The sequence below is a fragment of the Pinus tabuliformis genome, chromosome 3_1 (assembly GCF_031772625.1).
Source record: "Pinus tabuliformis cultivar Carrire ecotype Pingquan chromosome 3_1, CPIR1, whole genome shotgun sequence".
Classification (NCBI taxonomy): domain Eukaryota; kingdom Viridiplantae; phylum Streptophyta; class Pinopsida; order Pinales; family Pinaceae; genus Pinus; species Pinus tabuliformis.
This window is the reverse complement of record NC_142301.1, coordinates 787,342,251-787,414,339: the sequence shown is the minus strand read 5'-3', so window position 1 is coordinate 787,414,339 and position 72,089 is coordinate 787,342,251. Positions and strand designations below refer to the sequence as shown.

General features: G+C 36.2%; 1 protein-coding gene and 2 pseudogenes across 1 annotated transcript; all 3 read left to right on the top strand.

The window, feature by feature from the left end:
- Positions 1-13,205: 13,205 nt before the first annotated feature.
- Positions 13,206-13,725, top strand: LOC149189784 (flavonol 3-O-glucosyltransferase UGT89B1-like). Its single transcript, XM_089413287.1, has 2 exons — positions 13,206-13,411; positions 13,471-13,725. Exons 1-2 carry the CDS (start codon positions 13,214-13,216, stop codon positions 13,723-13,725), a joined length of 453 nt encoding a protein of 150 aa, XP_089269413.1. The 5' UTR covers positions 13,206-13,213.
- Positions 13,726-24,208: 10,483 nt separating this feature from the next.
- LOC149189783 (UDP-glycosyltransferase 89B2 pseudogene) lies at positions 24,209-25,720 on the top strand (annotated as a pseudogene).
- An 8,481-nt stretch (positions 25,721-34,201) lies between these two features.
- On the top strand, positions 34,202-35,713 carry LOC149189782 (UDP-glycosyltransferase 89B2 pseudogene; annotated as a pseudogene).
- The last annotated feature ends 36,376 nt before the right edge of the window (positions 35,714-72,089 follow it).

Here is a 72,089-nt window from a genome sequence, read left to right as displayed (position 1 = left end):
CCCCTCTTTGGATTTGAACCCGTGACCTCTTATGAGGGAGCACATATTCTTAATGTTAAACTTTTAATGTAATATATGGTTTATTATTCCTAGTAAATTTATAACCTAGAAATTAAATCTGCACATATTGCCTAAAAACACTGGAATTTGAACTCAGAAATTTGCAACAGAAGCAAACACTTGAAATAATTCTCACATAGAAATTATATCTTCAATTAAACTTCACTTTTATTACTCAAAACAATGATAGGTCCCCAAGTGGAAAAATAACCCACTGAAAAATACAATCTACAATAATTATAGAGATTTTCTCGGCACTTGTACTAGTTGTACGACCCTCCAAATCTCCTTTGGAACACCCCAACAACTTGTTGTTTGCTTCACCCTACAACCTTCCCTTAACCATGTGGCCAATTTGGACTCTTGCACACCTAAGCACTTGTATAATTGTACAAACCCTCCGCGCATGACACGTGTGAGATCTCTAGCTAAATATAGCTTCACATGTGTGGATGATCCTTGTTGATTTGTTAAGCTTTCCATATGGTCTTGTTGGGAATTGTATATTGCTACTGAAATATATATTTATATTTCCTCCCTTGGTGTTGACTTCTAGATGAAATTCCTCTTTCACCTACTGTTGAGATCTTCACTGAGAAAATGTTCTTCACAAATATATGCGATATTCTCTCCTTAGGTTGTCTTTTATAATTTTTTGTTGAGCTAAATCCATAACCCTAATCTCCAATGTGGTTGAAAATTGAAATTATATCTCACCTCACTTGAGATCAATGGTTGAGATTCACTCTAAGTCGCAACGTACTTAAATTACATTTCCTTAGATTTTCCTAGCTCAATAGCCAACACTAATTAATTAACTTAATTAACATATTTTTTCTAGGGAAAATCATTACAAAAAAAGTTACTTAATAATTTAAGTAATTTTCCTTAGTTAGACTTTTGATGACTCCCACATGCTTGACACCTAGCTTATGCAAAAGCACCTATTTGCTGCTAAACTTCAACACTCTCTCTTTATGAGGAAGAAATTCTACACCATTCCTAGCTTATGTATGTAGAAGACAAACTTTCCTTTTACCAAGGACTTAGTTAGAATATCAACAATATACTCATTTGTGGAGATATATTAAAACTTCACTACTCCTCTCTAGACTTTGTCTCCAATAAAGTTATATTTGATCTCAATATGCTTGGACTTGTAATGGGACACTGGATTCTCCAAGAGTTTGATGCAAATATGATTACCACAGTGTATCATCATAGGCTCCAACTCCTAACCAAATAATCTTATGAGCAACTTGTGGAGTCAAATAATCTCACAACTCGTCAAACACATTGCCATATACTCCACCTCTACTGAACTAAGTGCCACAAAATCCTGCTTCTTGTTGAACCATGAAATAACTATTGATCCAAATGCAAAGGCACAATGAAGTGATTTTCCTATCCACTTCACTCCCAACCTAATCTGGGTCTATAGACCCCTACAATTCACTCCATCACTCTTGAAATATCTCAGTCCATACTCCATTGTACCATGCAAGTAATTAAGCACAAGCATCAATGCAATCTAATGCATCTGCCTGGGTTCCAACATGAACTAGCTCAGAGTGTTTACAACAAAGCAAACATTTCACCTAGTGTTGACCATATACATCAAGGAACCAATTAGCTACCTATACAACATCTAATCCACCAAATCCTAATTTGAGGCACTTGACTTCCTCATTTTGGTGATACTAGGTGTAGTCATAGGCCTACAATCAACTATCCATAATATCTTCCAAATATTAACTACATGCTTCCCATTTTCCAAGGAACATCTCACCTAGTCACTACCACACCTCCAACCCCAAAAAGTAATGCATTAAGTGAATGTCGTTCATCTTGAAATATGAAGCCAAATACTGTTTTCACAATGCACTGAGCTTTTATCCACCCATGAGAAATGGGTCATCAATATACAACACCAAGGTAAGTGGATAATCTCCAACAAGTATAAAGTATAAGTTGGGATCTGCCTCACTCTCGGTGAAGCCCATGCTAAGTGAGTACCCATCAATCCTAGACTACCATTCCCTCGGTGTCTACTTGATTCCATACAATATACATGAGAATTTCACTCATGAATCTCAAAGTCGTAAGGTTGCTCAATGTAGACCCCTTGCTCAATAACTCCATTAAGTAATGATGTTTTCACACCCATCTTATGTATATTCAACCCCATTGTGGAGGAAATATATATGACATCATGAATGAAAGTATACCTAGTGACTAGAGAAAAAGTCTCATCATATTTCACTACCTCCTTCAGGAATAACCCTCTCGCCAAAAGCCTCACTATATATTTTTTTGTGCTACCATTGGTAACATGTTTGATACTGGATATCCACATGAAGCTTACTGTCAATTTTCCCTCTAGTCTCATAACTATGTCCCACACATCATACTTCATTGTGGAGTGATACTCCTCCATCCTTATACCCCTCCAAACCTATTGGTATACTACCTCCTCAACATCGGTAGGCTTAAAATCAATGATGCTATTCATGAGATCCATATAGTTGGGAAACTTGCTCGATGGCCTACTCTCCCTGAATGTACTCTTTGGAGAGTCCACATGCTCCTATTCTTCCATCAATGATTTTTCTATCCATTGAGTCCTCCTCCTAATATAACAAGAAGGAGCCTCCAACTCCTACTTACCTAAAGATTGAGTCCTTGTTGTGAGTGGTGATGAACTCTCCTCAATCTTCAGAGCATACTTCTCCTTTTCTTCTATCACTGGAATGGGATCATGGGACTTCTTGAATGCCAAGCCCTCCTCAAACTTAACATCTCATCTCACCACAGTCTTCCTGGATGCTAGAATGAAGACCCTATATTCCCTTGAGGTCTCATTGTAGCCCACAAATATGCCCTTCCATCTTGAGGGATCTAACTTCATCCTCTTCTATGTTGGTACATGGATACATATAGGACAACCAAAAATGCAGAAATGGCTAATCTCTATCTTTAGTCCAAACAAAGTATCCTCTAGAGTATAATCCCCCAGGACTTTATGAGGACTCTTGTTTTTCACATGCGTTGTTGTATTACATGCCTCCACCCAAAGGAACATGGGTAGATCTTGGTCATGAATCATTGCCTTGGTAGCTCCCACTATATTCTAATTCTTCCTTTAAGCAACCCCATTTTACTATGAGTTGTAAGGGACCATCAATTCCGTCTTGATCCTTGACTCCTTGCAGAAATATTTGAAGTAATTTTAGGTGTACTCACCCCCATTATTAGACCTCAATAATTTGATCTTTTTTCTTGAATGATTATCCATGAGCTTTAAACTCTTGTAAGTCATTGAGGACCTCAACCTTAGTCCTCATGAAGAATATCCATGTCTTCTTAGAGAAATCATGAATGAAGGGTCAGATAATAGTTGGAGCCTTTCACTGATGCTATTGACATCAAACCACACACATCTATATGCACTAGATCCAATATACCCTTGAATCTACTCTAGCTGCTCGGAAAAGCATCATTGGCATACTTACCAAGAGCACACCCCCCACACACTCCCTATTTATCCATGTTGAACTTTGCAACACCAGTGACAATATCCCTTAGTATGGGAATAATTCTCTATGATGAAAGTGACCCATCCTCTTGTGTTAAAGCTCACAAAGGTTTTCACTGTCATGAACCAGGTCTTGTTCTAGTTGAGCCTTAAATATGTCTATAATACCCTCTTTGCCTCTAATAACACATCTTGAGTTAAGGTGATAATCACTTAGCCGAATGAGAACATGTCCATCCTATAATGTAATGGAATATATCCTATCCTCCATGGCTGAGACAGAGAGTAAATTCTTCTTAATCCCCAGAAAAAATAACACATTTTTTACTTCTAGAGAACCTCCTTACTCCAGCTAGAACAATATAGTCCTAACTCCATCTACACCATACTTGGCATTGTTTTCAAGCTCCACATATAGATCTAAGTCTCTCTCTACTTGTATAGAAATCATGTGTTCCCTTCATGTGACGAGAGGCTCCATTATCCATGAACCAAGTGCCATTATAAATTGTGCTAGAGAGACAAAATAGTAATGAGAACTCTTTGTCGAACTTTGTAACAAACTCCTTAACCTGTGTTTCTACAAATGTTGTTATTTGTTTCAAATTTTCATTCCTGTACTTTTGTATAGGACATTGTGAAGGATATTGTCCACTCTAATGGCACACAATTTTTTTTATCTTATTAAGATTCTTCTTCTTCCCAACCTATGCAGTTGTTTCTCCACATGTATTTTTCTTAACAAAACCCTTTCCTTTGCCCTTCATTCCATAACTTGCAAGAGCGAAATTCTCATCATCACCCTTTTGTTGGCCCGCTAGAGATTCTTCCCAAATCCCATTCTAGATGAAATCATCCCATAGCTTGTCAAACTTGGGAAGTGTCTCTTATGAAATGATGCCTTTGATGAATGGGCCCCATGGTCTCACAAAACTATTTAGGGAAGTCATCACCATCTCTTCATTTGTCACAACCTCCCCAATCGTTACTAATTGATCACAGATCTAAGTGATGTTGATGAGATAGTTGGTCACTATAGTTGATCTAGTCATCTTGATGTTTATAAATTTTCCCCTCAACCTTATTTTCCTATTTTTACTACATCTCTTGAAAAGATTCATTAGAGCCTCAAACATTTCCCTTGTTGACTTCTTCTCATGTAGCTGAGGAGTCAAGTGATCCTTCAGCGTATCTAAGATGATCCTCCTAGCCTTCATATTTTTTTGGTTATGGATGACCAGCTATGTTTCATCAATTAGTGAGGTTCATGTGGTATTTGCAAAAACCCATAACCCATTTTCTATAAGGACTAGTGTAACCCTCACCTTGCAAGGGATCAAGTTAGATGCACTCTCCAACTTGTCCTCAAACCTCAAATTAGTTGCTACCATTTCCAAACCAAATTTTTTACTGAAGAAAAACTTACTGTTGGAATTTTAGATATGATGGAAAACTATCAAAATTTTGATTTCCTCTTCAAAATATATTTCTTCGAAAACATGTTAAGCTTTTAATTCCAAATTTGGTTCAATATTTCAAGTAAATTTATAACTCGAAATTTAAATATGCACTTATTGAATAAAAACACATTGGAATTTTAACTTAGAAATTTACAACAGAGGCAAATATAGAAAATAATTCTCACACAGAAATTAACCCTCCACCTAAAAATCACTTTTATTACTTATAATAGTGAGAGATCCCAACTGGGAAAATGACCCTATTGAAAAATACAAGTTACATCAATTATAAAAAAAATTCTTAGCACTCGTACCAACTATACGACCCTCCAAATCTCCTCTAAAACACCCAAATTACCTATTGTCTGCTTCAACCCGCAACCCTCTTTTAATAGTGTGGCTAATATAGACTCCTACACACCTGAGAACTTGTACAAGTTGTACAAACCCTCCCTACATAGTACATGTGAGATCTCTAGTTGAATACCACCTCACACATGTGGTTTCTTCTTGGTTATTTATTAAACTTGTTGTACAACCCTGTTGGGAATGATCTTTTGCTACTTAAATCTTTCATGATATTTTTCTCCCTTGGCATTGACCTCTAGATGAAAATCATTCTTCACCTTTTGTTGATATCACTCACTAATAAAATGTTCTTTCTAAGTCTGTGTAATCATTTCTCCTTATACTATCTTTTATAATTCTTCATTGAGCTAAATCACTAACCCTAATATTCAAAGTGCTTGATGGTTGAGAATATATCTCACATCACTTGAGATCAATGGTTGAAATTAAATTTGAGTCACTAATGTAATAAATTACATTTCCTTAGATTTTCCTAGCTCAATAGCCAGCCTTAATTAATTAATCTATTTTTCCTATGTTAGAGTTAGGAAAATAATAAAAACAACTTAATAAATTAAGTCAATTTATTAAGTGATAATTTGGATGACTCTTGCATGTTTAGAACCTAGCCTATGTAGAAGCACCTTTCCATTGCTAAATTTCATCACTGAACCATTAAACCCACTTAATAGTGAAACACTCAATACCACCATTAAAAATTAAAAATTAATATACAAAATTCTTCTCCAACCTCAAATCTCCTTATATTCAATATTCAAACCATAACAATGTTGTTCCCACTGTTCCACCAAGTTTCCAAGGCGAGGAGAGGTAGGAACAAGGAGACCCATAGTAGTGATGTGTGGGAGCACTCCCAAATTTTAGGGAAATTTACAGGGGACATTGAAGTGTGTGTGCATCTTGATGTGCAAAATATCTTTATATTCCATATGAGGAATAATTATGTTTTGTCGAGGGACTATTCATGCTCAATAATAAAGCTTGAAGCCATTACATCAAAACTCATCATGTCACTTGTGGGAATTGAACAGAGGTCGGTAGGATCCTAATCATCCCTCCCAAGCACCTAAGATAAACTCAAAACACACACACACACACACACATTATAAAAATTATTCAAATTCAATCATATGAAATACATTGATTCATACATCCTAAATGATCCTTTGAAATAGAGATAATTGAATAGTGTATACATTGATTTAAATTCATAATTCATTATTTTAGAATTCGATTAGTACTAAGCAAAATAATAGATATGAAAGTTTGAAGTTTAGAATAGTGAACTGAAATTACTCAAATTCAAAAATAGAAAAGAGTGATAATTTAAAGAATTGATTTGAGGTCATTACCTTCTAGAGTCAAGACTCAAAAGCTAAAGTTGAAAATGTAAAATGGACATTTAGCCAACAACCAAACCAGTCATTGAACCGATTGACCCAAGAACTGAGAATAGGAAAAAAATCCAAACAAAAAAACTCGTCGACTAAAAAATATATAAATATTCAAAGTTTGAAAAAAATACATAAACATCCATATGAGTCCAAAACACTATGAAAGTCTGAAGTTTAGAATAATGAATTGAAATTAATCAAATTCAAAAATAGTAAAGAGTGATAATTTATAGACTCGATTTGAGGTCATTAGATTCTAGAGTCAAGACTCAAAAGCTAAAACTAAAAATGTGAAATGGGCATTTAATCAACAACCAAACCAGTCATTAAACCCATCAACCCCAACACTGAGAATAGGAAAAAAATTCAAACCAAAATACTCGTCGACCAAAAGATATATATATATATATATATATATATATATATATATATATATTCAAAGTTTGAAAAAAATACATAAATATTTGTGTGCATCCATATGAATCCAAAACACTATGCAAAAATATGCAAAGATTCTTGGATATATAACAAGGGTGCATATAACCAAAATAGCACTGAGGGCAACCCAGTTTTGAACCTAAAATACATCAACAAAGAGGATCTAGATGATCTCTATAATCTGAAAAATATAATGTTATAATAAATACCTACATATAGTCAAAATCATCTCCTATATTGGAATCATCATCATCAATATCAATCTCTAATCATTAAAAGAAGATAGAAAAAAATTAACATGTAAAATTGAGATTTTGAGTGCTATCCATTTTTGAACCAAAAATACATCAACAAAGACACTCTAGATGATCTCTATAGTCCAAAAAAAATCATGCTATAACAAAAATCTACATATCATCAACATCATTTTCCATATTGGAATCTTCATCATCAATATCAACCTCTAAGCATTAAAAGAAGATAGAAAAAACTTAACATGTTAAATCGAGAATTTGAGTGCAACCCATTTTTGAAACAAAAATACATCAACAAAGAGACTCTAGATGATCTCTATGGTCGAAAAAACATCATGCTATAACAAATACCTACATATCATCAAAATCATTTCCTATATTGGAATCCTCATCATCCATATCAACCTCTAAGAATTAAAAGAATATAGAAAAAACTTAACATGTAAAACCAAAATCTTGAGTGCAATCCATTTTTGAACCAAAAATACATCAACATAGAGGCTCTAGATGCTCTGTATAGTCCAAAAAAAGTCATGCAATAACGAATACCTACATATCATCAAAATCATTTCCTATATTAGAATCCTCATCATCAATATCAACATCTAAGCATTAAAATATGATAGAAAAAGTTTAAAATGTGAAATCGAGATTTTGTTCAAGTGATGGGTATATTTTTACTAGGGTCATGACAAATAAGTTCAATAATCAACGCCATGAACATTGATGTACATAGAGGGTTTGGTGCTCTTGATTAAATGTTAGTTCCATATCCTCATACATAATAAAATCCAATGAAAATGTTGCAATCCCCCCAATCCTAAAATCCTAAAATTGGATAAATCTACTGAATTTTGAATGGAATTCAAAATTATATTTTCTCCATATAAAATTCAACAAGATTAGAACCACTCTCAAGCATTCTAAAATTATTACTAATAATGTTAAAAATGTAAATAAAAAGGATCTTTTACTTTAAAAATTAGACATTATCATTAATTACCAGCATTAATAAAATCTCAAAATTAAATATCAAATTTCTTCACTCATAAATTATTATTTCTAAATAGATTTAAAAATATCTACCAACACAATTTTGAAGAAACTTATCTTCTACATTAACCAAAAAAAATTCCCATACATGGAAAAACCGTTTCCCATACATACCTTCTTGTTGTGGAAGCATGGAAAACTTGGAGACCACACCACCCACCGTCAAGAACGCATCCCTGATTGTTCTTATACCATCAACGTTTTGATCTCTGAAAATAATAGATTTATTTAAATTTATTTCATAGATATTGCATTTTCACATTAATCTTTTGGACCAACTGAAAGAATTCGTGGCAAAAGTAATAATCAACTTTTTTATTTCATTAGATATTTGTCCCTAAAGATAAGAAAGAGCATACATAATATTCATTAGTCATGAAAGACCATCCTTTTAAGTCGGCGTTAAAAACTTAAGATATCCCTCTTCTCGAACTTTCACTTAACGTGTCATACAAGGCATACTTGATTTCTACCGCGCCATTGCATCCCTGCGCGTTTTCGGATTATTTGTTTCGGTAGGGGAGAGGAAATTTTGGTATTATTCGAGATTAAGAGATTGTACTCGTCCGACCACGGAATTGGAATTTGACGGGTGATTTTTTAGTCAAATACATTAAAAAAATTCGGCAATATGTTTTGTCGATTAGTTTTGAATCATTAAATGTTGTTTATCTTATCTGAAATACAAATAAGTTAACAAAATATCTCTTATATGATTGTTGTTGAATTTTTTTTTAATTATTCAAATATGGATCACAAAAATTTGAATTTGAAAATATTGTTAATATTCTATATTCTGTGTATTCTTAGAGTTAGAGTATTCTTACAAGTTAACAAATAATCAAATTTAACTTTTTTTCTTTCTTTTTCTTTCTACTTTTTTCTTTTTTTCTTTTTTTTCTTCAGTGGGGGAGAGAATCCCCGCTGAAGAATCATAATACATCATATATCGCTGAAGCGAGCAGATTCATCATACAAAGCAGATTCATCATACAATATTTATCGCCAAAGCGAGCAGAATACGTCATCATCAAATGCATTACGTCATCATCAAACACATACGTGAACATCGTAATGCTGCAGCAACAACACGCATCCCGCAGGAATCGGTCGTGGTTGGGGAGTGCGAAAGCCAACCGCCCCAGCCAACACATCATGCACTTCACGTGCATTTGAAATTCCTACTTTACTTGCCACTAGTTTAATTAAATATATTTATTTGATTTTTAAAATTATTTTTATTTAAAATTTATTATAATATGAAGAATTACAAATTTTATTTTTTAATATTATATAAGTTAAATATAATAACAATTCTAAAGTTGTGAATTTATTTTTAATTTTTTTTTTTTTAAATTACAATTTAATAAAAAATATATAACTAAATTAAATTTTGGTAATACAATATGTCTATTAAGTTATTGGCTCAAATCTGATGGAGAGAGGTTGAGAGTGCCTGCGACTTGTACGGATAAAATAATGATTTATGAGACATTCATATTTGAATAAGCCTCACACAATTTGTAGATGGGTAGATCATTCTCTCATCTAACGTTGGGGTTGGTCATTTCATCTTACATTGGGGTTAGCCCTTACATAGTTATGGGTAGATCATTCTTTCATCTAATCTTGGGGTTGGTCCTTTCATCTAACATTGGGGTTAGCCCTTACATAGTTTCAACATACCTCAAAAAAAGGTTCATAACTCCAAAAAGAAGAAGAAGAAGAATTTGAGTGATAACTATTGAAAAAGCCCAAATATTATAATATTTAGATTTTTATTTAAATTAAAAATCATCCTAACTATCTAGGAGTTCGACTTAAAATCGTGTGTACTTGGTTAAGAGCTTGTTTTCATTGAGCATCATGTTAATGGTTGAAGACCTAGAGGCATCTAACAGGAGTGAGAGTTTTCCTCCTTATGGACCAATGGCAGGTTGTTTTTGGGTTGCTTTTCCTTGAATAATGATCAAGAGTCAGCCTCCATTTTCGGATAGCTTCTTGTGATGGTTGTCCCTGCTACTAGTTTGGCCATTATGTTATGATAGTATTTCCCACTGTTCAAAAGAAAACTTATCCCAAATTTTGAAGTACAAGTTTTTTTTATAAAAAGTGATAGTATTTTTTTGATAAGCTTGCAACATCACACATTTGTGAGCCTTTGGACATAACCTATTTATTAATTCTAAATGAATGTTCAAAGACTTCTTTATGGCACTATTAGTGCACATGCACATTTACCTAGTTCATATTTTTCTAAGTCCTATAGTTCATGGTGCCCTTGGTCCAAGATATTTTCCTTGGGTGATAAGATTCTCCTCTTCGACAGGTGCAAACTTTTCTTGAGTTAACATTAGTTACACTTTAGTTACTCAAGTGGTGTCAAGTTTTGCATGCATCACTCCACCCATGTGCATGGGTAGGCATGGGGGTGCAATGTCTATGTATGCATGAGTTCTTTGCTTGCATATGACTAGTTAAGTGCATGATTTCTTTGCTTGTGCATGACTAGTTAAGTGCAGTGTTTATGTATGCATGAGTTCTTTGCTTGTGCATGACTAGTTAACTAAGGCTTGTTATGCATGCATAAATTCGTCACTTTTGCATTACTAGTTAACTCTGGCTTGTTATGCATGCGTGAGTTACTCACTTGTGCATGACTAGTTAATTGAGGACTAATTGCATTGCAAGACCACTTAACTGAGACTAAGGGATTGTTTATTACTGATTACCTATGTACATGTACTAGAAGTCTAACTTAGTGTGCATAAGCTCTCTAACAAAGAATATTATTTATATGTGTTTCGTTCATTTTTTCAAACAATTTGAATTCGTTCATTCCATTTGGCCTCAACCTTGAGATTGTTATTTTTTCTTTGCAACTAGATTTTGTGTGCAAGTTACCCAATGATTTTACAAGGTATTAGAGTACAAGAGGAGCTTGTAAGAAGAAGCCCATATTTTTCTTTGCATGTTACAAAGGTTTGTAGCACTCGTAGAGCATGGATATGCTCTTTTTAGTGATCCTCACACCATTAAATTATTTTGAATGGAAACCAAAAATTCTCCTTCTACTTAGAAGAAAAGGACTCTATAGATTACTATGGGAACCAAACTAGATCCAAATTACACAATTAAGAAAGCATACTATTTTAATAGGATGAACAAAGCATTCAGGTTGCTATGCTTGTCAATGTCTCTGGATTTATTCTTCCATGTAGAATATGCCTCACGCCCAAATGAAGTCTGGACCACATTGAAGGGCATGTTTAGGAAACATGATGAACCATAAGGACATTAGTTGGAGGATGAACTCAAGTCATTGAGCCCAAGTAGTTTTGATACCCTACAAGACATTTTCACAAAGTTCAAATCTTTTCTTCTACAAATCATGGCATGTGGACTAGACAAGACAGAGAAGTATGCAATCCTCTATATTCTCTTGAAGTCGATGCTAGGTACTTGGTGTTTGTTTATTCCTTTAAATCTTCAAATCTAACAATAAGAGCATCTTGGAAAATACCTCCTATGGATGCATTCACTGAATCACTCCTACAAAAGCAAGACAAGTTCATAAAAGTGGGTGCTCTCAAGAATTGTGAGGCTCATGTGCTTGCATTACGTGGAAGCAACAAGAAAATTGATAATATCACTAGAAGGAATCTCATATAGGAACAAACATAATCTTTTATTTATTTTTATGGTTGTTCTGTACATGGGTGCCTAATATGGTTACATATTATTGGGACCCATTTATTCTACACACCTTAGTTGCGTTTCAAGTAGAGTATTAGTGTACATGCATTTTTACTTAGTTCATAGTGCACTTGGTCCTAGATATTCTTCTTTGGATGAGAATACTCTCCTTGGACACAAGTGTGCAGTTCGCCTTAGCTATGTACATTAGTTGCACTTTAATTACTCAAGTGGAATCAAGTTCTACATGCACCATTAAATCATCACTCCACTCATATGCATAACTATGCATGCACAAGTTATTATGCAAGCAATTTTTTTTAATTGTATATACCTAGTTAATTGAGAACTAACTCCACTGCCTAACCAATTAATTTAAACTAAAATACTATTAATTAATAATTACCTATTTATATTTACTAGAATCTCAATTTAATATACATTAACTCTCTTATACAAAAAAATTATTGTTATGCAACGCCTGTGAAGCAAGCTAGGTAACAACCTATTTTCGATAAGCTTCCTTGACTTGAAGGGTGAAGAAGTAGCGTTCACACATCAACCATGGTCATTCGATGCCATGGTAATGCGATGCGATGGAGTATTATTATCTTTTTAATAATTTGATACTGATAAAATAATATCTACTTTTCAAAAACCTAAACATTAGTATATTTATATGTATATTCTTATAGTAATTTAATAAAATACTTTAACAAGATTTTGACACGAACAAAAAATTAACAAGATTTTGACACGAACAAAAAATTATCTGTTCTCCCATTTTCTTACACTTCCAAGTTTACACCTAAAGGATCTTTACAGATACCCAGCATGATCATGATATCGTTTTTCTTTTCTGACTCTCTTTTTGGTCGTGATCGAGACATGTTTTTAAAGAATCTTTCTCGGAGAATGGAAACTTTCTCTTTTCCACAAGGTTTTGAAGAGAGAATGAGGGGAAGAGGTCTGATAATTAAAGGTTTGGCACCACAGCTCTTGATCCTTTCACACCCTTCTGTTGGGGTTTTTCTTACCCACTGCGGGTGGAATTTTACGTTGGAGAGCATCATACTGGGAATCCCAGTGATAACATGGCCTATGACTGCAGATCAATACATAGATGCTCTGTTATTGGTTGATTATCTTAAGGTTGGCCTATGACTGCAGATCAATACATAGATGCTCTGCTATTGGTTGATTATCTTAAGGTTGGAGTCAGGTCATGTGAGGGCGCCACCACAATACCCAACAGAGATGACTTGAGAATTGCAGTTAAACGACTCGTGGGAAGAGAAGGAGAAGAAATGAAAAGAGCAGAGGAGCTAAGCAAGGAGGCTAGAACAATAGTGCAAGAAGGGGGATCCTCCTACAAAAACATAGAAGACTATGTAAGTGAGCTTAAAAAGCTGATCGTTCCGCTCGTGTTAGGCTCGAAAGCCACCAGGCACTGTATCCAGTGCTAAAGGAGATTGCAGGTGTGTAGAATAACATAACAATTTACTGCTTCACATTTCGGAACTCTGACTCCGTGCCCATGTATCGTAATATCATTGGCAATTACCATCAGCAGAATCTGTGGATAGAATCTGATCTCTAGAACTCACGCATTGGATTTGCCAGGGCGGTCTGCAACATCAATTGATCTTCGTGGGCTTCACCCATTGGAATCAGGAAAGAAGCTAAGGGTTGAGATCTACAGAAGGTTCTGGAAAGACCAAGTACAGAAGGAATATAATACATTTGTTGTCGATCAGCCAGATATTGTATGGGTTAGCGAGTTGGTTGAGGAGCCATCAAAAACTGAATCTGGGCATATTTTTAAGGAATTCAAAAAGGTATATTACTTTCTGAATTTCCATTGGTTTGTTGAGAAATAATAAGTTAAATTTGCACTCAGAATCCTCAGATAGTCGTTCCAAGTCATTTCCTACCACTTTCAATTCACTAAAAGAGGGACCTGAAGACTTGACTTGCAGGAGGCAATATATTGCGACGGAAAGTGCCCCACAGCATTTTTGGTATTTGTTTAACCGTCTGTGTGGTTTTGAGGTCTTTGAAAATATATGAGTTAAGTTGGGGGAGTGTTTTGTTGCATTACACAGGGGATTGCATATAATTTGTGGAGGGAATTTGCCAAAAAATAATCATGGTTGATCCTGGTTTTGTCCCTGGCCTTATTGGTGTGGGCTTACAGATGACAATCCACCAAATACTTGGGCACATTAACATTGCCCTCCGCTGCAGGAAAGTGTTGGCCGCTTTGAAAGATAAATTAATAAGAATTGAGCCTATTATCCAGCACATCCAGCATTGCCGGCTGACAATGAACCAGCACAAAGATGAGGCTTCAGCTGTTAACAAATGGCTTCAAGAGTTGCAGGTGCTTCTCAAAGAAGCATCAGAAATTGTGCATCAGTGTACAATCCCTAGCTGGAATCTTGTTTCTCGATATAAAACCACCAAGAAGATCAACAATCTGATTGCAAATATAGACAAATATGTAAGATTATCTCCTTTGGTTCACATGGTCCAAGTTCAAGAGCAAACTGCGAAGATCCTGGAGAGACAAAAGCAGATTATTGAAAATACCAAAGCTTTGGCTTCTTCAAGCACTTCTGCAATCACATCTCAAGCCGCGAATGCTCCAAAAAGCACAGCAAGGACTAAGTTGATCGACGAACCCCTTGTAGTGGGACACGACAAAGCCTTTGCAAGGATGGAAAAATGGGTAATAGATGATGTTGAGGCTAACAGTATTGGCGTGCTCGGCAAGGGTGGATCTGGAAAATCTCTGCTTCTCAAGCAACTCTTCAACAGCGAAAAGGTTAGCAATCACTTCAGCGACGGTTTTTTACTTTGGCTAACTGCTTCGCAAAGTCGAACTATTACGAGTCTCAGGAATGAGCTTTATACACAAATAAATTTGCATAAAAATATAACATTGGGGCAAAAAATGGACGAAGATGGTGTAAAAATATGTTTGAATGAGACATTGCAGCAGAGTAGCAGGTTTGCCTTGTTCATAGATGATGTTTGGGAAAAGGACGCCACGGAATTGTTGGAGGGATTGGGCATACTGCGGGCTGTAACTGATCACTCCAACTCAAAAATTATTGTGAGTTCTAGGTATCGCAGTGTACTTTTAAAAATGGGAGTTGCAGATAAGTACACAGTAACAATGGAGAAGTTGTCCAAAGATGAGAGTTGGAAGTTGTTTGCATATCATGCATTTCCCTATAATAATAGAAGCATACCGGCAAACATCAATGAGGAAAACGCCAAATTGGTGTGTAGTAAGTGTGGAGGGCTTCCCCTGGCACTAAAAGTTGTAGGGAGGGCAATGGCCGGGTGTAGTGATCCACAACAGTGGAAATGGGCTGCTCAGAGGCTGGCAAATGACCATAGCCCCGATGCTTGCCTAAGGTTGAGTTACGATGCACTAGGCAGGGGGAATATTGGTTTGTAGTTCTGTTTTCTACACATTCCTGCAGCCAAAATTATTCGTGCCAACAATAAGATTCCATTGTGGGTAGGAGAAGGGTTGCTGGCAAGGAGAGATCGCCATCAGCTGATTTCTTAACAGGTATTATACACTTGCATAATTTATTCTGTATCATCACGGCATATGTCATGAATCTTTGTCCACTCTTGCTCATTTTCTGTTGGAAACTCAACAGGTTCATCTCCTCTAGCACTCCAGGCTCTGCACTGGCACTGAATTGTTTTCTTGATTTGTGAAGTTTCTCTGTTGGCATGAAATGGAACTTCCTTTCTTTGATTGGTTGATAATAAACTGCGATTTTGGTTGATAATAAAATGGAAGTTTCTCTGTTGTGTAAAACTGGAGATTGGTTGATAATAAACTGGAGATTGTGTAAAATTTGAATAGCATTTTATAACAGGTTTATTCATTCGATGTATTGTTACACTACTATTTCATATTTTTTTAAGATAGAGAATCTTATTTTTATAAGATGGAGTATTATTATCCTTTTAATAATTTGATACTGATAAAATAATATCTACTTTTAAAAAACTTAAACAGTAGTATATTTATATGTATATTCTTATATTAATTTAATAAAATACTTTAACAAGATTTTGACATGAATACAAAATCTCTGTTCTCCCATTTTCTTACACTTCCAAGTTTACAACTAAAGGATCTTTATAGGTACCCAGCATGATCAAGATATCGTTTTTTTTTTCAAGACTTTCTCTTTTTGGTCGTGATCGAGACCTCTCGGAGAATGGAAACTCTCTTTTCGGTCGTTTTTGAAATGAAAGGTTCCACTTCTGTAGATTCCATGGAACATCATAACAGCGAAGTTAACTTTTTGCCACTAATCTTGAAACTTGATTCTGTTGTAGCATCTTGAAAATTCAATTAATTAAAAAACATAGGTAGGATAATGTAGTCCATTAATTACCTGTGAGTAAAGGGCAGAAAATGTCAGCGCAGTCAGTTTGGCTTGGACTTCATTGCAGAAGTTCCCTTCTGCCACTGCAACCCTCACCTTGTCGCTCTTCATTCCAGGGCCCCACAATAGATTCATACTCGTTGCCTCTCTTCTCCTCTGCATAAAGCCCCACATCACCCGCGTATTATAATTTATGACCTTTAAAGTTCCCAACTTCCCACACTCCGGTTCGCTTTAATGTAAAGCGTGGAGCCTGTGATGACACCAAGATTTTGTTATTTTTATGTGTTTTTAGTGGAGGATTGTTGTATTCCAGATTTATACGGTTTAATATATAAATTGACTCAATGCCCTAAGATCTTTTTGAATCTTTTTAAATTAATGTTTATACGGTTTAATATATAAATTTTATACTGTTTAATATATAAATTTTATGCTGTTTAATATATAAATTGATAGTGCTGGAGTTTCTGTTTGGTGTGTTGCATATTTGGGATGCAACTTTTAGCATCCTGAAGTTCATTTTCAGATATATTTATGTTTTGCTTATTTATTCTACAATGTTGTTCATTGTTATATTCACTTTTGATTTAATGAATTTTAGTTTTCATATATATATTTTATACAGGTGGTCACAAACCTACAAATGTCTCAAAAGAGAAAGATACAAGTTACAATTGGGGAAATGTATGGATGGACAAAAGGGAAAACTTCTAAGACTCAACAGAATTCAGAAACACTTGAAGAAACCCATAATGCTCATGTGGAACAACAATTACATGAAATTTTTGGAAGTTCTTCTGAACATGATGTAGATGAAGAAACAAATGAAGTTGAAGAAGAGGTTGGTAATAATTCAGAAATGAAAGTGCAAACAAAAAGACAATTTCGCATGGAATGGTTAGATAAGTTTGTTTGGTTGAATTATGTGAGGTTTGATGATAAAATAACTATGAAGTGTAACTATTGTGAGAAGTATAGGATGAATGGACCATGGGGTTTAGGGAATGGTTGCACCACATTACAACATGATGCTCTTATTACTCATGAAAAATCACGGTGCATAAAGATGCTAAGGAAAGATGGATTAATGCATTAGAGGGAAAGATGAAACCAATTCCAGATCATATTAGATAGGTGAGAGATGCCAATAAGGAAAGAGTGATTTCTACAATGAAAATATCATATTTCACTTGTCAAGAAGATTTATCTCTATCAAAGTATGAGAAGCTTTGTAAATTTCTAATGGATGCAAAAACTCCAAATATGCCAAAGTCTCAAGAGTACTCTTCATACACTAATCGTAAGTCTACAAATGATTTTATATATTGCATATCAAAACATCTTGAACAGATTCAGATAAAAAATATGTTGGAAAGTCCTTTCTTCTCATTGATGGTTGATGAAAGCACTGATCGAACCTTAGAGCAACACCTTGTTATTTATGCAACATATTTAGACTCAAAGGGTCTCGGGCCACCTATGTCGCAGTTTATGAAGCTCAAAGATGTAGTAGATGGAAAAAGAAAAACAATATATGATAGTGTCAATCAATTAATAGATGTTAGAGGCCTTCAATATAAAGATTTGATAATTGTTTCTACAGATGGAGCTTCAGCGATGATTGGACATGAAAATGGCTTTGTTTCATTTTTGAAAAAGAACAATCCAGACCTTATTACAGTTCATTGTGTGGCTCATCGTGAGTCTTTCGCAGCAGCAGATGCTTCTAAGAAATTCCCAGAGTTATTATTTGTTGAAAAAATTGCAAACAAAGTGTATTCATGGGTTCAAAACTCTCCAAAGAGAAATAACGAACTTAATGATTTGCTTAGAGTCATGCAAATTGATGTTCTTGATGTTCTACAGATACATTCAGTGAGATGGCTATCCAGGGGGAAGTTATTATAGGGCTTGTGAAGCTTATGCCAGCAATTTTAACTTTGTGGAAAAATGAAAAAAAAAACTTCATCTTGGTATGATAAGACGAGAATATATTATGTCCATTTTTGTTTACATATGCTTGCTGATGTGCTAGGGGAATTGAACAAGTTGAATGTGACTTTTCAAGAAGAAAATGTAGACATTACAACTATTGGGTTGGCTCTTGAAGTAACTATAAGCACATTATCTAGATGGTTTTTGAGAAAAGAGACATTTGCAGAAGGCACAACTTATCTTTCAAAGTTTTTAAATGATTCTCAAAATGGATACATTGATATTAAAGATGAAGGGAAAGTTGTAGATAGACATGAGTTACAATACATCTCTATCTCAGCCATGGATATTGAATCCAATGAAGCAAGGAAACCTTCATCTTTTTAATGCAGCGAAATTGTTCAGCTCTTGTTATTATTCAGAAGAGTGTCGTAGTCGTGAGAAAAATTCAGAGCGTTGGTTTTTAAAGCTTTTTCAACATTTGCAACATACCGTATCAAGTGATGTTGGATTTGTAGCTTTATTTGATGTTAAAGCTTGTAAAAGGGAGTTGCACCCTTTTGTTGATTCATTAAATCTGGCTTGTGAGGGGTTTTCTATGAAATAAGCATGGAAAATCTTTCGTAACACAAAACAATGGCACAAAACCTATCCTAATATGATGAAATTATGGCAAGCTGTCCTCACTATTCCTGCAAGTACAAGGGATTGTGAAAGGGGATTTTCTAAGCAAAACATCATCAAGGACATTAGAAAATCGAGCCTTGGGTTGGATACACTAGATGCTCTAATGAGAGTATCTTTGAATGGCCCTGAATCATCTAATGTTGATTGGCATGCAGTATATGAGATATGGATAGATACAAAGTCAAGAAGGATTCTTGAGCTTTGAAAATTCTTCTAGTTTATGTTTAATAGAGGATCTATGTATTGAGATATTCCTATTGATAAAAAAATTTGTAGTTTCTTCAAAAATTTTGCCTTTTAATGAAGTATAATCACTGTTTATTATTGCATAACTTTTCTGTATTTTCTCTAGATGATTTATTTATAGTCCACGATTTATTTATAATCTCACTAGATAATTTATTTATAGTCCATGGATTGTAAGTTTTTTGCAAAGATTTTATTGTTTAAATGGTCCCACCATAAATCTGAGCTATAAATTTGATAGACTACAAATCTGCAATTTCAATCTAAACAGTGATTATCAGCCTCCAATTTGATGACTTATTGTGTGTTGTGGAATAAATTTACAAAAATTGTTAAAATAGAGTTTTCCGTGACACTCACATATTTAGTTAAAACGTAAAACGAAGGGTAAAAAAAATACAAAAACGTCGTCAAATTTTAATTTGATAGGCAAAAGGAATTTGAAATTCCAGGCCTGCCCATAACAGAATTTTGTCTCTGGTCTATATCAAAACAAAATGAATATTACCAATTAGAATATATTGGTATCTATATATACCAGTGCATATAATAACTTCACGACTACCCAATTTCTATTGTTTAGTATATATTCCAATATATTCATACCGACATAATTTCACGGTTATTAAATTCAGTGTTCTTGTCTGACTCCATTAAATACTCATCCCTAATTAATTTCACGGCGATTAAATTCAATTTTCTTCTCTTACTTCATTGGTCGAGGAGGATAAGAACCCGCCGTAAAATTTATTAACAAACCAAAAAATTTATATTCATCTTCGGAAAGGTAATTCTTAATTTCAATGTTGAGATGGAATCTGCACTTCAACTTCACCTTAATGTAACTTAGTTTTAGTCGTTGGGAACTTTAAAGGTCATAATATGCGGGTACCCATAACAGAATTTTTTTCTCTGGTATATATCAAAACAAAATGAATGTTAAAGGGCCAGTTAGGCTTCACCCGACTTTCATATCGGAGCTGGGTTTAAAGGTCATAATACGTGGGTACCCATAACATTTATCTATAGTTGTGGGCGTTGGAAGCCAACTCCATGTCTCCTCGCTTAGACTGTTAATGGCTATAGCCTATATCCATACATCTTCCAGATGTGAAGCACATGCAATCCCCCACACCTACACACTCAAACGAATCAAAATACGAATTCCTTTGAAAAACTTGGCACAACGATGAAGGCATCCTCGCAAATTGAAACCCTTTTCTTTGAAAAAATTCTATTTTGCACTTGTTTTCATGGCATTAATATTTAAGGAGTTTTTCAAGGTAATATGACAAAAAAAATCACCATATTTGGTAAATTGGTAGTCAACGCGTATCTATAATGGTTTGGTGCTTTATCCAAAAAGGTTTTTACCGTTAAAATGTCGCTGACACATGATTGCTCTGATTCATTCAGATCCGAGCAGAGTTTGAAGAATTGTAGTCAGTTAAATGCGCAATGGCAGCCTACTTGGAGATTGGAAATGGTTGGCACTGGGCAGAGCCCACGCATTTCATTTACATCAACAACAACAACATGTGACGCACAATAACCAAGACTAAGAAACAACACACTACTAAATTACTAATATTTGGGATAAGATTGATGAAGTTCAAGAAACAGAGCACTAGTATTTGGGTATTCAAATACAATTTATATTTTACTAATATTTGGGATAAGATTGATGAAGTTCAGGAAATAGAGCACTCATATTTGGGTACTCAAATACAATTTATATTTTACAACGTAAGGGAATTTAAAAAGAAGATTACCAGAAAATGGTTTTATAATATTTGTTTCTGGACAGATGATATGCCTGCCTTATGTTTAGATGGAACAATTCTACCTGTTAAATTTATCACATTAACTGTCGAGGCATGCATTCTTTTTACAAAATAGAATGTACTTACCCTGTTTGCTGGTTTTTTGTTTATAGCTTGACATCCCCGTCTGAACTCCTCACTGTAATTGGTATCCAAGATCGCTGGCAATCCTTAACAGGGAACCCTCCGATACCTAAAATTCCTTCCTTCACATCTACTTCTTCATAATGAGGAGGAAATATCTCCCGCAATTGTTGTACTGTGTCGCGCATATATATATAAACTAGCAAAAGAATTTCTGAATCTCTGGAACCTGAGCTTCACCAGACTTGCCTAGGCACATACCAAGCATGAAATAAATGAATAGAAAATGAATTTAAATGTTTCTTTAAGCTATATCCCTAATGACGTAAACCAATTTATGATCCATTGGAGGAATAAGCACTAGCAGATTGCAGTAGATTGAAATTTGCAAATTGCAAGTCTCGTCGGATTAAATTTGAGCGGCTATGAGCGGCGGATTGTAGCTGGATAATCAATGGTAAGTACTAGGTAGTACGCAGTGGGATGGTGATGCATTTAAAGGCTTTTATTTTAAACTGTGTAACGCGTTGTGTACCAGTACTACTGCTGGTCCGGTGGTCCCAGACTCCCATACTCCCACTGTCCAGACTCCTAAGAAATAAGGTATTCTAAATTTTTATGTTTAAACAATTGAAACAGACGTCGTTTTGACGGTTTGCAGGGGTGTATCACACGTCGGATTTGACGTGGAATTTTTTTCTGCTCCTGTCAAATACGTTCTTCAAAGAAAAATACGTCCTGTGGGACGTCAAATTCCAGGGCTGCAGGCCCATATGACAATGAGGTCCGGACACATATATAATTAAATGGACACCTGGCACATATATGCAAATCATCCCTTGTCACTTTATATTGCTAAAGTTAGGTCCGCACTCATCTCTTGCAGGTGGGTCCTGGGCTTCCCAACAAAAGTTAAATCCTCACTCAATCTTTTCAGGTCGGAGCTGTGTTTCAGGGCTTTAGGCAGAAGGTACATGTTGATGGGTATCTTTGAAGCATGGAAATAAAGGCTTCATACCGAAATAGATGAAATTGAAAATGATATAATTAAAACTATAAGTTAATGTTCGAATTAAAATGATGTTTGTTATAGGGTTTTTTAAGTTGGATTTTGGATGGTATAAGATTTAAGTGTTTGGATGATTTATGGGACAATGTTTTTCGTTTCCAACTTCAATTTTTTTTCATATAAAATTTTAATTTTAATTTTAAATCTAAATATTAATTTATTTCTATTAAGTGTAATCTTATTTTTATAATTTAAATTTATATACCAGTTTATATTTATTGGATCTATTAAAGTTTAAATGGATCAAATCTCTCAATCTTTCAAAGTATAAACTTTTTTTTAATATAAAATTTGCATCTTAAGAAATTTAATCTAAATTATTTAATTTTTAATTTGGTTTTATTTTTTAATTGTGATCAAAATAATATCCACCATTAAACAACATTGTATAATATACATTATTATATTAATTTAATAAAATACTTTAACACAATCTTAACTTGAATAATAATCTCTTGTGTCACATTTTCTTACACTTCATTTACACCTGTAACTAAGGGATCTCTATAATTAGCAATCATGACCAAGAAATCTTTTTTCTTTCTTTAGACTTTCTCTTTTCTTAGATTTTGTGCAAGATCATAATCATGAGGTTAGCTTTTGCCACTGCCCTTGCAACTTGATTTTCCTTTGTCACCTCGAGTTTTTGTTGAAGAAATCCTAAATTACTTTGCATGTATATAAAACTAATTTTCCTTCAACCTTATATCATTACGCCCTAAGGCGTTCTTCTCTGAAATCAACTCCCCTAACTGCCTTTCTATCATAATCCTGACGTCAGATCCATTGTTAGACGATTAAATGTTTTTCCACCATTAGATACTACTAACTATCAAATCAACTAAATCTTGATTTGCGCTATAACCATAGTCCCATTTACAATTCTTTCAACTCTACGCTGGGTGCATCTAACTCTAACCCTGTTCATTCTTTTTTTGTCTTCTTTCATCTTGCTAATTCTCTTTCTCTTGTCCTGCCTGCAGGTCCTCGGGTTGTTCTGCAATTCAAGGGCTTCCAGCACCGAGGAAGGCACTTGACTCCTTTAGTATAGGTAATGTGTTCTGAACCCTTTACGATTCACCAAACATAAGTGTTCTATTGTTAAGAACTTCCCTGCATCCACTTGCAGGGTTATTTCCATGTTCAACAGGCATTGTCGAGGGCAACCCACCTCAGAAACAAGAAATGGTGGTCGATACAGGCAGCGAGTTTTCATGGTTGGAATGCAATCCCTTATCAGCTCCTGGTTCCACTTTCAACCCCATTCTCTCCCCCACTTACCGACCTATCCCCTGTAGCTCACCCACCTGCACAAAAGAGACCAACAATTTTCTAGTTCCCACAGCCTGTAACAACAACCGCCTCTGCTAATGCTGCTACTTTTATGCCAATGGGACCTTCGCAGATGGGGTCCTCAGTTCCGATACTGTGAACCTCAATCCAATCCATGGCTTCCCTGTTCTGAAAATCCCCAATTATTCTTGCCTATCCTGCTCTTAATATGATATTCTTAATCACAAAACATGTTAATACTCTTTTCATTACTGATTGAGCAAGCTCAATTGATTTTTTTTCACTCATTGAGAGGCCCACCTTCTCCTCTAGTTTTCCATTGACTATAACTACTATGAAACCCAAAATGGAGCCCAAATCTTAAAATGAACTTGCCAAGACTGCAATGGCAGAGAACATGGAGAAAAGGCCTCACATTCTTGTATTCCCATTCCCAACACAGGGCCATATGATTTCCTTGCTTAACCTCACCCACACCCTTGCATCCCATGGCCTCTCTATAACGGTCCTCACAACTCCTCAAAATCAATCCCTCTTGATTCCTTTTTTGCAGAGAGCTTCATCCCAGGGCCTCCAGATTCAATCTCTTATCTTTCCCCTCCCTCCCACTGAAGGGCTACCTTCGGGATGTGAAAACGCGGTGCAACTTCCTTATCATCTCATACCACTCTTTATGGATTCCTTAAAGGATCTTGCTCATCCAATAGAAGATTGGTTCCAAGAGCAAAAGAAGAGCTCAAATTATGAGTTCGGCCCTCCTGTTTGCATTATCAGCGATTTCTTCCTCGGATGGACTCAGAACACAGCTGCCAAGCTCAGTATACCCAGGATAATGTATCACCCATCCAGTGCTTTTGTTGTTTCTGTCATCTATTCTTTGTGGAAATACATGCCACATGAACAAGTATCATCAAATGATGATACAATTCATATTCCTAAAGTTCCTCATCCTGTTAGTTTTCAAAGGTATCAAATCTCGTGTCTTGCTCACCCCTATAAGAGGTTTGATGCTGTCTCTGAATTCATGAGATGCTCCATGAATTCGAATGTAAAAAGTTGGGGTACTATTATCAAGACCTTCTATGATTTCGAAGTTATTTACATAGACCATGTGTAAAGAGTTTCAGGTAGGCCTGTTTGGTCTGTGGGTCCTCTGCTTCCTCCTACTATGTTCGAGGCCAAGCGGGCAAGAAGCATGATTGAAAGAAGGAAACCCACTTCAATTGATGACTCGGTATGTCTTCAATGGTTTGACTCTCGGAAAGAGAAGTCTGTAATTTATATTTTCTTTGGCAACCAGGCCTGCCTTTCAAATAAACAAATCCAGGAAATGGTAGCAGGGCTCGAGGCAAGTGAAGAGTCCTTCATATTGGTCATCAGGGATCCTCCAAATGGTATGTCTGCTGATGAATATGGTGCTATTCCACAAGGTTTTGAAGAGAGAATGAGGGGAAGAGGTCTGATAATTAAAGGTTGGGCACCACAGCTCTTGATCCTCTCACACCCTTCTGTTGGGGTTTTTCTTACCCACTGCGGGTGGAATTCTACCTTGGAGAGCATCATACTGGGAATCCCAGTGATAACATGGCCTATGACTGCAGATCAATACATAGATGCTCTGTTATTGGTTGATTATCTTAAGGTTGGAGTCAGGTTATGTGAGGGCGCCACCACAGTACCCAACAGAGATGACTTGAGAATTGCAGTTAAATGACTGTTGGGAAGAGAAGGAGAAGAAATGAAAAGAGCAGAGGAGCTAAGCAAGGAGGCTAGAACAACAGTGCAAGAAGGGGGATCCTCCTACAAAAACATGGAAGACTGTGTAAGTGAGCTTAAAAAGCTGACCGTTTCACTCGTGTTAGGCTCGAAAGCCACCAAGCACTGTATCGAGTGCTAAAGGAGATTGCAGGTGTGCAGAATAACATAACAATTTATTGCTTCACATTTGGGAACTTTGACTTTGTGCCCATGTATCTTAATATCATTGGCAATTACCACCAGCAGAATTTGTGGATAGAATCTGATCTCTAGAACTCACGCATTGGATTTGCCCGGGTGGTCTGCAACATCAATTAATCTTCGTGGGATTCACCCATTGGAATCAGGGAAGAAGCTAAGAGTTGAGATCTACAGAAAGTTCTAGAAAGATCAAGTACATAAGGAATATAATACATCTGTTGTTGATCAGCCAGATATTGCATGGGTTAGCGAGTTGGTTGAGGAGCCATCAAAAACTGAATCTGGGCATATTTTTAAGGAATTAAAAAAGGTATATTACTTTTTGAATTTCCATTGGTTTGTTGAGAATAATAAGTTAATTTTGCATAGATTCTTCTAAATATTGATATCTATCATAACTAATTTAAATGGATCTATGCTCATATTTGATAAATATATTATGCCTTTGCTGGCCTCAGTTCATGTTCAAAGATTTACAGTCTTTAACACAACAGTTCCATAACTTCTTTTATGTGGACTATGATGTGATTTACAGGGATTGTAGAGTTTCAGCTGAAAATTTCCAGTTGTTTCTAGAATGTTTAAATTGCAGCCATGGTAGTTAATGATAAAATTTCAGAGCATAGCTTTGTAGAATAAAACCTTAACCAATTTTACAGGTTGGTATGATATGCTTTCATTAAAGTTGGCCTGTGTTGGTCAAAATATTTAACTAGAAGACTTGCTTGACCTTACATGGTTGAGGCTATGGAAACAAAAGAGACCATAGTTCTTACATACCATGTCATGGCGTATATATATGAGGTTGCCTTGATTTATGTAAATTACAGTCTAGATGGACAATCATGTCCATCATATAATAATGTTCATAAATCTGAGTTTAATTTGTTATGTTCTCTTTATGGTATTAGCTGATTTTGATATGAAATTGTCCCTTAAAAAAAATAAAGATGGTGTGTATCAGTGAAGTTAATCTTAAGCTTACTGTACATATGGCCTAAAAAATATTTCAGATTCCTAGTGTTCATTACTTCTCTGCTGGTTGAGGAGCCATCAAAAACTGAATCTCGGCATATTTTTAAGGAATTAAAAAAGGTATATTACTTTCTGAATTTCCATTGGTTTGTTGAGAAATAATAAGTTAAATTTGCATAGATTCATCTAAATACTGATATCTATCAGAACTAAGTTAAATGGATCTATGCTCATATTTGATAAATATATTATGCCTTTGTTGGCCTCAGTTCATGTTCAAAGATTTACAGTCTTTAACACAACAGTGCCATAACTTCTTTTATGTGGACTATGATGTGATTTACAGGGATTGTAGAGTTTCAGCTGAAGATTTCCAGTCGTTGCCAGAATGTTTAAATTGCAGCCATGGTAGTTAATGATAACATTTCAAAGCATAACTTTGTAGAATAAAACCTTAACCAATTTTACAGGTTGGTATGATATGCTTTCATCAAAGTTGGCATGTGTTGGTCAAAATATTTAACTAGAAGACTTGCTTGACCTTACATGGTTGAGGCTATGGAAACAAAAGAGACCATAGTTCTTGCACCATGTCATGGCGTATATATATGAGTGATTTGAAAATGGGGCTCTTAGGTTTCTTTTCTAGCTTACAAGAACCTCTCCCACTTCCAAAGCTTGAATTTTCCGAAGTCTTAATGATTAACCATTGCGGAATTAAGAATGTGATTGAAAGTGTGGGTGTATGCTTGCATTTGTTTTTAACTGATTATGCCTTAAATTTTGTTGTTGTGCTGTGAGTCGATGTGCTCAAAATGATATACAATTATACATAGCAGTAAATAAAGCAGTAGAGACAATGCAGCAATAAAGCAGACACATGAACAACAATATTAATTTGGAGTTCACCCACAACTCTTGGGCTACGTCTCCGTGAGCTCTAGTTAATTCAACTAGGCTCTCTGGGATTATGGTATAAATATTTTCTTACAAGCTCTTGGCTCAACTCCTGTTGTTTTTACACAGAAACAGTGGGCTCAGACACCATGTTATCCCCTGGCTCTTAAAGCTTTGGCTCTTGGCTCTTGGTTCTAGCTATTGTCTCTGACTCTGGCTTTTTGGCTCTTAGTTCTGGCTCTTGGCTCTGACTCTGCCTCTTTGGCTCTAGCTCTGGCTCCCTGGCTCTTCACTCTGGCTTCTTTCTGCGTTTTATCAGGTTACAGCTCTCTCTGGGCTTTTCACTTGAACTCCAAGTGACTCCCTTGGTTGTCTTTTGCTTTTACATTGCCTCTTTGGCTTCTACGCTGCCTCTTTTGCCTTAGCTTCCTGCTTTGGCTTGGATTTCAGCAACAGAAACCCCAACAACACCTTCAACAACCAATAGTCCCTCGTTCTGTTGTTCTGTGGCTTTTTAAGCCAAATCGCGCTGCCTATTCATTTTCCCTCTTGGGCTCCCTGTCTTCATGTTGTTCCTTTGTCCCCAATCATAAGGAATCATTCCCTTTTCACCTCTATGGCTCTTTGAGCTTCATAACGCATAGGTGTAATGGCGGTTTCTAATGGAAAGGGACCGGTGCACGGGAAACTGGTCGTTTTGCCTTCCTGTGCAGAAATGAAAACATAATGCAATACACAGAGAAACATGCGAAAAACACATATTTGGTCGTTTGGCCAGATTTCAAATATTCATAAATGTGTCCTATATCCCTATCGAGTCTGCCTAAAATCGCTATCGCAAGTCGCTTCGGCCCTGTTCCAAGGTTTCCCTTCGTATTTAAAAAATACGTTAAAACTATGAAAATCCCGTGAAAATGGCTTTGGGTAGATTTCAAATCTCATGCAATAACGTTTATTATCCCATCGGGTCCGGCCGTCGCAGATACCGATTCGTCAATCCGATCATCGGTGATCGGCATATTGCATCGCGCATATATACATAAGCCCCGCTCCATTGTGTTCGCCGATTGTGATCCACCGATATCGGCGATCGTGGTATCACATCGGCCCAGTCCCATCATGTTATGCCTCTGACTGTCCCCCGGCTACCTTCGTTGATTGTGATCTCCGATCAGATCTGGACCATTGATCGGCCATATCCAAAGGCCCCTGTGCAACCACTATTCAAGCCTCCAACAAGCTCGATTTCATGGTTTTCTCATGTTTTTAGCCTCCCGATAGTGTTATCCGATAAGTCTAAAGGTCCTCCTTTTGTGATGGTTTTTCCCTTTTGGGAGATTTGGAAGACTTAGAGGCTTTTTAGGACCCATTATCAAGGGATTTTGCCTCTTTTTCCTTTGAAAAAGGGCAGCTTCATTTTATGATAACTTCTCCATCTGAAATCCGCTTTCGCCCATTTAAGTTGTGTTGGATTCAGAATGAAGGAATCTCTGAAATGAGACTATTTCTTAGAGTAGCCTGCGACTTTTATTTTCATCTGATTTATAAAGGATTTGTGCCATTTGACACCTTTTACCTCTTATATGAAGTCTTTTAGACTTAGAGGTTTATCCAGGATCCATTTTTGGATTACGCCTTCCCACTAAAGAATTTTTGGTCTCCAAAAGAATGTTATACTGATCTGAATAGTAAATGAGAGTGACTCACCCTCTTCTTTCAGCCTCCCTACACTTGCCTTTTCATAGTGCCTCTGAACCAAAGTTTCTGGCCACTTCCCTTCTTGGATGGGCTAGTCTTCTTGGGAAGAACTGCCTTCCCCCTTGCCTTCCTGCAGAACTTTTGTTGAAATAGTCATAGAAGGTGGTTTGAACTTCTTTGCCTTGATCATTAATCCAAGGTGGCTCAAAAAAATGTGAAGTACATCTGCTCCACAAAACTTTCATTTGTACATGTTTGACAAGCTACCAACAACAACTCCTAACAACAATAGGCATACAGACAACAACTGGATGGACTAAACTCTTGCTTCAACAAAAGAAACAGATTTTCACATCTTGTGAACACCTCCATGTCTTACATCTGCATACAAATGATGGACTAGATAACAAGCCCACAAAACATGCCTTTAAACAAATGACCCTTCAAGTCAAGCATGTAGAAAAAGACCATTAGGACTCTTTTTCAAAAGATGAAACTCTTCATCATTATCTCCATTTGGAGACCAAGTTAACTTCTTCCAAGTCAACATGGCATCACATGCATGTCAAAGCAATCAACCCTGCAAGTTAATTACACATACATGTTCAAAAACAAGGAAATCATCAACATCCCTGTGTTCATGCATCTCAAGCTCATGCATGCATTTCACCTTTCAACTTTCGCTTAAGCACACTGTACTTTCGAAGTTGTAATGAAATATAATGTAGATGCATCAATAGACATGCAATCTCAATCGGATAAGAACTCTAACCGTTCCTTACCAATCCCTTTCAAAGGTACTACCTTTGTCTGCACATCAGCATCATCATGTGAATCATTCTGAGACACATCATTCATGGAATCTTCACTTCCATTTCTGCCATCTTCTCTTTCCACTTTCTTCAGCTTTTGTGGAAGCATTGCTGGATTCAAAGTCCAACATTTTGCAGCAATATGTCTTCGCTTATGGCAGTAAGTGCACTGCATGTGCATTCTCTTGACAACATGATTTGCCTTGTCCAATGGACCTTTGGTTGCTTTCTTCTTTTCCTTCTTCTACTTCCTGCATGTGGCCATTCTCTTCCAACATCTAGAAACATCATGGTTATCCAAACCACAAAAGGAACATGCAATTTTTTTCCCATACTTATGTGGAAATTTATCATGCTTTACAAAATCAAAAGAAATATGTTTAGAACCATATTTATACCTTTTTCTTTCACCTTTATTGCCTTCATGAGGAGGTGAATTGAGTGAAGAAGTAACTCCCTTTGGAACATCATCAATCTCTTCAAGGTTGTTGGAGTCTCCCCAACTCTCTGGTTCAAGTGTGTGCTTCTGAACACCTGCATCCTGCAATTGATGTTTCAAGCTATTGTATTCCTCTTGAATACAACCTTCACACTTCTGAGGTAGAGGACATGAAATGAAACTCCTTCTTGGGACTGTTTCAATGGCCTTCATGGCAGCTTTGGAACTATCTCCATAAGACTGTCCATAACCAAGACCCAAATACTTAAGCCTTTCCTCAACCATTATTGGTTCAACAATACCTTGTGCATGCTTCCCCAATCCCTTTCCTTCATAGCCCATCTTGGACATTAGCTTGGAACCTATGCCTCTAGTATGTTTTTCAAAAGAACCAATATAAGCATTCTCAGAAGAATTTGAAGACAAACTGGAATGGTTTACCTCTTCTTCAAGCTGGTACTTGGCTAAGGCTTCCTGGGCAACAATGAGTTGTGTTTCCAACTCATCCATCCTCTTCAGGTTCATATTTGCAATATGAAGTTGCCTCTCCATTTCCTGCAATTTGTCAGAAAGCATCTGCTTCTCTTCCTCCATGGAATTCAACTGCTTTCTAAGTATGTTTCTCTTCCTTTCATCCTCATACATTTCTCTCACCATATCCATCATGGTGGAAAATTCTTGCTTCATGTCTTCATCAAAGAATCTTGTGAAGAACGCAGAATTTGAGGACCCACTTGTAGAAGTTGTCATTATGTCAATGAACGAAAAAACTTCAACAAGATAAATAAAGAGCTTATTCAAGCAACCTCTTGCAACAAACCTCTTGTGCTTTGGATTGCCTTGAGGTCCTTTGGGATAGAAGAATGCCTTCAGCCCTTCTCCTTATTGTCCTTCATGGACTGAGCTATCAATAGCTTTCCCTTTACCTCTGCAAACTCGCAAAATGGTCAGTCTGCAAAACAAGCATACAATCAGCCTCTTGTTGTTCAAACACCTTTTATACAAGCAATCATTACTCTGTCAATCAAGAATTCTAATATAACCTTCTTAAAGGTGTGGTTAATCAATCTTAAGCTCTGATACCACCTGATCTGAAAATGGGGCTCTTAGGTCTCTTGTCTAGCTTACAAGAACCTCTTCCACTTCCAAATCTTGAATTTTCCCAAGTCTTAATGATTAACCATTGCAGAACTAAGAATGTGCTTGAAAGTGTGGGTGTATGCTTGCATTTGTTTTTAACTGATTATGCCTTAAATTATGTTGTTGTGCTGTGAGTCGATGTGCTCAAACTAATATACAATTATACATAACAGTAAATAAAGTAGCAGAGACAATGCAGCAATAAAGCAGACACATGAACAATAATATTAATTTGGAGTTCACCCACAACTCTTGGGCTACCTCTCCATGAGCTCTAGTTAATTCAACTAGGCTCTCTGGGATTATGGTATAAGTCTTTTTTTACAAGCTCTTGGCTCAACTCCTGCTATTTTTACACAGAAACAGCGGGGTCAGACACCATGTTATCCCCTGGCTCTTGAAGCTCTGGCTCTTGGCTCTAACTCTGGCTCTTTGGATCTTGGTTCTGGCTCTTGGCTCTAACTCTGGCTCTTTGGCTCTGGTTTTGGTTCCGTGGCTCTTCGCTCTGGCTTCTTTCTGCCTTCTATCAGGTTACAGCTCTCTCTAGGATTTTCACTTGAACTCCAAGTGACTCCCTTGGCTGTCTTTTGCTTCTGCACTGCCTCTTTGGCTTCTACGCTACCTCTTTTGCCTTAGCTTCCTGCTTTGGCTTGGCTTTCAGCAACAGAAACCCCACCACACCTTCAGCAACCAACAGTCCCTTGTTCTGTTGTTTTGTGGCTTTTTAAGCCAAATCGCGCTGCCTGTTCATTTTCCCTCTTGGGCTCCCTGTCTTCCAGTCGTTCCTTTGTCCCTAATCATGAGGAATCATTCCCTTTTCGCCTCTGTGGCTCTTTGAGCTTCATAATGCACAGGTGTAATGGCAGTTTCCAATGGAAAGGGACCGATGCACAAGAAACTGGTCGTTTTGCCTTCCTGTGCAGAAATGGACACATAATGAAATACACAGAGAAACGCGCAAAAAACACATCTTTGGCCGTTTGGCCGGACTTCAAATATTTATAAATGTGTCCTATATCCCTATCGGGTCCGCCTAAAATCACTATCACAAGTCGTTGCGACCCTGTTCCAAGGTTTCCCTTCGTATTTAAAAAATACGTTAAAACTGTGAAAATCCTGTGAAAATGGCTTTGGGTGGATTTCAAATCTCATGCAATAATGTTTATTATCCCATCGGGTCTGGCTGTCACCGATACCGATTCGCCAATCCGATCATCGGCGATCAACATATCGCATCGCGCGTATATACATAAGCCCCGCTCCATTGTGTTCGCCGATTGTGATCTGCTGATATCGGCGATCGCAATATCACATCGGCCCGATCCCATCATGTTATGCCTCCCACTGTCCCCTAACTACCTTCGCTGATTGCGATTACCGATCAGATCTGGACCGTTGATCGGCTAGATCCGACGGCCCCTGTGCAACCACTGTTCAAGCCTCCAACAAGCTCGATTTCATGGTTTTCTCATGTTTTTAGCCTCCCAATAGTATTATTTGATAAGTCTAAAGGTCCTCCTTTTGCGATGGTTTTGCCCTTTTGGGAGATTTGGAAGACTTAGAGGGTTTTTAGGACCCATTATCAAGGGATTTTGCCTCTTTCTCCTTTGAAAAAGGGCAGTTTCATTTATGATAACTTCTCCATCTGAAGTCCATTTTCGCCCATTTAAGTTGCGTTGGATTTAGAATGAAGGGATATCTGAAATGAGACTATTTCTGAGAGCAGCCTGCGACTTTCATTTTCCTCTGATTTACAAAGGATTCATGCCATTTGGCACCTTTTACCTCTTATATGAAGTCTTTTAGACTTAGACGTTTATCCAGGATCCATTTTTGGATCAATGAGGTTGTCTTGATTTATGTAAATTACAGTCTAGATGGACAGTGATGTCCATCATATAATAATGTTTATAAATCTGAGTTTAATTTGTTATGTCCTCTTTATGGTATTAGCTGATTTTGATATGAAATTGTCCCCTTAAAAAAAATAAAGATGGTGTGTATCAGTGAAGTTAGTCTTAAGCTTACTGTACATATAGCCTAAAAAATATTTTAGATTCCTAGTGTTTGTTCATTAATTCTCTGCAAATATTTTTCAGTATGGCTCAGTGTGACAACCATGAAATTATGTGAATGTCCACAACTAAATACTCTTAATAATTTACTATCGCATCAGAATCAAATCTGGGAAAATGTTTTAATTTGATTGAAGTTTACATTGAAGACGTTTATTCATTCACTGTTACATCAAATTGGACTTGTGACATGAATGAATTTCTATTTGATGGACCCAGGAAGATGGTGTGCGGGGAATGCCATCAAAAATTGAATCTGGGCATACTTTTAAGGAATTAAAAAGGGTATATTGCCCACCTTCTCCTCTTGTTTTCCATTGACTATAACTACTCTGAAACCCAAAATGGAGCCCAAATCTTAAAACAAACTTGACAAGACTGCAATGGTAGAGAACATGGAGAAAATGCCTCACATTCTTGTATTCTCATTCCCAGCACAGGACCATATGAATTCCTTGCTTGACCTCACCCACACCCTTACATCCCATGGCCACTCTATAATGGTCCTCACAACTCCTCGAAATCAATCCCTCTTGAGTCCTCTTTTGCAGAGAGCTTCATCCCAAGGCCTCCAAATTCAATCTCTTATCTTTCCCCTGCCTCCCACTGAAGGGCTACCTCCGGGATGTGAAAATGCGGCACAACTTCCTTATAATCTCATACCACTCTTTATGGATTCCTTAAAGGAGCTTGCTCATCCAATAGAAGACTAGTTCCAACAACAAAAGAAGAGCTCATATTATGAGTTCAGCCCTCCTGTTTGCATTATCAATGATTTCTTCCTCGGATGGACTCAGAACACAGCTGCCAAGCTTGGTATACCCAGGATAGTGTATCACCCATCTAGTGCTTTTTCTGTTTTTGTCATCTATTCTTTGTGGAAATACATGCCACATGAACAAGTATCATCAGATGATGATACAGTCCATATTCCTGAAGTTCCTCATCTTGTTAGTTTTCCAAGGTATCAAATCTCGCGCCTTGCTCGCCCCTATAAGAGGTCCGATCCTGTCTCTGAATTCATGAGATGCTCCATGAATTTGAATGTAAAAAGTTGGGGCACTATTATCAACACCTTCTATGATTTAGAAGCTATTTACATAGACCATGTGCAGAGAGTTTCAGGTAGGCCTGTTTGGTCTGTGGGTCCTCTGCTTCCTCCTGTTGTGTTCGAGGCCAAGCGGGGAAGAAGCATGATTGAAAGAGGGAAACCCCCTTCAATCGATGACTCGGTATGTCTTCAATGGCTTGACTCTCGGAAAGAGAAGTCTGTAATTTATATTTTCTTTGGCAGCCAGGCCTGCCTTTCAAATAAACAAATCTAGGAGATGGCAACAGGGCTCGAGGCAAGTGAAGAGTCCTTCATATTGGTCATCAGGGATCCTCCAAATGGTATGCCTGTTGATGAATATGGTTCCATTCCACAAGGTTTTGAAGAGAGAATGAGGGGAAGAGGTATGATAATTAAAGGTTGGGCACCACAGCTCTTGATCCTCTCACACCCTTCTGTTGGAATTTTTCTTACCCATTGCGGGTGGAATTCTACCTTAGAGAGAATCATACTTGGAATCCCAGTGATAACATGGCCTATGACTGTAGATCAATACATAGATGCTTTGTTATTGGTTGATTATCTTAAGGTTGGAGTCAGGTTATGTGAGGGCGCCACCACAGTACCCAACATAGATGACTTGAGAATTGCAGTTAAATGACTGTTGGGAAGAGAAGGAGAAGAAATGAAAAGAGTAGAGGAGTTAAGCAAGGAGGCTAGAACAGTAGTGCAAGAAGGAGGATCCTCCTACAAAAACATGGAAGATTGTGTAAGTGAGCTTAAAACGCTGATCGTTCCGCTCGTGTTAGGATCGAAAGCCACCAGGCACTGTATCGAGTGCTAAAGGAGATTGCAGGTGTGCAGAATAACATAACAATTTACTGCTTCACATTTGGGAACTCTGAGTCTGTGCCCATCTATCTGAATATCATTGTCAATTACCACCAACAAAATCTATGGATAGAATCTGATCTCTAGAACTCACGCATTGGATTTGCCAGATCGGTCTGCAACATCAATTGATCTTTGTGGGCTTCACCCATTGGAATAAGGAAAGAAGCTAAGGGTTGAGATCTACAAAAAGTTCTGGAAAGATCAAGTACAAAAGGAATATAATACATCTACTACCAATCAGCCAGATATTGCATGGGTTAGCGAGCTAGTTGAGGAGCCATCAAAAACTGAATCTGGGCATATTTTTAAGGAATTAAAAAAGGTATATTACTTTCTAAATTTCCGTTGGTTTGTTGAGAAATAATAAGTTAAATTTGCATAGATTCATCTAAATACTGATATCTATCAGAACTAACTTAAATGGATCTATGCTCATATTTGATAAATATATTATGCCTTTGCTGGCGATAGTTCATGTTCAAAGATTTACAATCTTTAACACAACAGTGCCATAACTTCTTTTATGTGGACTATGATGTGATTTACAGGGATTGTAGAGTTTCAACTAATGATTTCCAGTCGTTGCTAGAATGTTTAAATTGTAGCCATGGTAGTTAATGATAACATTTCAAAGCATAGCTTTGTAGAATAAAACCTTAACCAATTTTACAGGTTGGTATGATATGCTTTCATCAAAGTTGGCTTGTGTTGGTCAAAATATTTAACTAGAAGACTTGCTTGACCTTACATGGTTGAGGCTATGGAAACAAAAGAGACCATAGTTCTTGCACCATGTCAGGGCGTATATATATGAGGTTGTCTTGATTTATGTAAATTACAGTCTAGATGGACAATCATGTCCATCATATAATAATGTTTATAAACCTGAGTTTAATTTGTTATGTTCTCTTTATGGTATTGGCTGATTTTGATATGAAATTGTCCCTTTAAAAAAAAAAAATATGGTGTGTATCAGTGAAGTGAATCTTAAGCTTACTGTACATATGGCCTAGCAAATATTTCAGATTCCTAGTGTTTGTTCATTACTTTTCTGTTGGTTGAGGAGCCATCAAAAACTGAATCTAGGCATATTTTTAAGGAATTAAGAAAGGTATATTATTTTATGAATTTCTGTTGGTTTGTTGAGAAATAATAAGTTAAATTTGCATAGATTCATCTAAATACTGATATCTATTAGAACTGAGTTAAATGGATTAATGCTCATATTTGAGAAATATATTATGCCTTTGCTGGCCTCAGTTCATGTTCAAAGATTTATAGTCTTTAACACAACAGTGCCATAACTTCTTTTATGTCAACTATGATGTGATTTACAAGGATTGTAGAGTTTCAGCAAAAGATTTCGAGTCGTTGCCAGAATGTTTAAATGGCAGCCATGGTAGTTAACGATAACATTTCAAAGCATAGCTTTGTAGAATAAAACCTTAACCAATTTTACAGGTTGGTATGATATGCTTTCATCAAAGTTGGCCTGTGTTGGTCAAAATATTTAACTAGAAGACTTGCTTGACCTTACATGGTTGAGGCTATGGAAACAAAAGAGACCATAGTTCTTGCACCATGTCATGGCGTATATATATGAGGTTGCCTTGATTTATGTAAATTACAGTCTAGATGGATAGTCATGTCCATCATATAATAATGTTTATAAATCTGAGTTTAATTTGTTATGTTCTCTTTATGGTATTGGTTGATTTTGATATGAAATTGTCCCTTTAAAAAAATAAAGATGGTGTGTATCAGTGAAGTTAATCTTAAGCTTACTGTACATATGGCCTAAAAAATATTTCAGATTCCTAGTGTTTGTTCATTACTTCTCTGCAAAGCTTTTTCAGTATGGCTCAGTGTGACAACCATGAAATTATGTGAATGTCCACAACTAAATACTCTTAATCATTTACTATTGCATCAAAATCAAATATGGGAAAATGTTTTAATTTGATTGAAGTTTACACTGAAGACGTTTATTCATTCACTGTTACATCAAATCGGACCTGTGACATGAATGAATTTCTATTTGATGGACCCAAGAAGATGGTGTGCGGGGGATGCCATCAAAAACTGAATCTGGGCATATTTGTAAGGAATTAAAAAAGATATATTACTTTTGGAATTTCTGTTGGTTTGTTGAGAAATAATAAGTTAAATTTGCATAGATTCATCTAAATACTGATATCTATCAGAACTAAGTTAAATGGTTCTGTGCTCATATTTGGTAAATATATTATGCCTTTGTTGGCCTCAGTTCATGTTCAAAGATTTACAGTCTTTAACACAATAGTGCCATAACTTCTTTTATGTGGACTATGATGTGATTTACAGGGATTGTACAGTTTCCGCTAAAAATTTCCAGTGGTTTCTAGAATGTTTAAATTGCAGCCATGGTAGTTAACGATAACATTTCAAAGCATAGCTTTGTAGAATAAAACCTTAACCAATTTTACAAGTTGGTATGATATGCTTTCATCAAATTTGGCCTGTGTTGGTCAAAATATTTAACTAGAAACTTGCTTGACCTTACATGATTGAGGCTATGGAAACAAAAGAGACCATAGTTCTTGCACCATGTCATGGTGTATATATATGAGGTTGCCTTGATTTATGTAAATTACAGTCTAGATGGACAGTGATGTCCATCATATAATAATGTTTATAAATCTGAGTTTAATTTGTTATGTTATCTTTATGGTATTTGTTGATTTTGATATGAAATTGTCCCTTTAAAAAAATAAAGATGGTGTGTATCAGTGAAGTTAATCTTAAGCTTACTGTACATTTGCCTAAAAAATATTTGACATTCCTAGTGTTTGTTCGTTACTTCTCTGCAAAGCTTTTTCAGTATGGCTCAATGTAACAACTATGAAATTATGTGATTGTCCACAACTAAATACTCTTAATCGTTTACTATTGCATCAAAATCAAACCTGGGAAAATGTTTTAATTTGATTGAAATTTACATTGAAGACGTTTTTTTTTTTTCAGAGAAAAAAAACCAGCATAGTTTTATATTAAGAGAATATAAAAGGACATATAACAATACATAAGGCAAATGGACGAGCTATAACGAGCCTCCCAACAGTTTGCACCATTGACAGGTAGCCATATCGTCCAAAGATTGGATCCAGAAAAAAGCCCCTAACAGAGCCATCTAAATAACCATATGTCCAAAGTAACCACAGATTGCGACAGATTACAGAAGTTGGAAAAAGGTGACAGCCTCCTAAAGGAAAAAGGGACCAAAACCTCAACTGCCAAAGAGCGATGGAAAAACACAAAGACTGATGCCATCATAAGCAGAAACACCAACATAGAGTCAAGGAGCTGAAAGACGTTTATTCATTCAATGTTACATCAAATCGGACCTATGACATGAATGAATTTCTATTTGATGGTGTTAGAAATTGTAATTACTCCCGCATGTGGAATTAGCTAAACATAAAGAGTAAGTTAATTGAGTGATTGAGTGGTTGAGTGTTGAATCAAGTCGAGTTAAGTGATAGATGACTTTGAGTGAGTGGTTGCATGTCAAGATATTTTAGGCAAGTAGCTAGTTGGAAAAAGTTTAAATACCCTTCACCGGGTTCATTATAATAATCATGTTTTGTGTGATCAATAGAAGAGCAGCAACTCGTGTTTTATGTGTGAATTCATGCTTTGTCTCCTCCGCCTTTCCAACAATTTGGTATCAACGTTAAGAATAAGTTTAAATCGAAAGGTTTATAAACTGCCACAGCCGAACTACTGTGTCAACATCGCGCATAGAAGGCCTGCAAATCCGTTCACTTTGTTGTACCATCATTGCGTATGTGATTATGCACTAGCCTGTGGAGCCGCCGTGAGAAGCGTCGTGGAGAGAAGAACCACAACCATAATAGCAACTGGGAGTCGAGCCCTAGACGCCGCTAGTGGAAGAAGAAAAAAAAATGTGTCATGAGTCAGTGAGCCAACACAGTGAATCTGGTTGAAAACTGGCAACTTTTTTTAAAAATGCAAGACAAGTCAACAACAGTCACACAAAAAGAGGTTTGAAAAGGTCACGTCGGTAATGCAATAAAGTTTTATTGAAGTCCTTTTAAAGATTAATGAAAACTACATTTGAGATTTATTGCATGAATAAAGGGCCTTTATTAATTGGTTTATGAAGGTTTATAAAAGCGCTTTTTTTTAAAGTTTGTGTTTCTTTTGGAGAGTTTAGAGTTATAATAGAAAGAAAACGATTTTATAGAAGGTTTCATTTGAAGTTCTTTTTGAAAGGGTTTATTTGGAAAAAGATTTATTTAAAATCGAAAGTTGAGTGAAAAAATTTTTATATTAAAAGTTGCATGGTATAAAAGTTTATAAAAGAGTTTTTGGGATTTAAAAAAAAAAAATTAGGGAGAGATTTATGAAAAAGGTTTTCTCAAGAGAATAAAAAAAAGGAAAAGGGTTTTAATTAGCAAGAGAATTTAGGGCTCTGCAATAGTCTATCCATTTTTGATTTTTTTTGTTAAGCATGACAGTGTTTTGGATGAAGATTGTGCCTTACAGGGGCACATATTGAAAATCATATATTTTTTTTCGGGGGTGATATAGAAGATAGCCTCATGCAATCAGGAAAGCATCTATAAGACAAAAGGAAGACTGCAGTCATGCGTCACAAAGCGCGATTGAAGAAGACTAAGAAAAAGAATCAAAAAGAAGAGGCAGAGATTGTTGCCATCGTTAGAGAGGTTCAGGTCGCAGTCCAGGAACTAAGAAGTCTAGCAAAAGACAAAGAAGAAATCGAGGGTTATTGGTGTAGCTTTGATCTGCTACCACCTCCTATGTTTACAGGTGAATATTTTGATCATTGGGTTATCAAGATGTTAACTTTTCTTAGAGATAAAGAGTTAATTGAGTATGAATCTAATAACCCATATGATGCAGTATGTGATGTTTTAACATTGAATTTTATAAAAAATGCATTGGATGAGAAGTGTTTGTGCAAGGTAGCAAAATGTTAAAATTAGCAACTAGGGCGAACTCCTTGTGGGTCATCTTATTAATGGAAATTTATATTTTTCTTAGATCCCTCTCATCGAGAGGTGTAGGATTGATCTAAAGATCATCCGATTCCGATAAGTATTCATGGAGATATGAATTTATTTGTGTTATGGAACAATTCGTCAAGGTCGGCCAGCAACCAAATAAACCCCACTTGTGCTCAACGTTTTAGTATAAATAGAGGTGGCCTTCAAGTCATTTCAACACACTAGGGACCTCTTCCTCTCTACTTGTCTTTGGGTTTTAGTAGGCAGAGAGATTCTAAGGGATAACGCGGCCCTAATCCAGAGGGCAGAAGTCAGAACAATCGGAATTGACGGAATTGCCAGGAATAGTCGGAATTTCCGGAACTGTCGGGAATAGCTGGAACTGCCGGGAATAGCCGGAAATGTCGAGAATAGCCAGAATTGCCAGAACTGTTGGGAATAGCCGGAATTGCTGGCAACTGCCGAAACAGCCGGGAAAGCTAACACAGAGGGCAGAAGCCGAAACTGCCAGGAATAGCCAGAATTGCTGGAACTACCGAAACTGCTGGGAATACCCTGAATTTCTGGAACTGCCGGAACTGCCAGCAAAAGCTGGAACTGCCGAGAAAAGCCGGAATTGTCGGGAATAGCCGGAACTGTCGGGAATTATTGGAACAGTCGGGAAAGCTGACGCAGAGGGCAGAAGCTGGAACTGCCAGTAATTGTCAGAACTGCCGGGAAAAGCTAAAACTGTCAGAACTACCGGGAACAGCCGAAATTGCCGGAACTACCAAAACTGTCGAGAATTGTCGGAATTGCCGGAATTGCCAAAACATGCGGGAAAGCTGACGCAGAGGGCAGAAGCCAGAACAACCAAAATTGGCAGAATTTTCGGAACTGCCAGGAACAGCCAGAACTACCAGAACTGTCGGGATCAGCCAAAACTGCCGGAATAACCAGAGCATCTGTCTCCGAAGGAGAGCAACATGCAAGGGACAACTAACTAACATTAGGACAGTTGTATAGTACTTAGCAACAAATACACCAAGCATGCAATGTTACAGCTAACATGCAAGGGACAACTAGCATGCAACAACAAGCATGCTAAGGACAACAAGCATGCTAGGGACAACAAGCTAGCAAGGGATAATAAGTAAGCTAGGTGTAGCCAACACATAGGTCAATATGGCAACATGGTGCAGCAATGGCACATAATGCAGTACAATGATAGGTACAATCATGATTAATGAAGCATGATGAGATGCATCATAGTGATGATGGGTGCAACATGGTGCAGCACGGTGAGGTGCAGCATGATGACAAAATGCATCACAACAATAGGTGAAGGAGTTACCTTGGAGAATCAATTGAAGCAACATGTCTTCAACTGATCTCATGTATCATCTTCTTAGAGATGATCTATGCTCTTATCTAGATAAGTCAAAGTGTTGACTTCTGTTGTAAATGTACTATCTCTCTCTCTCTCTTTGTTGAACTAACATATGAGAAGAATTGATTAAGGGTTTCTCCACATTGGGGTTTGTCCATGGCTAGCGCCACATCTTGTGTCCTCTTATCTTGGCTTGTCTTCTGCGATTTATGTTTATGTTCTATCTGCAATTTACTTTAATTCTGATGTGATTGCTAATCTGGAAAAGATATTGAGCTAACTATGAAAATTGAAATAAATTTCTCTAAGCATAGAACATACTTAAAACTAACATGGTATCAGAGCTGAGGTGAAGACAATGCCCAAGTAAGAGTGAAAGAGCAATCACCGAAGACAGTTGGGAAAGGACAAAAGGATCAGTGGATTCCTCATCCCTCTTCAAATTCACTGAGGGTGAAGTTGAAGCATAGAATATTATCAGAATGGCGCAGCGGAAGTTTTTGATGGCCTACCTAAAGATCACTTCATTGGGAAGTCCAGATCTAAGGGTGGAAGGAAAGGCAGATGCCTTGGTTGCAATAAGTTCGGCCATTATGCGAAGGAGTGTCTGAATGGCAGAGACACATCTCTTGATGAAGATAACAATCATTCCAGGGACATATTCAATAATCAAAGGAATGACAGGTAGTGTAGGTCATCAAGGAAATGGCCGACTCTTCAAAGAAAGCAAGGAACCCCAGGTATGAAGAATCAAATGTTGTTTTTGATAAGATAAAGAAGCGTTCTCTTGTATTGGCCCTCTCCTTCAGATTCTTTGGGAATCTAGCTTATTGATTGTAGTGCTTCAAGGCACTTCATCGGATAGAAGGGTGCACTCTCTAATTTTAGAGATGGAAACAATCGTGGGATTATACTTGGAGCCAATGCCACCTATCCCAGAAAGGGTGTAGGGAATGTTACCCCTCAATTGAATGAGGGTAACTCTATTCATTTACAAGAATCTCTTTTCTGTACCTAATCGCAAGAAGAACCTGGTGTCCATCTTGGAAATGGAAGTCAAAGGTTTCAGGGTGGCATTCATCGATGGAAAGGTACATGTTAAAAAATAGAATTTTCAAATATGCTTTTTCTCATGGGTTCAGGGTTAGCAATTTGTATCAAGTTGCAGGATGGTCCATTGGAGATCATTTCAATTGACATATCACATCTATAACATTGAAGGTCTACCTATGGGGCCCTACCCGATGTGAGTCAGATGGTGATAGGGATGCCTGCATTCAAGAAGAGCATGAAGGTACATGTCTGAGATGTACCGAAGGAAAAATCTTATAAGGGGACCATTCCCCTCATGCAGCAGGTCCACAGGTTTGGAACAACTCGACGGGTTTGAGATTCATGATCAAGAATCTCACGTGTGCAGGTGGAAGAAATCCCTCTATGGCTTGAAGCAAAATTCCCTGGGCATAGTATGAGAAGATTGATAGTTGTCAGATGAAGCTAAGATTCACTAAGAGTGAAGCCGATCCAAACCATTGTTTGAAGGTTGTGGATGTTAGACCTCTCATACCGGCACCTTATGAGGACAACCTATTTCTGACAGGTGTGGACCCTCTCATTTGTAGAAGTAAGAGGGAGTTGGATTCAGGATGTGGAATGATAAACTACAAGCCTGTGGCTACCTCAAGGATCTTAACTTTCAAAATTTATATGGTAGTGATGTCGGACTAGATTTGGGAAATGTCTCTGAGTTTCATAAACTCATTCACATTGATGTTCTTGGTGAACTTCCGTCCAGAAATATGTTTTGCAGTTAGCATGGTGAGATCATATTTGGTTCAGCCTCACCGGATTGGTGCCAAGAATCTTCTAAGATATCTTCGGGGCACAATCTCTCATGGATTGAGATACACTACTGGAAATATGAAACTACATGATTATTCGAATGCTGACTAGGCAGGCAGTGTGGAGGATTACTAGAGCACTTCTTAGTGTTGGTTCTCTTTGGATTCTGCTTCGATATCATGGATGTGTAGGAAGCAGAAGTTGGTTGCTATAAGCACCGCCGAAACCGAATACGTAGCTACGAGTATGATCTCGTGTGAAGCTGCCTGGTTGCGGAAGCTCTTAAGTGAGATGTTTGTACACATGATGAATACCACTGTGATTCTCTGTGACAACCAGAGGGGGGATTCGGTTATTGAGGAATCTCATATTCGATGATTGCTCTAGAAGATAGACATCATATACTGCCTTATCTGGGATATGGTAAGTCGATGAGCGAGGAGGCTCCATCGTATTGAGACTGATGTACAGGTCGCAGACATTTTGTCAAATCCCCATGGAAAGGTCAAATCTGTGACTTTCCCGAACGACTTGGACCTTGGGGGGCTTGGGGTACTTACTGGAGCAACATACGACCACAGGGTGACTTACCATCCCCTCGTGGTGTGCTATGTATAGGATGACAGGTTCAACCTTCCCTTGTGATACCCCGTGGCGATTGTGGAACATGATGATTAGTTCTCCTATGGGCTGGGATGATTAGTTCTCCCGTGGAAACTATGGAACAGGATGATTATTTCTCCCGTGGAAATTGTGAAACAGGATGATTAGTTCTCCTATGGGCCGGGATGATTAGTTCTCCTGTGGCGACTGTGGGGCAGGATGATTTGTTCTCCTGTCGAGGCATCCTACCCATGCAGTCTGGGACTCATGGGAAGTACCTCTCATTTGATCAATGAGCAAGGAAATGGGGTTAGGGACCATAGTAGTACTATCGATGGACGCATCAATGTATCTATCGCACTCCCTATGCTAGGATGACTTCCATTGATCTGGGATCAATGAACTGATCTGGGATCAATATGAGTGGTTTGAGACACTCTCTTGTGATATTGATCTGGGATCAATAAAACTGACTTCGGGTCAGTAAGACTAATGTGACACACTCTCTTCAGATGAAACTGACTTCGGGTCAGTAGAGAATGGTATGAAACATTCTTGATCAATTCTTCTTCTTCATGGTTCAGCAGAGCAGAGCAGAGTAGTGCAGGGCACTGATGGCAGAGATAGTACAGTCATACATATGGATCAGCAAATGGAGTTGTCCCTAGTTGAGAGGGAGTGTTAAAATTGGCAACTAGGGCCAAACTCCAGGTGGGTCATCTTATTAATGGAAGCTGATATTTTTCTTGGATCCCTCTCATCGAGAGGTGTAGGATTGATCTAAAGGTCATCCGATTTGAATAAGTATTCATGGAGATATGAATTTATTTGTGTTATGGGATAATTCGTCAAGGTCAGCCAGCAACCAAATAAACCCCACTCGTGCTCAATGTTTTAGTATAAATAAAGGTGGCCTTCAAGCCATTTCAACTCACTTGGGATCTCTTCCTCTCGACTTGTCTTTGGGTTTTAGTAGGCGGAGATATCCTAAGGGATAATGCTACCCTAATCTAGAGGGCGGAAGCCGGAACAACCAAAATTGCCAGAACTGCCGGAACTGCTGGGAATAGCCGGGAATAGACAGAACTACTGGGAATAACCGGAATTGCCAGAACTACCAGGAATAGTCGGAATTGCCAGGAATTTCTAGAACAACTGGGAAAGCTAACTCAAAGGGCAGAAGCCAGAACTATCGGAACTGTCGAGAATAGCCGAAATTGTCGGAACTGCCGAGAACTGTCGGGACTGCCGAGAAAGCCAAAACTGTCGAAACTGCCGAGAATAGCTGGAACTGTCTGGAACTGTCAGAACATCCAGGAAAGCTGAAGCAAAAGACAGAAGCCAGAACTACTGGAACTGCTAGGAACAGTCAAAATTTCCAAAACTATCGAAACTGCTGGGAACAGTCGGAATTGTCGGAACTGCCGAAACAGGCGGGAAAGCTGACACAGAGGGAAAAAGCTAGAACAACCGAAATTGCCAGAATTGTCAGAATTGCCAGGAACAACCAGAACTGTCGGAACTACCGGGAACAGCCGGAACTGCCGGGAACTGCGGAACAGCCAGAGCATCTGTCTCCGAAGGAGAGCAACATGCAAGGGACAACTAACTAACATTGGGATAGTTGTATAGTACTTAGTAACAAATACACCAAGCATGCAATGTTATAGCTAGCATGCAAGGGACAGCTAGCATACAACAGCAAGCATGCTAAGGACAACAAGCATGCTAGGGACAACAAGCTAGCAAGGGACAAGAAGTAAGCAAGGTGCAACCAACACATAGGTCAGTATGGCAACATGGTGCATCAATGGCACATAATGCAGTACAGTGATGGGTACAATCATGATTAATGAAGCATGATGAGATGCAGCATAGTCATGATGGGTGCAACATGGTGCAATACGGTGAGGTGCAGCATGATGACGAAATGTAGCACAACAATAGGTGAAGGAGTCACCTTGGAGAATAAGTTGAAGCAGCATGTCTTCAATTGATCTCATGTATCATCTTCTTAGAGATGATCTATGCTCTTATCTAGATAAGTCAAAGTGTTGACTTTTGTTGTAAATGTACTATCTATCTCTCTCTCTCTCTCTCTCTCTCTCTGTGTGTGTGTTGAACTATTGAAAAACATATAAGAAGAATTGATCAAGGGTTTCCCCACATTGGGGTTTGCCCCTGGCTAGCGCCACATCTTGTGTCCTCTTGTCTTGGCTTGTCTTCTGCGATTTATGTTTATATTCTATCTGTAGTTTACTTTAATGCTGATGTGATTGCTAATCTGGAAAAGATATTGAGCTAACTGTGAAAATTGAAATAAATTTCTCTAAGCATAGAACATACCTAAAACTAACATAAAAGCTACAACTTCATTGGAAGCATGGGAGATCTTGGAAGCAAAGTTTGGCACAAAAGAGAGTGACATGCAACAACAGGTTATGTCACAAGCAAAGAAGTCAACTGCAGATCTGAGAGTAGATGAGAAAGACTCTGAGAGGAAAATGGAGCTTGGAGAACCCCACTCAAAAGTGGATGATGGTTGTTAAGACCATAAAATTGAAATTATGCAAGTATGCATATGGATGAAAAAGATGCAACAAAGATTGCAGAGAGAGAATTTGAAGCCTCTGTGTGTGAAACAGAGCAAGAGCAAATAAATGCTCAAGGAATCCATTGTAACATGGATGATACAGATGATGGTGAATCCCACTGTGACGAGACACATGTGGATTATGATTGCAAAGTGATATGTGAATTGGTGAATCTAGCTGCAGCTGATGGATTTGGTGAAGTTCAAATTGTCAGTGAAATTGAAAATGATCACATGCATGCTCGGATATCCCACAATAGTGTGGATTAACATTATATTGATGATATATGTGGTTTATTTTTTGAAACAGGGATTAATTGTGACAATATGATAAGCGCAATTTTTGATGAAACATTGAAGGTTGAAGCTGTCACTATAGCAGCAAGATATGAAGCAGTTGGAACTGCTCATGAAGCAATATGTCATCTAGCAATAGTTGATGATCAAGAACAGGATAAAGTGATTGAAGAGTTTTTGATGAGAATATCCACTAATAACATAACAGTGGAAGCCAACCTCCATGCAGTTGAAAAGAAGGCAGATGTAGCGCAGGAAGCTCTCACTGAAGAGTGCCATATTAAAGATGTTTTTAACATTATTTTTGAATATGCAGGTGTTCTGAATAGCATGGGAAAATAATTTGAAAGCAAGGTTGTTAATAAGTTTCATGCATATTTGAAGCTCATTGAAGAATGGATTCAGAAAGAAATAGGGCAAACTGAAGCAAGTCAAACTGATGAATATAAAGCACAAGAAGCAAAGCAAAGAAGACTGTTTGAAGATGCAATGTTTTGGCAGCAGTCCATTGTTGAACGAATATTTGAAGAAGAAGGTGTAGAAAATAGGATCCAATTGTTTTTCAAGACACATAAATAATTCAATGGACACTTGACACATATATGCAAATCATCCCTTATCACTGTATATGCAAATCATCCGCACTTGTCACTTGCAGGTTGGTCTTGTGCTACAATCCTTACAGGTGGGTACTGTATTTCAGGGCTTCATGTAGAAGGTACATGTTGATGGGTATCTTTGAAGCATGGAAAGAAAAGCTTCATACCGAAATAGTTGAAATTGAAAATGATATAATTAAAATTTCAAGTTAATGTCCAAATTAAAATGATGTTTTGTTGAAGTAAGGTTTTTTTATGGTTGGATTTTGGATTGTATAATATTTAATTGTTGGGATGATTTATGGGATAATGTTTTTCGTTTCCAACTTCATTTTTTCATATAAAATTTAAATTTAAGTTTTAAATCTAAATATTAATTTATTTCTATTAAGTGTAATCATTTTTTCATAATTTAAATTTAATTTTTAAATCTATATACCAATTTATATTTATTAGATTTATTAAATTTTAAAAGGATCAAATTTCTCAATCTCTTATCATATAAACATTTTTTTAAATATAAAATTTACCAAGAAAATTTAATCTAGACTAGTTAATTTTTAATTTAGTGTGAAATTGAGATTTTTTTATTTTATAATTTAATTGTGATTAAAATAATATCCCACATTAAACAACATTATATTTATATTTATATGTACATTATTATATTATTTTAATAAAATACTTTAACACCATCTTAATTTGAATAATGATCTCTTGTCTCACATTTTCTTACGTTTCGTTTACACATCCAACTAAGGGATCTCTATAATTACCGATCATGACATTCCATGCAAGATATTAATCGTGAGGTTAGTTTTTCCCAGAGCCCTTGCAACTTGATTGTACTTTGTCACCTTGACTTTTTGTTGAAGAAATCCAAAATTATCTTGCGTGTATGTAAAACTGATTTTCCTTCACCCTTATAGCATCTTTATAACTCGTGTACCTATTGCCAACATGTTAGCATTCTTTCATCATTGTTTAAAGAAGGCCATCGGTTGCATTTGAATCATTTATTAAGTCATATGCTTAGTAAATGCCAACCCCTATGAATGCTAAAATTGGATTATTTTGACTAAATGTTCAACTTTTGTGAACGATCGAATTGGATTATTTTGACGAGTTGTAGCATTGATATTAAAATTTGGTTTATGGAACCAAGCACGTTGTGGTGATTATTTTTTGGCACATCATCTCTATTTTGGGTGTTATTTAATTTGAAGTTTTAACGATGTGTTTTGTTATATTATTAGTCCTTGTCAAGGCAAAGGCAAAAGTGTACTCTAGCAATATTATAATAAATTTGGCTTTGACCAATTATTTATATAATGTTTAATTCTCATATATATATATATATATATAATTAAAAAAATATTTTTCAATTATTTTATTGGTTTACAATGTGAATGTATTATTGTAGATTGCATATAATTTAATGGCATGTCCATTGGAACATAACTACCATACTCTTAGAGTGTCTTTCGCGTCAATGCACATTGAGTCCTCTAAGTGTGTGACACTGATGAGGTTTTTGGTAATGACAATGACCAACTTATAAGTACTTCACTCCCACACTATGCCTTTAGCCCTTATACTTCTATCACATGTTATATATATCATGTTTACGGAATTAACATTCAATCTTAACACAAGTATAATGCCAAACATTCATCCATCAACATAATGTATCATCCACACGTACAAGTGTAAAACATCCATGTAAAAAGTGCACCATTAATGTGTGTGGGTTGAGACCTTCCCAGTCCACCCAAATATATCAATATAAAATATGATGTTTCTACAATAATACAATGTACAATAATAGCTAAAGCTTTCATGTATCCTAGGTCTAGGCCTCACAAGCCTAACCTCCTAATACAATGACAAAAACCCTAGGCGAGCACCCTTAGGGTAGGGAAAGGGTTATACACCCAACCTTCTAAAACATCAAACAAACCTCTAATCATGTTGTAGATAGGTGCAGTAGGTATTTTCCATCCTTTCCGCATAAATAGTTATCAAATCAGATAAGAAATCACCCTAAAATAGGTGGTTAAGGTCCTTGTCAGCCTAACTGTCCACCCTAACAAGTCACCCGACCCCTATTTTCAGACTTGTGCTTGAACCCATGGTTTGATTTCACTCTTCCACATGTCCAACAGCACCTATACACGTCCTCCTTCACTACTGCACTGAAATTCTATGAAGAAACTCTCCATCCTACTCGATTCTTCCTCCACTCTACCTCACAGGTAGGTAGGTTTTCTTGCCCATATATGGAGGTTCCAACTTTGGTTTCAACCTACACTATGAAGAGAGGAACAAGTTTGAACTTCCCTCCAAACTTATTCTCAAATTCCATCCATTTGAGTGTATTCATAATGGTCTTGTGGGTCGTAGGATGGTGAAGGTTTTCAACTCTTAACCTTTCCATGCTGGCTAACCCATGCATGCAACCTATGGGGTGGCAGTTTAAGGTGAGGCCACCACATGTATCCTCATGCATATTAGAGCCAACCCATGTCACTCAAATTTGTCCACATGTCCTCCATCATGCACAACCTCGTCCACCCCAAGTGGCCACAATCCACCTTATGCCCATCCGTGCAACTTTCTTCCAAAAGGGTGAATGTGCCAAGTGATGAAATGACATATGATAACTCAAGGGATAGCATTGCACAAATGAAACAAGTGCCCAATCCATCTTTAAGGTGATTCTATGTCCAATATCTCCCATTAAACTCGTCCAATGGTCGCAAATATCATTGCAATTATGTGTCACACAAAAATTGAGATCTCCCTCTAAGATGTCCTGCATTCGCTCTCTAATATGCAAGACAATGGCACACACATCCAAAGTGCAAAGGCATGAAACCCCCCCCTCCCCACCAGAAAAATGCTATCGTCCTTGACAGTGAACCCCTTGGTAAACCATCCATCACCAAGGCTCGTCATCAGTATGGAAGATTGTTCTTCATCCTAACACCCTATCTCATGAGTGCCACTGAACAACCTCCTCATCATACTACATGAATCCATGAGAGGATGGGGTTGGATAGCTCCTCTCACTCCAAAATCTAAAAAAAGAGACATATCTCTAGCCTCCTCAATCGTCTTAGTCCCAACACCTCCTCCAAGGTGTCACTCAGGATCCCAAATTCCTCTATACTCTCTCATATAGAAAGTAGGCTCTATGTAGAAGATATCTCAAAATTTCTCTATATTCAAGTGATCAATCACAATCCATCACAAGTATTCATATTTCTCAAAGTCATCATAGAAGGATTCTCTCTTCAAACTTTGTCTGTAATGTATCAAGTAGAAATTGTTACCATGTTGTCCATTGAATCTCCATGTGTTGAGACATCTGTGAACTCTATTGCTCCAATCCAACATAAATTTGACATGTCTCTACACATTGTATACTCCCATGACTCAAACTAATTGGGTGATCATTCCAAATGTAGTGCCCAACTCATGAGAATGCACATCCTCATGTTGTCATCAGTAATTTCTGCCACAAATATTGTTATCATGATCTGCTCCATCAAGAAATCCTCCACAAGTTCCAAGCATTGTGCATATAAAAATTGAGCCAACCATCTCCAACAAATGCACTCTCCCTACATCATGGAAGGACAACAAACCAAATTCCATCTAGCATCACCACTATTTGCTCCACATCCAAGTCTACGAAGAGATCTCGAAACTCACAATCACCAAGTCAATTGTGAAATTCTCTTATGATGTCCCAATGTCTACAACCTCATCTCAATATGCTCCATCAGGTCATCTGGATCCACTAATCCTATCATCGGTCAAGTCTCTCCAGTGCTCATCTCTCTTCATATATGAAAACATGTTGCTCATATCTTTGTAAACAAGGCAAGTTCCACTTGCCTCACCATCTCATATGCATACCAAGTGGTCTCCACAGATGTGAAAGTCCTCCTCCTCAAAGAGGCTCTCCATAACATGGAACAATCAACCTCATCAATCATCCCATTCCACAAATCATGCTACAATGGCAAAGTCTCCTAGATTCAACCCATGACCTATGTGTCACACCAAGGTCCCTTCATAATTGCAAGCAAATTTACCCAACTCTACCATTGGATCATGTGAATAAGGTGTCTCGAACTCAATATTTTTCTACCAAGTTTTATCCAAATAGACACATCCCATACTATGTAGGAATCAAGCTACACCTAGTCTACCCAAGTCACTGATTCAAGCTCATCAACAAATCATTAACACTCCAAGATCACCACCTACATCCACATGAAGGCTCCATTGGTAATAACTACGATTCCATTAACTTGTCATCTCAGGTTCCTCAAATTCAAGCCAACATCATCTTGATCATTATATTGTCTTCTTGTCTAGCTCATATATCCATCAAAGTATCCATCCCCTCATAGGCCACCAAGATCTCATCTCATATCATAGTGAAGTCCTAATGAAGAAGTTTGGCCAAACCATGGCGATCTACAATCTCATTTGTTGTTATGCCCTTCTGCTTCGAGTGATATCACCAAAATGGTCTCAGTCCTTACGTCATGTCAAACACTTGGCCACTCCATCCCATGGTCAACCACAACTCATCCTCTACATGAATATTGCATCCATTACCCTTGTCCAAGTCATCGACCCCATCCAATCACAGGTTGACTACCCCCTAGACAATATTTTCATATTTCCATGCTATCTGGCTCATAAGTGAATCAAAATACATCTTAATGAAAAGTGTTCAACAACCCTCACAACCATCATCCTAGTTGTCTCCTCTGTCAAAGCCTAGGAGGTCTCCATGCTTTGGACTATTGCAAGAAACACGCGGTACTCTCATCCCGATACCAAAAATTCTGCATAATGTAATGTTGGATACCATACCCTCTGACAAGCCACCAGAATTCCCAACCATCTCATGACCAAACTAGTCAAGTCAGCGCCTTCAACTCTGAATTATCATAGCTACATTCTACCTACTTTGATCTCTTCTCAACTATGATGATCGATTTTCTATGATACCAACTCTCAGTTAGTGAAGAGTTGCGCCACTGTTACACACACCCTTCCTTCTATTAGTTGTGATATTAATTGTCACTCCTTTAAAGCGTCCCACGATTCAAGGTGTGTTGAGTCCTCTAATCGTGCGACACTAGAGAGGTTCCTCGTAATGGAAGTAACCAACTTACAAGTACTTCACTCTCGGACTATGCCTCTAGCCCTTATACTTTTGTCACATGTTAAATATATTATGTTTGCGAAATTAAAATTTAATATAAACACAAGTATAATTCCAAACATTCATCCATCAACATCATGTATCATCCACATGTACAAGTGTGCTACAATAAAAATGTCACATTGTTACATATAAACATCCATGTAAAATATGCACCATTAATGTGTATAGGGTGAGACCCTCCCAGTCCACCCAAATATATCAATATAAAATATGACATCTCTACAATATTACATGTATAATAATGGCCAAAGCATCCGAGTATCCTAGGTCTAAGCTTCGCAAGTCTAACCTCCCAATACAAAAACAAAAACACCCAATAATCTAACACACCTTAGGTGAGCACCCTTAGTGTACGGAATTGGTTCTCCACCTATCCTTCTAAAACATCAAGAAAATATCTAATACTACTGTAGATAGGTGTGGTAGGTATTTTCCATCCCTGCCCTGCAAACAAATATCAAATTGGATAATAAATCACCCTAAAACGAGTGGTTAGGGTCTCTATCAACATAATTTTCCACCCTAATTAGTTGCAGAGCCACTCGACCCTGTTTTCGAACTTGCACTTAGACCTGTAGTGTAATTTTTCTCTATCATTCGTCTAACAACCCCTGTACATATCCTCCTTTGTTGTTGCACCGAAATTCCACTTAGAAGCCCTTCGTCCTACTTATTTCTTCCTCCACTCTACCTAACAGTTAGGTGGGTTAACCTGCCCATATATGGAGGTTCCAGATTTAGTTTTGGCCTACACTACGAAGGTAGGAACATGTTTGAACTTCCCTCCATTCATCTCCTCAAATTCCATCTATTTGAGTGTATTTATAGTGATCTTATGAGTAGTAGGGTGGTGAAGGGTCGTATCTCTTCACCTTTCCGCTGTAGCCAACATGCACATGCAACCTATGAGGTGGCAGTTCAAGGTGAGGCCACCACATGTCTCCCCATGCATATTAGAGCCAACCCATGTCACTCAAATTCATCCACGTGTCCTCCATCATGCACAACCCTGAAGGATTGTTGTGCTCATGAATATCAAAACGAGTTTGTCTTTTCGACTATGGAATTATAAACCCTTGTGTTGGAAACCCTTATGCTTCTAGCCAGTCTTTTGTCCCTCCATGATAGCTACTAAATATTTATCCAAAATTATGATCCACCATCAATGCTTGCTCGACCATGTTCCTTCTACATCAAGGGAGTGAGTTCATGCAACAAGATAAAAAAAGCTTAAAAAGAGACCAAAACATAAAACAACTCATTTTTGTTTGGATTTCAGAGAATAAGCATTGTGATTATGGTTGCAATCTACATCTATAGAAGATTTTAGAAGCACTATAAGAGGAACCAAAATAGGAAAGTAAACATAAAATATCGTTTGTTGATCCATTCCTAACTTAAGAAAAGGAGCAGGTTTATGCTCTGATGCTCCAACTGGAGCTTGAATGCCTTCTCCGAAATACCAAATATCTAGCCAACTAGTGTCCTTTCCTACTAACATAGACTCACCCTCATCCTTCTTTAGGGTCAATTGAATTTATTCCCCCCTTAGTTATGTTGTTATCATGACTATGTTTAATGTTTGTGTCTTTGTTTAATGCTTTTTGCATTAGTTAATTTGCCTCTACTTGTAGGAAAGGACGTCAAATTTGTTATAGTTTTTCTGGTCATTTAAAACATTGTAAGATTATCTCTATAAACTATTTTTTTTCCGATTCTACAACATGATATGACCCATTTAATCAAATCATTCACTTGCTTCGCTATGGGTTGGAACAAAGTGTAAGCAATATTATATGTATTGAATATTAAAAATCATTTACTCTTGGAATTTTGTAAATGTTTCACTTAGAAAAATAAATACTATTCAATGTGTTATTTAAAGGAAACATTAAATCCAAACTGTCATGAATGAAATTCAACTAGAAAAGTGGCTCTATATTAGTACAAGATTGTCTCAGTAACTAAGACATGTAAACATTCCCTTATCTCATACTCGGAAATGAGACCCTCCCATGTTAGAAATAACTTCTTTAGATAAATGATACGAAATAGTGAGTTGAATTCTCAACAAAAATGTAAAAGGAAATTTCATTAAAATACCTCTTAACCTTCTGCACTTGGGTCATTATAGGTTCTATGGTCAAACTGTCAACTTTGTATTCAGTTTTTTCCTAGTTCAACATTAATTTTGAATCTTTGAACATTTGCATATTTTTAAGCTTTTTGATGTTGTTGTTTTTAGGAGGAGCCACATGGAAAATAGTTGAGCCCTATTATATGTACCATTCCCAGCAATTAGTTTCAATTTGAGAAATGAGATTGATTAAGAGAGAACACAACATCAACCCCACAAAAACCTAGAGACAAACATAGCAGGCGCCATCAAAAAAGGCCCAGGCTTGATCATAGTTTATAAAAGATTATTTTTGAGTTCTAACAAAATTTTCTTTCAATGATTCCAACTATTGTCATATGCACTCTTGATTTTATGAACTATTGGTGTTGGACTGAACTCTTCTCTTTCGAATATGATTTTGTTTCTCAAGGTCCAAATACCCAAAACACATAACATGTAAAACCTTGATAGCCTTTTCGTACATGTCTCCATTCCAAGAACAAAAGAAATATAGCAAAGTCCTTTTGTCCCACTTATTTTTTTCATTTATTTGAACCACTTCAACCCTTATTACTCTAAAGAAACCACAAGAAAGAAACAAGTGATCAATAATTTCCACATATCCCTTATTGAGCTAACCAGAGGAAAATTTTGGCTTTTAAGGGCATTCTAACTTCCACCCTACTTGAAGCCAAAAAAATCTTTCTCTAACTTGGTTTTCTTCCATATTAATTGAATATCCCCAATTTTATTGGGTACTCTTTAGATCCCTGACTTTTAGACCACTTGATAAATTTCTTCTTGATTTAAAACTTACTTATAGGGTTTCTTCAATTAGTTACTTATGAGCTTCATAATCTTCACGATCACCATTGTTTCTTTCCATAAAGAGAATATTTAAGCTAACCAAGCCTATTTATTTCTCATTTCACTCTTATGTAATCCCAAACATTTAAATATGTCTGTCTAATCTAGCAACTAAATGCTTGTTTCCCAAGTTACTAGTAACTTAGCTGCAAGTTATCTTCAACAAATATTTTCAAAATGCTCAAAAGTATTATTCCATGTTTGAACTATAACATTATCAAGGAAGTCTAATACTTGATATGTCGTACTAGGCTTGGAGCACTACGTTTGCATGGTTGACCTTCTTGGTTCGGCAGGGTGCCTGAATGAAGCATATGACTTTGTAAAAGCCATGCCCTTCAAACCTAATGGAAGTGATGGGGAACTTTACTTGGTGCCTGTAGAACTCACTACAACATATAGTTAGCTAAACATGTGGCATGACACTTGTTTAAATTAGATACTGAAAATATTGGAAATTATGTGTTTCTTTTAAACATACATGTTGTGACTAATAGGTGGGATGAAGCATAAAAAATAAAAAAATGTCCTGAAAATTAAGGGTTTGAAAAAGAGACGAGGTGTAGCTGGATTGAGACAAGGAATATGATACATACATTCTTTGTTGGTGACGAATCACACCCACAAATGGAAGAGATTTGTATAGTGTTAGATAGCTTGGGCTAGGCAAATGGTGTAGGCAAGCTATATGTCTAATATGAACTTCATGCTACAAGATGTTGAGGAGGAAGAGAAGGAAAAACAAAGTCTTGGGAAATATGTTATGTGAGCAGATATAATCCTTAATATTGTTGGAATCAGTTTATCCTTCCATATTTAATTAGGAAACAAAGATTGTCTTCTTGTTATACATGGCATCAAATTCACGTTGATATAGATTCCAATAAGATCATCACAACAATCCATGGAATGTAAACACATTATCATGGCCAAAGCAGTTGAAAATGAACATTGTATAAACATAATTCAGTGCATTGGGAAAATTGTCCAAATTAATATGACAAAAATGATAAAGATGTAGGTGAGACCTATGTGACTAATAACAACTTAAATGAAACTGAACTCTTAAATTCCCAAATATTGACAGTAATGTGCCCTTATTTTTGGTGAATCTAAGGAGTAAATTCTCACACTAGTTGTGTTTAAGATCCTCTTCCTACTTCTTTATGAATTCAACCTTCTATGACTAATGCATCAGAGTTAGAGAGATGACTTGGTCCATCTCTTTGGAAAGTCTTATCCACCAAGGATACATCATTGCTTTATTTCTTTATGTTTTTTGATCAGATGAGTCACCTTATATTTTTTTGCACGGGACAAAAACTTCCTCTTGCAAAAGTATTTTTATTTGACGTAAATTCTAGACAATTTTCACAAGATATTGATCAATGGCTTAGCCAATTTGAGGAGAATGCAATTGGATGGTTCTCGACTTGGATATTTCCTATAAATCTTTAGGTTCTTTAATATTATTGAAATCCAAAGTGGTGTTACCTTTGTTGAGAATTAATTTCTATGTTAATGACTATCTATCAATCTATCTAATCTCTTAAAAGACTTTGTGTTATTGTCTTGGACTTAGGGACCTCCTATTAGATTACAATTAAAGATTGGTAAATTTGAAAAGATGGTTATTTATGGGTTTTTAGTTATCCTATTTTGGATCAAATATCTCTCTGAAGGATGTTGGCATTGGGCTCTTAGCAAGATGTAATAAAGATAAATATACTAAAATCATGAGGAGATCTCTTTAGCTAGTAGGTAATTAACTATCAAGAAAGTGTTAGTAGCCATTCATGGTACTATTCCTCTCTATGGTATCATTTTGTTGGTGTTTATAAATATCATACTATCTTCTTCCAATTTCTTTGGGTAGGCATCTGAACGTGAGCTATTCCTAAAATTAGTTGGAGTTTGGACATTATTCTGCATAACCAAAGTTAAAGGGGCATCAAACTTGTTGATTATTTATCGGCCCAATGTTTTTCCATCCCCATAGGTTTTACTTCTCTTCTGGGATGTGTTTTTCTTGTTGGATGGTGTTTTCTAGCTCCCTATGAGTTGTACACAATGTGCTTAGTAGTTATTGGGTTGTATGCCTCCTTATGTCTTTCCTCTCTCACCTATAGGCCACACAAACCCTCACGTTAAGTGAATTGAATGGGTATTGGTCCATAGCCTTAAGTAATAATTCATCCATTTTTTGGATTGGTGGATTAGTGTGAGTCTTAAATGAGTGAGACATTATTGGTTTATATTATACAACCATTTTAATTTAACCGTATTGATCCTATCCTAATATGGAGGAGTTGATATTGATTTGATTTTCATAGCAATTTCAATGTTTTGTGTGCAATAGGAAAAATCCATGATGCTCATTATTTCCATCCAAAATGCAGTTGCTTTAGTGTAGAAGGATTTATTAGTTTCCATTTGCCTACTTGTGTGTGTGATCATGTTTGGAAGGAACCAAAAAATAAACCTTTTCTACCACTCCCATGTCATTGTTGACTTGTTGTGTCCCATCAAGGGTGCTCTTGTTGGCTAGAGTCTATTGGAATTTAGTGATCTCATAAATGCATATCTTGTGGGGGGTGTGGTTTTTCCCCACACACCCTTTCAACATTTTTTGGGTAATGGTTAATAGGTTAGTTGTGCTTCTGAACCATGCATATGTCACTCCTTGGCATGATGTCTGAAAAGTTGCAAAGGAACAATTTGATCTCTATTTCATTGCCAGTCTCATGCTGCAACCATTTCCCTCATCAGTGAAATTTTAAGGTCTAAAATGGGCCTCCTAAGGAATATTATAAAATAAGATTAGATTACATCCTCAAATTTTTGAGGAAAAAATAAAAACTACTTTTTCAAAATGTATTCTCAACTTATCTACCTATAGTTTTACTTGAGTTTCGAGTGGGAGCACTTGTTGGATGCAAAATTTAATCCCTCATCCAAGGTGTTCCCATGTTGCATACATTCGATGGACCTTGCTACACAAAAAATAATAAATACATGAAAAAATATAATTGGTTTTACTCAAATTTCGAGTGGGAGCAGTCATTGGATGCAAAATTTAATTCCTCATCCAAGGAGTACCCATGTTGCATACTTTCGATGGAATCTGCTACACGAAAAATGAGAAATACATGAAAAAATGTGATTGCAAACACATTTTTTCATGTATTTTTCATTTTTCGTGTAGAAAGATCCATCAAAAGTATGCAACATGGGTATCCCTTGGATGAGGAATTAAATTACACATCCAACGTGTGTTCCTGCTCTAAATTTGAGTAAATTTGTAGGGAGATGAGTTGAAAAGGTAGTTATTATTATTATTTTTAAACATTTTACCTTTTTACTCCAAAAATGGTGAATCATCCCCCATGGTTGACATCATCATCTTGAATCCTATTGGTTCCTATAAAGATGATTTTGGTTGTACATTTTTTGTTTTGAGGCCCATTTTTTACCTCAAAATTTCCCTAATGATCCATAAATGGAAGCCCTATCTAGAAAACATAAGTGCCCATAGAACCGTGTTGAAACTAAGTAGAATTTGGTAGGATTACTACTTATGCATGTTTCTTCCTACATTGAATGAAATTCAATGATAGAACAACCAATCACAAATAAGAAACATATTAGCTAGAACTCACCCATTTCCTAAAACTTCAGCTCCATATCTTGACATTTTATCCACAAATTCCTGCATATTCTTGGCTACATCTTCCACACTAAATCATCTATAGTCTCTCTTGAGGTGGATTAATTCCTTGTAGGATTATTTGATTGCTTCTTCTTAAGTCGATCTCTCTCGTATGAATCTATTTCATTTTGTCTCTCGAGCATGAGAGCATTCATATCCTCTTCTCCATTGTAATGCCATGTATCGTCGTCATCTGATGGAAGTTCCAAACCCAAAGGAAATTAACAATAAAATTATTGTGAATTTAAATAGACTATATTACATTAAAATATTATAGTAAAATCATAGGTCACCAAAACTACTAACTCACTAATAGTAAATTGACTTCATAGTTAATTCATGTTTATCCAAATTACTCTAACAACCACAAAAACTCTACCCATGTACATCTACACATAATAAAATAACTATAAACACATATACAAATCATTCAAGCATCCTTCCATAATAAACTATGTTTTAAAATTGTCATTTCGCCATTTTCCTAAAAAAAAAAATTATAAAATAGTTTTCTTCATAATATTTTAGTATTAATTATCTATTTCATATATATATTTTTTTATATTTTGTATTTCTTACATGAACATTTCAAAACTGAAAAACAAATCATAAAAAAAATTCTCAATTTCATCCAATCCACTCCACTTAAATAAAACTTCATAAATTATAATAATAATATCTAAAAGTAAAATAAATAACATAATAATTAATAAAAATATTAATTTGATGTGTCATCTTAAAGAATAGGTTATGAAGCATATACCAATGCTTTCTATGTAAGTTATCTTTATCCTATCTTAAAAAAAAATTAAATTTGATGTACATAAGTGAAGTTAAATAATTCACTTCACTCTATTCATATTTTGGAAATATTTGATTAAATTAAGTTCAACATTCCAAACATAACCCCTGAGATTGTTGCAACTTCTCATTTATAGAACGCTACAACAGTAAGGTGTTTGCAAAAGCAACAATGCTCTAAAATTGTTAGTATATTCAAGCACATGGTGGGTTGGTGCTACCATAAATATCCATCCTGTAAACACCATTATTGCTAATCCATTATTATCCATCACTTGTGAATCTTATTGGTAATTCCATTATCCATCACCACTCCATGGTGCTATGGCATATGGAGCACTTCCTTGATATGTGGTAGAATCTAGTTTGAAATGATGATGACTAATTAGAGTTGTAAAGATTGAAATGATACCTATTAGTAATTGCCCCTAAAGGGGTAAAGATATATCAAAGGAATTGAACATGATTATGATGTTACTGCAAAAAAGTTGCAGCAAAGGAAAGATAACAACCTAAAGGATGGAGGATGGAGGGGAGGAAATGTGTTCAGGCTTGCAATAGTCTCACAATTGTGTTGATTCCTGTCTGACAGATGTTGCTTGAACTACTTGGATAAATCATTTTTTTCCAATCATACCCAATAACGTCTCAGGTTGAACACGATTTAAGGTGAGACTTCATCATAATTAGTTAAAACAATTTTGTGTGGGAGTTATCTTAAAAATCCCCAAAGCCAAAATTTCTATACGAACATTACCAAAAATTTAGATATTTTCTGTTATATAAAAAAATTGGTTAGGTTATGATCTAGTTGTGAAATGGTTGAAAAAAAACAAAATTAAGCCCATTTAATTTTTCAATTAAACATTTTATATCATTCAACTTAAAAAAAATCCCTTAGACACTGTTGAAGCCCCGAAAATCAGTTCTACAACAAGGGGGATACCCACCCGGTCCGGACCTTGGTTAGCAACTCCTTTTCCGTTTGGTATAGTGGGTCCGACTGGGGATATGGGACCAGTTTCCCAGTGTATGTGTGTGTGTGTTGAGAATTTGATATTTCTTTCCTAATGGTTCCTAAGTAAAATGTTTTTTATTCTAAATCTAATCTAACAACATGCAATTGTATTTTAATAAACAGAAATATCTAATTCTAAATTAACCCGGGATGTAATCTTTCCGTTATGCGATCTAAAGTGATTTCAAATAACAGTTGGTAATACAAATCATTCAACTGCTATGAGAAAATAATTCAATAAAGATAAACCATTTCATATAAAAAGTTAGATGAAACAGTTGTGAAAAACATATCGCATAATAAGCTACTCATATATTAAGCATAAATAAACAACTATCATCGTACAAAAGTGCCAAATGATAACTCAAGCATTTAAGCATTAATATATAAATAACTGAACATGAATATCACCATAACACATAAGAAGAAACAGTTAAGAGATAAAAGTACCATTTATAACTAGTTCTACTCATGAGCTCCAACAATAATGATTTATTTCTTCTTAATCAAAAATCCACTAAGAGTACAAAAGTGCAACATCAGTAGTAGATATTAAACACAGATATCAATAAATCTTGTTCCATTCATTCATCAAACCTTCCTCGGAGGGTGCAAAAGTGCATGTTCTGAGGAAAAGTTTTTGATAAATTTATGGATCCTTCTCTAAATGCATGAGAAGGGTTTAAATACTACTAATTAATTCTAAAAATAATTTATTACAAAAATGTAGGATGCGGTTTAAATGACCGTCCTCATTTCACGCAAAAATAAAGCAAAATTAAAACTAAAACTACTAACTAACTATTTATGTATCTATTCCTTGAAGTCGCAAGCGTTCAGCATTTGCTTGAGGAGTATTCGCTGGCCGACTTCCGATTTTCGCTGTCCTGCGAAAACGGAATTGGTAAGAGCTGGCGCCATCTTCTCAGCAGAATTGATGACACATTTGAGAGTCATGCACTGGCTGTGTGGTTTTACCAAGTACGCCCAGTAAGAATCCCAATTCAACTTGGTTAACCTTTGGATTGATTCTGCCTTTTCTTAAGCCTTCTGTCTCCAGCTTGTTTGTAGATGTTGTACATTTGGTAGATATTTACATACCACTTGATGATATACCTGATAAATATCACTGGTTTTGAGTTCCAGTTTTACTTTCCGTCTTTAGCACTCTTTTCCTACAAATTTCCGCGCTTACAGGTGACTGAGCAATTTGAGGCTTCCCATCTCGATGGGTTTTTCCTGGTGATGTGGCGCTAATCGTGCATCGGAAACTGCCTCTGTTTCTTGATCCGAGCTTCCTTTGTGCGATTTTCGCCTCTTGCGCACTTTTTGTTAGAGGATATAAAGCTTAAATTTTGTGGAAAGAACGACTTATACGTTCTTGTTTCTGAGCTTTAAATTATCTATATGTGATATCAGCATTATCTAGTACTCCATGTCCTTATACAGGAGAATTTTGGGCCTCGCTGCTATCCTGTGCAAGAATAAACATGCTAGATCTGTAATAGATGCCTCAGAAGACCCGTGTGAGCCTGCAGTAGCCGTAACCTCCATTACCTTGGGATCTTCTTCCTCAAGTAAACTATACATGCCTTCCCAAGTAGTAATACCAGCATCTTTGTTACAGGTGGTGTCTGTGTACAAGGGAGTCATCTCTTTATCTTTAGAATTGGGGGCTTTACCCTTTTTTCCCATAATATCTTGAACTCTGATCTGTATTCTTCTCAGTTCTTCGCTCCTGCAGTTTACAAATGAGGTGAGAACGATGATAAGAAAAGGTGATGGGAAAGCTTTAAATGCGGAAAACATATAAAATATATTACCTTACGTGAACTGGCTCCTTGATAAGATCAAAACCATATTTCATTAATGATTGCCAACTAACTCATTGATTAACATTAACGTGCATAACCGGGCCTCGGTTTATGGAAAAAGCTTTCTCGAACAACGGGCCATGCAGATCTGCGATAAGGTGATTTTGCGATTTGCTTTGCAATATCGCAGATCGCAGTATCGCAATATCGCAATATCGCAAATCGTAGTTCCTTTACGTGTGGCAAGCATCCGTCAATGTGTTTTCTGTGAAATGCAATTCGCGAGATGCGCCATCGCATATCGGCGTTTTAAGGCACTTCAGCGTAGGTGATGTTTAAGGCATGCGATGCGATGAGGGTTTTTCAATGCGTGATTTCGCATCGCAATTTCGTACTTTTAGAATTCCGCTTGTGGGAAGGTATCCATTACCCTTTTTGCGATGTGACGCGCTTTAATGAGTGATTTTATTCTAACTTACCATAAAAATTAAGTCTTTTTAGATTTTTGAGGGTATTCTCCTAAGTTTATGATAGTAAGTTTTATTGAAAAAGAAAATACAAGCATTAATCGATTTTTTTAATTTTTGAATAAGGGTCCCCACTCATTTAGTATTAGTGATAACACTAAATAAGAAGGGGGGTTGTTGCTGGCCACAACAATTGACGATTCACTTGGAAGAACCAATTATCTCTTCTTTTCTTTTGAATTTCCTAAACTTCCAATACAGAAAATTTTCTTAGAAAATCAAACTTTATTATAAAAAGATAAAATACATTATGCTTTTCAGCCGTCAATGATAGTTTGTTTCTTCTATGTCAACTTTGTTTATTTACTTCTTAGAGCTAGTCATTGTATCTATATCAGTCACTACTTGGTTTATAAAGATAAAAACAAAGCCTTCTCTGCAAATCAGTTTTAAATATGCTCATTTGTCGTAGGTAGAGCCTGCTGCCAGCAGGCGTTTATAGCCTCGACAGGGTTACCTGTTACCCAACAATGATCCTGTATCCCGCTTGGAGAAATATACAATTTTCAAAGAGAAATCCATATCTACACTTATTGCTTTCATTTTCTTTTAATCTTTAAAGAACAATGCCTTGGTTTGATAGCCAAATTATGACAGTGCCACTCACTTGATATATAGCTTTGTTGAACAAGCTGGCTCGTGATGAGACCCCTTGTCTTTTGATTGCAACAATCTTGAGTCATTGCCCTGTTGTGGTATGTAGTTTTGGCAAAGTCAGCAAGCTATAATATCTATAATCATGATAAGTCAGCTCATGATGAGACCTCTTATTCTTTAAGTTTAAAGTGTATCATTGGATTATTCCCTGAAGCTTGTGATTCCTTAGGTGGGGAGGAAGTCATTATTTCCTTAAGAATAGCTCTGGACGACAATGGTAGAGTTTTTTGGAAAGAGCTTTTCTACAGAGAATCTTTGTTTTGTTATTGATACCTTTCATTTGACTGATATAAAACAAATTCCCACTAAAGGTTGCTTTTTATCAAAATTTACAAGGTTAGAACTAGTATCATATTCAGGCTTATAACTCTTTGACTGTATCTTTCAATAATAATGACCAACTTTCTCAATTATTTCTATTTATACAAGTGAAAAAAACAAAATCTAAAAGAAATACTTGTCCTTTTCGTGAATTCCAAATGTAACTGTTTACAAGTGGTTTTATTATGAAAATAAAAAAAAACTAATCTACAAAAATAGAAGAACGATCTCCTATGGAAAGTATTTTTTGAGGATCTTCTCGTTAACAGGTAAACATTCTCTTTTTCCTGTTAACTCCTGTAACATAAAGGTAGATGGGCCTATGATTTCTGCGATTTGGAAAGGGCCAAGCCACATTCGTTGAAACTTTGTATGTTTGCCCTTTTCCTCATGAGCCTTGTCCCATTTTAAAACTAGATCCCCTATCTGAAAGTCTTTTATGGACATCATGTTTGAGTCAAAAGAAGTTTTTACTAATGCTTGGTGATGAGCATGAGTTGTTTTAGCCTGCTCTCTTTGCTCTTCTAGCTTAAGGATTTGTAACTGCCTTAGTTGTAAGGAAGAAGTTGGTGTTTCATCAATATATTGAACTAAGGCCAAAGAGGGAATTACTAGATGAGTTGGAAGAACCACTTCTTTCCCATAAACTAAATTAAAGGGAGAAGTGCCAATAGAGGCTTTTTGCGTTATTCGGTCTGCCCATAAAGCATATATTAAAGACTTGTGCCAATTCTTATGATTCTGGTCAATGGTTCGCTTAATGATGTTGATCAAATTTTTATTCGTAGATTCAGCTAACCCATTCCCCTGTGGGTAATAATTGGCAGAGTATTTAAGCTTAAAACCTCTTTTGAGTGCAAATTCAGTCATAGCATTGCCAGAAAAATACGATGCATTATCAAACATTAAAGCAGAGGGTAAACCAAACCTGGTGATTATGAACTGATCTATAAAATCAATGATGTGTTCGGCATTAGTTGTCTTGAGAGGAACTGCTTCTACCCATTTAGTAAAATAATCTGTAGCTGTAAGGATATACCTATGCTGTTTAGAAGAGTGAGGAACGATATCACCTATTATATCCAATCCCCATTGATCAAAAAGTTGTTCAATGTTGACTGGTTGCAAAGGTAATGATGACTTCTTTTGTCTTCCAGCAGTAGTTTGACAAACTTGACACTTCCTTACGTAGCTATGCGCGTAATTGAATAGTGTGGGCCAGTAATAGCTTACGCAGAGGATTTTATGTGCAGTAGCATCTCCAACATACTATCCACCTGCTGGTCCATTGTGGAGTTCCTGCAACACCCTTTCAGCTTCATATTTCTCAAGACATCTAAGGAGAACAGAATCATAATTCATCCTAAAAAGTACATCGTTCACGAGCTGATATTGCTTAGCCTTCAACCTTAAAGCTCTTTTCTTTGTATAATCGAGGTTTGAAGGGGCATATCTGTTCTTTAGATAAAATATGATATCAGCGTATAATGAATCAACATCGTTTAGGCTTACCTCATACATTTGTATCTCTATAGATGGTCTTTTGGAAATAAGTGATGCTCCAGCCAGCATTTTGCAAAAGCCTTGACCTTTAACAATATTTGCTGGTTTAATCTCAACCTCATATTCTTGTAATATGGTAACTCAATTGGCTCTTTTCTCACCCACATCTTTCTGTACTAAAAGATTTCTTACCGCTGGAAACGATACTATGATCTTTGTATGGGTTTTAAGCAGAAAGGGTTTGAAATATTTTATCGCTTTGAAAACAGCAAATGCTTGTTTCTCTAAGTCTGAATAATTTAACTCAGCCTCTTGTAGATTTGAACTGAAAAAAGAAATTGGGGCTTCTGCGTTGTCTTGATTTGCTTGAGTGAGTACCGCAGCATATGATCTATCAGATGCAAATGTATATAAAATAAAAGGATCGGAAAAATTTGGAGTTGCTAAAGATGGAGCGTTAATTATTGCTTGTTTGATTAAATTGAATGCTTCATATTCGTCTTGGTCCCATTTGAAGATTGAGTTCTTTTTAATCATTGCCTGTAAAGGAGATACGATTCTTGAAAAATCTGGAACAAATATCTTTACAAAGTTAATTTGGCCAAGGAAAGATTGCATAGCTTTCTTGTTGTGAGGCAAAGGTATTTCGGAAATCTCCTTGATTCTGTCAGGATCAATATGGATTCCGGATTTTGACACTATGAATCCAAGAAGTTTCCCTTCACTTAATGCAAAAAAGGATTTTTTTGGGTTAAGTGAAATTCTATACCTTTGACACCTTTGGAAGATCTGTTTTAAATCTCTGAGATGATTGCCTCGCTTCTTAGAATACACAGTTATATCATCCAGGTAGATTACTACCGATTTGTTTAATAATCCCTTAAATGCGATGTCCATGGCCCTTTGGAATGTGGCACCAGCATTGATCAGACCAAAAGGCATCTTTTGATAGGCATACGTACCCCATTTGGTTCTGAATGTGGTTTTAAATTGATCATCGAGATGGACCAAAACTTGGCTATAGCCGGAGAAACCATCCAATAAGGACATTAATTCTAATCCTGCAACTGCCTGCAATATTTGCTCCATAGGAGGCAAAGGAAAATTATCTTTTTGGTAGGCTTTGTTCAGATTTCAAAAGTCAATGCAAATTCTAATGTCTCTGTTCCTTTTTCTAATGGGAACCATATTGGAAACCCATTGAAAATGTCGTACGAGAAAAATGATTTTGGCTTTCAATAGCTTATTAAGCTCAGATTTGATCTGGTTTTCTAAATTAGGATGGATCTTTCTCAGTTTCTGCTGGACAGGTTTTTCATCGTTTATCATTGGGATAGTATGTTGGATGATAGAAGTGTCATAAGTCTTAAGTTCATCGTAGTTCCAAGCAAAGACACTTTTGTATTGTTTCAAGAGACAAACATACGCTAGTTTTTCTTCAGGAGCTAGGCCAAGGCCTAGGTTGATATTCTGTGGCTTGGTATCAGTTCCTAGATTTACTAATTCATAGTTCAGAGTTGAACTTTGAAGCTTTGAATTGGTAGATCTTTTGAATCGATCTTTCAAATCATATAGATTTTCTAATTTGACTATTGATTTTGGCATAGCATTATTAGTGCTATCTTGTTGCAATTGTTTGTCATGTTGGTCCTGTTGATGCCTCGAAAATCGCTGCAACAACAATGGGGGATAACCACCCGGTCCGGACCTTAAAGCAGCTCCTTTTCCGTTTGGTGTGGTGACTCTCACTGGTTTAACTAGGTCCAGTTACCTTGTTCCTACTGCTATTGGTTTATGATGTATCTTTACCTACCAATAGGCAGGGATATCAGATCACTTCTTCTTGCTGATCAGGCAAGAGAATGACCCTTAAGCTGATTTGGGTTCAGCCAAGCCACAACTAAAATTTTGCCTCTTTGAGGAGAGGACTTAAAAGAATGTAGAATTTACTCTAAATTCAAACTTATTCTATAATGCAAGCAAAAAGAAACTAATCTAAATCCTATCTTAATTAGGCAGATATAGATCTAACCCAACTAAGAGCAAGATAATTAAAGTATTGGGATTTAAATATGTCTTGTTTATAATGAATATCAAGTTAATGAAGTAGTTCAATTAACTGATATTATGGTTACCAAAACACATCCTATTGAGGCCTCTTAACTGAAATAATAAACCAACAACACTTAGGAAATAGTTCACAAAAATGATATTGATTATCAAATCAGTAAATCCAATAATTAAATAATAATATGTGGAAATAGTTCGCAACACATTACCATTCAATAAATCAGTTTTATAAGACAGATTTCTGAGCAAATAGTTACTCAGAAATCAGAATTTATTCCATAAGAACAAAGATACATAATAACAACATTGAAACAAATTACCCATATTGACAATAGTGCACAAACATGAATAAAATGAGACATTCCTGTTATCATAAAAATGAAACTGATATTTGAAATAGTAGTATTAGAAATACCAATTTATTGCATCCATTTCTCTGTCCTTGGTCTCCAACAGCTCTTTACATTGCTTGAACTTCTACTTTCAAAGCTAAAGCCACAATAGTGCAAACTTTGCCCTTCATGTATAATTCAAGATGTAAAGGGAAAATCCTCAATAATCCCCAGATCTAAGATTTTCTCTCCTCTCTCCTACAATTCTAAATTCCTATTACAGCAGTGCTTTTAGAAGTCTAAAATTTCAGAGGAGAGCAACTCCTTATTACATTCTGCAATCTGCTATTTATAATATTTGTGAAGGAATTCTTGAGAGGAAAGTTTGTTGAAGAGAAATCTGTCAAATCCAATTTTATTTGCTCAAAAATCCTGATCTTCAATTGCTGGAGCATTCTCATTGATTGAGATCCTTTTCTCCATATTTCTTCCACTGTTTTCCTGCAAAAAGAAATCAAAATAAATTAAGATGCAATCAAAATATCATTTCTGGCAATTAAATCAAATCCAATCAAATTCTATTTAAATAAATAATTGAAAATAAAATATAAGCTCTCTATTGATGTTTGGGGTGGTTTAATTGGCCAAAGATATTATTAACCAATGGATCTGCAATTAGAAGAGGCTTTGGACAAATGAAAATGAAGAAAATAACTCAGAAAATTGATTTTGTTTTCAAAATTCGGAGCTTGATCTTCTGCCTGATTTTTGACTCAATAAATGATCAAATCTGTTAGTGAAACCTCTTCAAAAATGTTCTTCTTGATTTTCTCTTTCCAATGAGCCGTCCTGGGCCTCATTTGGCCAAGTATAACTCAATCTATGAGCCTCCAAAGTTGATGGATCAAATCTGACATAAATCTTGAAAATTCTGTTGCTAGGCTAAAAATCTGAATTTTTATTAAAAATCTAATTCTAAATTAGAATTCTAATTTAATTATTAATTATGAACTAAACTAATTAATTAATAAACTATGTATTAATTAATATCTAACTACTAAAATATTAATTATTATAAACTAATTAATATAAATAATATTTACATTTTAATTTAATTAAAATAATTAAATTCTATATAATAATTAATTTATAAAATTTATTATTAAATATTTAAACTAATAAATAAAATAAAAAATAAAGAAATACAAACTAACTTATATTACCTTTATTCACTCCATGCCTCCATGTTACTCATACGTATGAGTAATTTGTTAAACTAAAATAAACCCAAAACAAGTTAATGCTTCACGTTCTTTTCGCAATCGGCAAATCAAGGAAGTAAAGGTATCGGCAATCGGCATCGGGAAGGTGTCGGGTTTAAACTTTGGCACATTGGAAAGCTTCGATCCGATCTTCCGATCGGGTAATAAAAATTATTTTAATATTAAATTAAACGAACTTGCCATGTACGTGTAAGTTTTGAAATGCCTCAATACCTTTTAACTTTTTATGATGGGAAATCGGCAATTGGGAAGATTGAAGTGTCAGAGTTTTCAAAACTTGTCACAATGTAAAAGCTCCAATGCGATCTCCCGATTGCAAAATAAGTTATATATATATATATATATATATATATTTTATATATTAAATTTTAATTTAATTAAATTAATTATATTTTAATTTAATTTAATTAAATTAAGATTTAATATCATTTTTTATTTTGATTTTATTTTAATGAAATTTAGTTAAGTTGTGAAATTATCTAAACTACAACCACTTGAAAAAATAAATAAAAATAACAAAAATAAACTACAACCACTTGAATGTTTGGGTTTTCGAGATTAGGATTTGATTTGGAAATTGGAGTAAATCTTTTAAATCACGATGCTTAATAATTTGGCTGTATAAGTAAAAAATTAAAAAAAATGGTTAGTAAGAACTAACTAGGGGTTAATATTTAAAATAAATGCATTATTGATCTAATTTATTTACAAAATGCAATATTCTACATTTTATGCATTTCAACCCAGGCTAGATAAATGACGAGACTTCAAAGGAGTACCATTTTCAAACCAGTTGACCAAATTAGGCGAAACAAGCGTTAATGGGAAGCTTATAAAAATCGATTACTAACAAAGCAATCAAAACAAGAATAGAAAGAAAATGAAAAATTAACAAAAGCGTAAGATAATCAATTAAATAAAAATCTTAAAAGGCATTTTTCCAAAAATTTATAGAAATGGTCCCCATTATTTGAGTTGAACAAATTAATAATGGGGGGGGGTTGTGTTTTCACCACAACAATGGCGACACACGGGAGAAGAACCAGTTATCTCTGTTTGATATGAATGAGATTTTCTTAAAATTAAAGTAAAAATAATTAAAGAAGGGAGAATTATGCTTGAAATGCTTGACTAGGTTCACCAGTCTGAATAAAAGCAAGAATCATCTAACTATAATTTTTCTTAAAATTCCTCATAAATTAAAATATTTTAAAGTTCTATATCAGTCCTTAATTAGTTGTAGAGATAAAGCATGGGTCACTTTACAGCTTAGCTTTTAAAATATACTCATTTGCCACAGGTAGAGCCACTGCTGCCAGTAAACATCTATAGTCTCGACAGGGTTACCTTTTAATCATCAATGATTCAGAATCCCATCTCATTAAAAATTATTGACTTAGAGATAAATCCATATATATGTTTATTTTTTTTATTTCTGTTATAAATCTTAAAAGCCATTGTCCTGGTTTGGTGGTCAGATAGTTGACAATGCTATTCACTGGTTATAATCGGACTGAATAAGCTGGCTCGTGATGAGACCCCTTGTCTTATAATTGTTGGCAATCATAAGCCATTACCCTGGTTTGTTTAGCAGTGTTGGTAATGTCAGCCTATTTTTCCCCTATGATCATGGTAAGTAGGTTCATGATGAGACCTCTTATCTTTTAAGTTTAAATATATTTCTCGATTATACTTTAGAAAAATAAGACTCTTTGGAA

What these genes read in the sequence shown, in the direction of transcription:
- LOC149189784 (XM_089413287.1), top strand. Translation starts at nt 13,214, where the DNA reads ATGAGGGGAAGAGGTCTGATAATTAAAGGTTTGGCACCACAGCTCTTG. An exon ending in TATTGGTTGATTATCTTAAG is followed by an intron (nt 13,412 to 13,470) that starts GTTGGCCTATGA and finishes GATTATCTTAAG; the next exon opens with GTTGGAGTCAGGTCATGTGA.